Source organism: Cervus elaphus, chromosome 9 (assembly GCF_910594005.1).
Source record: "Cervus elaphus chromosome 9, mCerEla1.1, whole genome shotgun sequence".
Lineage (NCBI taxonomy): Eukaryota > Metazoa > Chordata > Mammalia > Artiodactyla > Cervidae > Cervus > Cervus elaphus.
The window spans coordinates 75,701,948-75,774,036 of record NC_057823.1 but is presented as its reverse complement, the minus strand read 5'-3'; the positions used below and the strand labels follow the sequence as shown (position 1 = coordinate 75,774,036).

At 40.6% G+C, this 72,089-nt stretch overlaps 1 protein-coding gene and 1 long non-coding RNA gene across 3 annotated transcripts; both read right to left on the bottom strand.

Annotated features, from left to right (window-relative positions):
• Positions 1-30,263: 30,263 nt before the first annotated feature.
• On the bottom strand, positions 30,264-36,958 carry LOC122700540. Its single transcript, XR_006342798.1, has 3 exons — positions 36,171-36,958; positions 32,629-32,758; positions 30,264-31,925 (listed from the first exon to the last, which is right to left on the bottom strand). It is a non-coding gene; the product is annotated as an uncharacterized LOC122700540 (long non-coding RNA).
• A 13,320-nt stretch (positions 36,959-50,278) lies between these two features.
• Positions 50,279-66,677, bottom strand: MAT2B (methionine adenosyltransferase 2B). Of its 2 annotated transcripts, none has more exons than XM_043913487.1 (7): positions 66,307-66,677; positions 58,726-58,920; positions 56,014-56,128; positions 55,671-55,823; positions 52,713-52,906; positions 51,733-51,846; positions 50,279-51,224 (listed from the first exon to the last, which is right to left on the bottom strand). In XM_043913487.1, the coding sequence occupies exons 1-7, from the start codon at positions 66,334-66,336 to the stop codon at positions 51,054-51,056; spliced, it is 972 nt and encodes a 323-aa protein (XP_043769422.1). In that variant the 5' UTR covers positions 66,337-66,677; the 3' UTR covers positions 50,279-51,053. The 2 variants fall into 2 exon arrangements, with proteins under 2 accessions (XP_043769422.1, XP_043769421.1); XM_043913486.1 differs by lacking the exon at positions 66,307-66,677 and adding an exon at positions 63,680-63,860.
• Positions 66,678-72,089: the final 5,412 nt, after the last annotated feature.

The following is a 72,089-nucleotide window of genomic DNA, read 5'->3' as shown; positions in this document are numbered from 1 at the left end:
TCTATTTAACACTGAACCAAAGGGCAGACAACTCAGTAAGAAATAAAATGTGTAACACTGGAAAGGAAAAAGTCACTGTTATTATTCCTAACCAATGACATTGTAAACATAGAAAACCCAAATTATTCTATCAAAAAACTATTAGAAGAAATTAAAAAAATCAGAAACTTGCTAGACATAAGAGCAGTTTCTTTAAAAGTTGTGTTCCAATATACCAACAAACAATCAGAAAACTATAAAAGAAAATTGTTGATTCACAAACTCAGTATCTTCCCGGATTAAATCCGAAACTGATCCCCATATATGGAAGGCAAGGAGAGATGGAGGAAAGAGATGGACCACTTCAGATTGGCAGGTGGTCGATTTAGTAACCAAGAGAACTTACTTATGAGGCTCGTTTTGGGCAGCTGCAAGACTGAGTAGATCTCCACACAAGCTCACCAGAACCGTAAAACTTTCTATAGAGGCTATAATTGTGTTTGGTCACATATAACACACATACCAACACCTTATTCTCGCAAGGCCATGTCCCTGAGACAGTTCTTAATGTGGGAATGATGGACAGAAAATGCATTCCAAGAACAGAAGGGACAGTTAAGGAGCCTTCAATTTTCCAGGTCCAGCTTATGGATCAACTGGTGGTCATATTTTCTCATGATCTCCTCCAACAGAAATATGCTGTTGCCCATCAAAGAAAAGTGAGAATGAAACAGACTCATGGACATGGGGGGTGGCGGAGGAAGGAGAGGGTGGGACAAATGGAGAGAGTAACATGGAAACATATACACTACCATATGTAAAATAGATAGCCAATGGGAATTTACTATGTGACTCAGGGAACTCAACCCGGGGCTCTGTGATGACCTAGAGGGTTGGGATGCGGTGGGAAGTGGGAGGGAGGTTCAAGATGGAGGGGACATAGGAATACCTATGGCTGATTCATGTTGATGTATGGCAGAAACCAACACAATATTGTAAAGTGATTATCTTTCAATTAAACATAAGCACATTTAAAAGAAAGAACTCTGAAAAAATAAATAAAATACTCTTATGCTTAAAAAAAAAAAAAAAGAAAAATGAGAGTGAGAGTGTAGTCAGGAGATTGATATGAAAATCCTTGCAGTTCAGTATGTATAAAAATCATACTTTCTCCTGAAGGCAAGCTCTTGGCTCTGAGGAGTCTTATGTAGGGGGAACAACAGCCAGATTTGTGTTGTAGGAAGTTACCCGCAGCTGCAGAACTGGCAAGAGCAAGCCAGGCCACAAATTCCATCTGAACTATGAATACATTCTTCAGACATTCTAAAGGTGAAATAATAAGCAGCTCAATCCAACAAGATGAAATTTTCATTAACAACAACCAAATGCTCCCTTTTGAATCAAAAAGGAGTTTATGCAAATATGAGACCTGATAACAGTTTGTGAAATAAAGATTTGAAGGATCCAGGGAATGACAAGTTTATTAGGAACTCGCAGTGGGTGATAGCTATTGGGAAAGCTATTAGGAAATTCTAAATTAAAGAGAAAAGATGAAAAAGAGGGTCTTCCCTGGTGGTCCAGTGGTTAAGACTTCCCCATCCAATGCAGCAAGCATGGGTTTGAGCCCTGGTCAGGAAGCTAAGATCCCACACCCTTCACAGCCAAAAAACAAACACATAAAACAGAAGTGATATTGTAACAAATTTTAAAAAGGCTTTAAAAAAGGTCCACATCAAAAAAAAAAAAAAAAGAAGAAGACAATGGACTTCCCATGTGGCTCAATGGCAAAGAATCCACCTGCCAATGCAGGAGACATGGGTTCAATTCCTGGTTCAGGAAGATCCCACATGCCATGCAGCAACTAAAGTCATGCACTGCAACTACTGAGCCCGTCCTCTAGAGCCCAAGAGTTGCAACTACTGAGCCCATGAGCCACAACTACTGAAAGCCTGTGTGCCCTAGAGCCCACGCTCCTCAACAAGAGAAGCCACAGCAATGAGAACGCCATGCGCCATGATTAGAGTAGCCTCAACTCACTGCAGCTAGAGGAAAAGCCCGAGCAGCAACAAAGACCCAGCGCAGTCAAAAATAAATAAATAAAATTTTTTTAAAAAATGAAAAAGAAAATTTCACGGCTTCTCCAATAGCATGCTAGGCTATTATGTCCTGTTTTAACTGTAGCTACATTTTAAGAAGAGACATTAGACATCAGCATAAGGAGAGTTGAGACTGGAGGAGCAGAGGACCATGAGTTTTTTTGATGCTCATCCCATGGAGAGGTAACACCTATGTCCCTTCTCATCTGAGTTGGCTCTGTGACTTCTATGATCAATAGAATGTAGCTGACTCTCTAACAGTTTCTGGGCCCAGACTTTAAGAAACTCGGCAGCCTTTACTTCTTCCATCCTGGATCACAGAGCCACTATGTAAAACGGCCATCTAACCAGAGGCCACCATGCTGGGAGGAAGCCCAAGTAAGGGGAATGGCCTTGTGGAAAGACAGAAGCTCAGCCAGTCTCAAGATATTCCAGGAGCAGGACAATCAACTTCTGGCCCATACCAGAGCCAGACACTGATGAAGGCATTTTGGACAGCGGGCCCAAGTCAAACCAGCCCTACTCACAATTTGATTGTAACTACGTGAGAGATCCAAACAAGAACCAGCCAAGTGAGTTCAGTGAACCTACAGATTCATGAGATATAACAAAAGCATAATCACCATTTTATATATTATATCTTAAGTAAGTATTAGTATAATAAAAAGTGGTTCTAACCATTCAGTTTGTTACACAATAGAGAACAAAACTTGAGGTTCCTTGTATCCAGGTCACTTCCTGCTACATGAGGAATGATTAAAAGAATAATGTATATTTAGCCTGGAAAGAAACACTTTAGAAAAGGATAATAACCATCTTCAAATATCTGAAACTCTGGCATGTGAACTAGAGGAGAGTTTTAGTCTCTGAAGGACAGACCTAGGACCAAGATCAGATGATACAGGGAAGGAGCAAAAATCACGGTCCTAGAAAGAACATTCCAATAATCAACATGGTAGAAGAATGAAAACTGCATTATCATGATGTTGGAAACAACTTTCTCTGGATAATGTTCAACTGAATAGACATTTTTCCATAGAGCAAATGCGAATGATCAAGTGGCACATGAAAAATTCTCAACATCCCTAATTATCAGGGAAATGCAGGTTAAAACCACAAAGAGCTGTGACCTCACAGCTGGCAGAATGGTTATCATCAAAAAGAATACAAATAACAAATGGTGGCAAGGATATGGTGGTAGAAACGTAAACTGGTGCATCCACTGTGGAAAACAGTATGGAAGTTTCTCAAAAAACTAAAAAGAACTACCATATTACCTAGCAATTCTACCCCTGGGTATATAAAAAAAAAAAAAAAAAGGAACAGAAACATTAATTCAGAAAGAGAGACACACCCCAATGTTCCCAGCAGCATTATTTAAAATTGCCAAGATATGGAAGCAATCCAAGTGTCCATCAACAGATGGAGAAAGAAGATGTAGTGTAAACATATATAGTGGCCATAAAAAAACAATGAAATGTTGCCATTTGCAGCACCATGGATGGACTTGGAGGACATTATGCTATGAAATTAGTCAGACAGAGAAAGCAAATACTATATGATGTCACTTGTATGTAGAAGCTAAAAAATATAACAGATTGGTGAATATAATAAAGAAGCAGCCTCATTGATACAGAAAATAAATTAGTGGTCACCAGTGGAGATAGGGAAGAGGTGAGAGGATAATAAAGGGGAAGGGGATTAAGAAGGACAAACTAGTAGATATAAAATAAGCTAAAAATATATATTGTTACAACACAGGGAATATAGCCAATATTTTATTACTATAAATGGAGTATAAAAATTCACCTTTAAAAACTGTGAATCACTATACTATACACCTCTAACTTACATAATATTGTAGAGCAACTACACTTCAATAATAGATAAAAGACCAGAAGGATGACCAGGTGGCTGTGTTCATACTATGTGATTCAGAGAGGTGACAACTAAACTTGTAGGTATCTGTGTGAGCTAAAAGTAGCTATTGTTGTTGTTGGTTAGTGACTAAATCATGTCTGATTCTTTTGCAACCCCATGGACTGTAGCCCGCCAGGCTCTTCTGTTCATGGGATTTCCTAGGGAAGAATACTGGAGTGGGTTGTCATCTCGTTCTCCAGGGAATCTTCTCGACCCAGGGATGGAACTCATGTCTCCTTCATTGGCAGGTGTATTCTTTACCACTGAACCACCAGGGAAGCCCAGAAGTAGCTTTCAGTTCAGTTCAGTCGCTCAGTCGTGTCCGACTCTTTCTGACCCCATGAACCGCAGCACGCCAGGCCTCCCTGGACATCACTAACTCCAAGAGTTCACCAAAACCCATGTCCATCGAGTCAGTGATGCCATCCAACCATCTCATCCTCTGTTGTCCCCTTCTCCTCCCGCCCTCAATCTTTCCCAGGATCAGGGTCTTTTCAAATGAGTCAGCTCTTCACATCAGGTGGCCAAAGTATTGGAGTTTCAGCTTCAACATCAGTCCTTCCAATGAACACCCAGGACTGATCTCCTTTAGGATGGACTGGTTGGATCTCTTTGCAGTCCAAGGGCCTCTCAAGAGTCTTCTCCAACACCACAGCTCAAAAGCACAAAAGTAGCTTAGGTATTCTCAATCCCTTCTCTTTGAAAATACTGACTTACCAGGCAATCAGATTCCGCAGCCTTGACTCCAACTTACTCTAAGCTTAAACAAGACAAATTTCTTAGAAATCATACATGTATTCTATTTGTAAGATATATGCAAAAGTGAATGGCAAATATTGTCAGGAACCTCTTCTAGTATTGAAGCAAACCTCTTTATTGAAACACTTTAAGACTGGAAGAAACAATCTTTCACTTCAACTCTTTCACCTACATTAGATAACTACTTCCCTACATCTGATGACTCACTGTAATTCAGAAACTGTACTAGTCATTTTAGATTATTCTCTTATTTGTGCCTCACAAAAGTCTAAGATAAGGTCTTATCTCTATTTCACACACTGAGAAGTTAGTTGAGGCACAGAGAGGTTAAGCAAACTGCCCAAATGCACAGCCAATAAATCCGAAACTCTTACCCAGCTGGCCACTTGCCTGGGCAGATTGAAGAATCCTCCTCACAGAAAGCAGTGACTTTGCTCTGTGTTCCTTAGAAGCTCCACCCATACCTGTTTCTTGGTTACCAGTAATCCTGTCATTTGACTATCAAATGGGTGATTCAATTCTTGTGTTAGAAAAAGCAGAAAGGAGAAAAGATTGAGAATGAAGTACCTCTCTTAATACAGAGGTGCAGTTATATGGGGGCTCCAAGGTAGAGTTTAGGACAAAATTGCTAGCCACCTTTCCAGATCTCTTCTTTCAAACACAGGTTACATCACAATTCAAACAAATGCCATGTAGCATAGTGCCACCTCAGTGAAAACTAGAAAATAAATTGTATTGATCCAAGGAGAGCAAACGATACAAAGCTAATCATTATTGAAAAGGAAGTGAAATTGATAGAGGCCCAGTCATGTCAGAACTCTTTGCAAACCCATGGACTGTAGACCACCAGACTCCTCTGTCCATGGGATTCTCCAGGCAAGAATACTAGAGTGGGTAGCCCTTCCCTTCTCCAGGAAATCTTCCTGACCCAGGGATCAAACCCAGGTCTTCTGCATTGCAAGCATATGCTTTACTGTCTCAGCCACCAGGGAAGCCCAAATCATTATTGAGTCTCTCCATTTAAAACAATAATGACAAAAAAATAAAAAAACCTTTTTAAAAGAATCTTCCCTAGAAATCAGATAAACCAAACATGTTATTGCCATGTTCAAGAGTCAGTCTACAAAATAAGGCAAGCTCTCCTTCAGAAAGATGTAAAAGTCCACTTGGGAGCCTAATTTATGCTTATTATCAAAGTATTGATATTAAAAAGTACTGAGAAAACTGTCAGAATGCTTTATGTGTTAGTACATATTTAAAAACCATATCTGGATCTTTCTTCATCCCCTAGGGTCACAGGGTGCATGAGAAGTGTACATGGCGGCATATAGTTATTTGTAGCAGTATTTTCAGCAGGGGCTTGGACCAAACGACCCTTCAAGGTGACACAGTATTTTTCGAGTCCACAAGCTGTGTTTATATCCAATCCCAGCTCAGACAAGCTTCACTAACCACAGAAGTTGGGATAGAAGCCAGATGCATCCCACACATCCCTGTGGTCCTCCAGCCTTCTGGCAAACTCCAGGACCAGATTGGAAAATCTGTGCCCGGTGCGGGGGCCAAGTTTGGCGTGATCCGGGGAAGATTTATACGGCTTTGGTTGGAGTCCACACGGTATGTGCTACTTTGGCCAAGTTCAGCTTTGGGGTTTCTGACTCATTTGAAGTGAAATGTATCAGGTGGGGACAGATGGGTTCCCTGATAGGGATCAGAAGGGTCTCCTCCAAATTCTGTGGGACCCCAAGACAACCGAATTGCCCACCTCTCTACTTGAAGTCCTGGAAACTTGCAACGCGGGTGGTATCAGTGCAAAGGAGCTGGAGGGACAAGGGCTTCCCAGGATTCGCCAAAAATAAAAATAAATGGCTTTTAATTTCTGAAGGGAGAAAGGCTGGATTGATTTTACAGGCTCTCCTCTAAACAGCAATTTACATGCTGAAACTGTAAAGCTGAGGGTAAAATATCCCTTCCAGGTGATTTGAAATCCGTTGATTAATTTCACGTTGATGACCTTGTTCCCCTACAACAATAGAACTTTAATTCATCTCACTCAGGCTGCCTCTAACTAGTTTTCAACAATCACTAAATAACCAGCAAGTGGGGGCTACTCGGTGCATAGAATCCCTATTAATAAATACAAATGAAATGAAGCATATCAAAAGAACCTGAATCAGGTACCAAACTAAATAGGATTTTCTCTGAATTTAAGATCAAAATGCATCCCCATCAGAAACATCTCAGATACTGTAAGGCAACTCTGCTCAATAGATAGAAATAAAAGACAATGGATAAACAAGGTTCTACTGTACAGCACAGGGAACTATAGTCAATATCCCATGATAAGCCATAATGGAAAAGAAGATGAAAAATAATGCATATATATGTGTATATATATGTATAATTGAATCACTTTGCTACATCGGAAATACAACATTGTAAATCAACTAATCAACTATACTTCAATAAAATACATTTTAAAAAATAAAAGACAAGACACAAATATAAGCCACCATGTAATTTTAAAATTCTCTAGTAGCCACATTAAAACACAATAGGTGGAATTTCATCTTTTAAATATTTTTATTAAACACAATATGCCTAAAATATTATCATTTCAACATGTAATCAATGTAAAATGTCTCATGAGATTTTTTACATTCTTTTTCCATGTAAGTCTTTGAAATGTGGTATGTATCTCACACCGAAAGTGTGAAAGTGTTAGTTGCTCAGTGATGTCCGATGCTGCAACCCCATGGACTGTAGCTCTCTAGGCTCCTCTGTCAGTGGAATTCTCTAGGCAAGAATACAGGTGTGGGTAGCCCTTCCCTTCTGCGGGGAATCTTCCCGACCCAGGGATCAAACCCAGGTCTTCTGGACTGCAGGCAGATTCTTCACCATCAGATCCACCAGGGCAGCCCATATCACACTGAACAGCATCTCAGTTAGGACTTTCTGCATTCAAATGCTCAAAAGACTCATGTGACTAGTAGCTACCATTAATGGGCAGTGTAGCTCTAAGGTAATAGCCACCCTAAACGTCTTTCTGTAAGCAAATATTATAGTTAGCTCAGACACAGGTTATAACAAGATAACACAGGTTATAACAAGAATAATAGCTTTGATCTCACAGAAATGGCATCATTTGGGAGGCAGTATAACAGCAGGCCATAAGACGTCTGAGAAAAGCCTGCTGAGGCGTTTACTCTGCCTGCCTCAGTTTCTTCATCTATGACATGAGGATAAGAGCTCTAGCTATCTCACACGGCTCAGTGATTAAATTAGCAAACACAAGTAGAGTGTTTGGAACCATTTCTGGCATATCGTAACAGTCAACAAATACTGGCAAGAAGAGGCTGATCAGAAATCTACCTTGAGGGCAAGGACTGTTCCTTATTCATCACCCTTAAGTCCCAGTATCTCTCTTGGGCCTGGTACCTGGTCAGTGAATGTTTTCTTCTAAGCTCTTAAGAGTGGTGAGACACTGTGACGCACTGGGACCCTGCTTCCAGAAATAAAGGGAATTTAACTCAGACTGCTGGGTGCGCTGCCAGCAGACAGCCCTCAGCTATCCTCTTGCTAATGGGATTACCCCAACTGGAAGATCAACATCTTGCTTAAACTCAAGCACTTTTTTCCGGGGTAGTTTACTTACAATAGGACTATCAGGCAGGCTCTCTCCTCAGGGAAGACTGAACTCATCCCTTGGGTATGCTTATGCATGGACTTCTCCACCCACCCTGTCCCGCTTCCTCCCCCTCCAGCCACAGATCCGAAAGGCTCTTCCTACTGAACACCCTGCCTGTTAACACGCAACCCACAGAACCCAACTGGTGATGGATGATAAGAAACAGGAACTCTTCTGTTGCAAGAAGAGTTAAGACGGTGAATAAACAATATTTACCAGTGGCTTTCTCACATTTTCTATTAACCTGGTCAATACACGTGCCACCTGTATACTAAGCATTGTGGCTTGTCTCTTTGAGTCTTTCCACCAGCGGCTCATTTCTTCCAAGACGCACAACCAAGCAATGACAGAAGTGACGAGAACAGCTGCAAGCACTGAGACTCTTTCAAGAAAGCCTCTTTCTTCTTTAGGTTATCCAAGGCCCACGCACTGCAACCAGACGCATGCCGTCCCGAGCCCAAACCCCCGACTTCTCTCCCATCTCGGACTTTCAAATTCTTAAATTTGCCCTTTACTTAAAAAAGTCAATGATTTCACCAAGAAAGTTTGATTAGTTTCTTTTACTTTCTGTAATGAAGTGCCATCCTTTTTACACTTGAAAGGATCTTTGTAATAATGCAACATTGATCTTTTGAATACAGATGAGCTAACCTAGATAATAGGATTTAGAATGTGAGAGACCGGACTTGGGATGATATTTAAGGCTCCAGTGCCATCAAGAGGAATTGCAGCATAAGACATCTGCTGCCAGAGACATTGTCTGCCGCCGCATTAATAGATGGAGGATGGTGTTCCCTCCCGCACGAAGTTTTTATTTTGTTTAGCAGATGTCAATATGCTCTATCCCCAGATGTCAATCACCCAATGTGGGGAGGTGGTGGGGGAGAAGGGCGAGATTTAGCCCTGAGATCCATCCTTTCCAGTCTGCAGCTTTCGACCTCAAAGGTGGAGAACTGGGATTCAAATCTGATACTAGAAGACAGTTTAATAAAACTTTAGGAAAAAACCACAGTAAATCATTTATTCAAACAATACTATTTTGCACCAGGCTTAGGTAGAGGCTGGGGCTTCCCAGGTGACTCAGCGGTAAAGAATCTGCCTGGCAATGCAGGAGACCTGGGCTCAATCCCTGGATGGGGAAGATCCCCTGGAGCAGGAGATGGCAACCTCCTCCAGAATTCTTGCCTGGAGAATTCCATGGACAGAGGAGCCTGGTGGGCTACAGTCCACGGGGCCACAAAGAGTCGGACACGACTGAGTGCACATGCACACACAGGTAGAGGCTAAGGATACGAGAATGAACTAAACACAGTTCAAGTCCTTGAAGAGCTGACAAAGAGAGGCGGGGAAGGTCAGCTCTGGAAAATGAAGTGTATTTTGCAAGAAGTCACACAGTAGGTGGCTATTTTTCCATTTCTCCAGCCCTTAGAAAAATAGAGAAAAGAGAGCTTTTTGATGGCCCCCACCCTCCAAGAGAGACTGAGGAGAAACAGCTTTATGCAGAGCCTCACACACCGGGGTTGCTCTTGCTCAGTCAGGGCCGAGGTCATGACTTCCCTGGAATGAACAATGTTAGATACAACGTCAAAACAAAGTAAAAAGAACTATCATGAAAGACTTAGTCCGGTGACAAGTCCAGGAGGAGCCATGCTATTATTCTATTTATGGTACATCTGAAATTATCCATGTCTTGTTTAATTAAGCCCAAATTTAGTTTGGGGAGTAAGGAACAGCAAAATCAAGTGAGATACTAACTGGAAAGTAGTCAGAGCCAGAGACAGCCTAGTGTGGGATGAAGGGAAAAGTGATGTGAAAGTGTTAGTCACTCAGTTGTATCACTTTTTGCGACACCATGGACTGTAGCCTGTCAGGCTCCTTTGTCCATGGAATTCTCCAGGCAAGAACATTGGAGGGGTTGCCATTTCCTCCTCCAGGGGATCTTCCTGATCCAGAGATCGAACACTAGCCTTCTGCATTACAGGCAGATTCTTTACCATCTGAGCCACCAGGAAAGCCTGGTGGGCTAAGTTGGGCTAAATCCTATCATCCAAGCCCCGAGGGCATCCTGGGACTTAGACAATAGGGTAGCTGAGAGTTCCTGCTCCCTCACTCTGTAACAGGTAGTATGAGAAGCACTTTATTTGCACTGTCTCACTTACCCCTTCATGGGACTATATGAGGGGGTTACCTCTGCCTTACAGATGAGAAAATTGGAGCCCAAGGTTGAATTACTTACCCAAGGGTTTGAAATTCTTAGGGTGGAGCTGAAATTAGAACTCAGTTTATCTGAGCCCAGAGCCTGAAGTCTTCAACAGGTAAATCATACTAAACATTTGGCCAAGAAAGAGGATGGATCAACGAGTCACAGGACTAGGAAGGAAGGCCGGGATATCCGATAGGCTCACAGGGAGAAGGCAAACTAAAAGACAAGGTGGAGACGTAAGCAGGTGTCATGGAGGCAGTCTAGCCATACAGAGTCAAGTTTGAGGGCAGACCTTAGAGTGACAAATAAGGTCAAAGGAATGGGGATAATGAACACGGGACCAAAGCAGGGGTTCCCTTACTGGAACGTCTTATAAGACAAGGACTTAGTCACCAGGTAAGATGGTAAGAGTACAGATCTAGACATAAAACGTGAGTTCCCAGAAAAGCAACAGCAGAGTTAATTTAGATGCCCTCATTACATTCTGCCTGGGAATAGAATTGGTCCCAGACTCTGGCCTTAGGCTACCTCTATGTAGGAACATGATAATCTCAACCAATGGGCCCTGAAACCTACAAAACATGGACTGTGATATTCTGGCTCCATGAAATGTTAAAAGAAAATAGGAAAAAGAGGAAGGAAGGAAAGGGAGAGGAAGGGAGGGAGGGAGGAAGAGTTTTTAATTCCTAGGTTCAGATAACTTTAGAAATTTTACATGCAATAGCATCCTTTGAGAGATTTATAATGCACATTAGCACAAAACTCCACCTAAAGAAGCAAACATTTTCCAAATTTATTTGTCCACTGAGGCCCGCAGGACACATCTTAAAAAAATAGTGTAAAGAAATGCAGGGGCAGAGACCCACCCACCAGCCATCTCAGAAGAAGAAAGGGTATTACAGAAAGTGGGATGACCACAGAAATGGGCATGAAGAAGAGTCAAGATTGACCAGAAATTATGTTGGAAAGAGTCGAAGATTCCATTTGAGAAAATGAAGATCAGATTACAAAGGAGCTGGGAAGCCTGAATGGACAGATAGTGCGAGGTTCCTAAACAGAGGAATCCTCACATTGAAGATCAGATGTACTGGGTCTCAGAGCTCAACATCTAAATTGGGAGGGAATTTAGAAAGGAGAGTGGGGTGGGGAGGTGGGGTGTGTATTTAACTCAAAGGTAGTGTATGCCTTGGAAGTGCCAGAGCTCTGAAATCAGACATGTTTCCTTCTGAATGCCAAGACATTCATTTACCAGCCTGGCACCCTGGCCTTAGGAACTCCCTCCCCTTTCGAGCACCCTGGAAACAAAGGCTTGATGAAGGAATATGACTTGCCCAAACTTCCACTCAAAAAGTATCTCAGCCACGGTTCACAACCAGTTTAGCTGCCTCCAGAACCACTGGGCTGGACCATGGTGTTAAACCATCGCTGAGATCTTTTCCCTTCAACCCTTCAAGGACAAGAAGCCAGTCTCCATGGTTCCTCCTGGTACCCTCTGCATCTCCACTTCCCTGTTGGTCGGCTGGGAGCATCACCTGTGTCCCACTTGCCCCCACAGGAAAAGTTTTATTGGAATACAGTGTTACATTAGATCTGTGCTATTGCTTTTAAAAATTCACCAAAGTCCACCTTTAGCCAACATATTTTTATTCCAGATTACTGTTATAGTTATTTTATTTCAAGCTAAGAGAGACACTCAGTCCAGTTATATCGTTGGACACCTTTCAGGTGGCAGAGCCAACGCCATCCCAGAGGTATGTCTCCGGTGGTTTCTATTCTCTGAGCAGCGTGGTCCTGCAGGTGTTCCGCCTGCAGTTACCTAAGAGCAACACCTGTCCATTTCCTGTTGGATGTAGCCCCACTTTACACTACCTCCGACAGGTGATGCTCAACTCTAGAAGTCACCAGTTCTAAGGGCTTTCCCCCACCTCCTCTCAAATTAGACCCTGGCTAGTCTGGAGTGAGCAGCCCGGGGGTGCGGCCCAAGGGGTCCAGAGGGTTCTCCATCAGAGTCGCCCCCGCAGGGTCATCCCAGCCCCTCGCTGCGACAGGCCCGCTGGCGGCATCTCTGGAGGTGAGAAGGTGCACGGAAACCGCCTGAGCCTCAGCTTTGACTTGTAAACAGAGGCTTTGAAAGAGCAAAGTCGTGAGTTTGTCTCCACTAAAGCAAACTTCCTCTGCTGTTTGCTTTTGGGCGTTTTGCCTGCCGCTGTCTCCGCAGAGTGCGCATGGATTTTCTGTCTGTCCCTCTGGCCTCTCGGAGCCGCGCGCAGCTCAGCTGCCACCTCCAGGCTCCGAACAGGCGTGAGCCAAGGCTTTCCTCTCCCGCTCCGCGCCTCCTTTAACCCTTTCTTCCCCCAGCGTCGTCAGGTGCCCCATCGAGCACCCTGCTAGAGTGCTAGTTAGCAGGCTCCCCGTATCACTGGCCTGCACACCCCGCTGCTCCCAAGAGGAAACCAAGCAGGAGCCAGGAGGTGGCTTCCTCGGCACGTGCCAGGCAGCGCACCCTGATAAGGTTAGTGCCTGCCTCGCAGGGCTGTAGTGAGAGCTAAAGGAGATTCTCTCCATTTTCACCAAAGGGACTTAAAAAAAATCAGAGTGAGGTATTCTGCCCAAGGTTAACTTCAGGTCTGCCCACCTTCCAAAACGGAGCTCTCCTGGGAATTCCCTGGTGGTCTAGTGATTAGGATTATGCTTCCATTGCCTGGGGCTCAGGTTCAATCCCTGGTTGGGGAACTAAGATGCGGCAAGCTGCCCAGTGTGAAGCTCTCCCAGGTATGAAATTCAAAGCGCTGGTAATTTCTCTAAGTGCTGCCTGAAGCAGGGAGGTCCACGTTCAGATTCATTTTTCTTGAGACATGTGGCACCTTCACTATATCTTTCATTTTTCTACTTTGAGACAGGCACGGGTATTAAATGCTCATTTTCCTTCTTATTGAAACAAAAAGAGTACAAAGTGATTTCATTTTGCACCTCCCTCAATGTCAAGTAAGCAAAAGGGGACACATGGGTGTGTAGTGACTACATACAGCCACAAAGAAGGAATGTACAGGCTAAGTCGCTTCAGCCATGTCCAACTCTCTGCGACCCCATGGACTGTAGCCTGCTAGTCTCCTCTGTCCATGGGATTCTCCAAGCGAGCATACTGGAGTGGGTTGCCATTTCCTCCTCCAGGGGATCTTCCCAACCTGGGAATCAAAGTGCTGGCAACTAATTTTTCAAAAAATGTTAAACACAGTATGGGCCCATACAGCCTGACAAACCAAGTATGCTCATAGGATAGGTCTAGAACTGTCTGCCAGTGCAGCCTCTGCAATGTCCTGCCTTAGGAAGAGTCAGCTGATTAGCTCTGAGTTAAGACCTCCTGCAAACTAAGGGGCCTGGGGACACTGGAACCCAGCAGGACTAGACCTATCTGTGAAAGTGACACTTCAGAGTTTCTATGATCATGGGGTTGAGGAAGGTCACACGGTTCCATCTTCAGAGAAAGCTGGCTGGATTCTGCCTACTTAATAGATGTGGAGGAAGATTAAATGCAAAAAATTTCTGATAGCAACAGCAGGATTTAAGTCCTATCTAAGTATTGAGGGTTGGGAGGAAGGATGGGCTTATGTATTATCTTTGTGACATTTCCAATTAAATGCAAAATCAACAGAACATCTTCTGCCAGGGTCACAGTGGTAATGAGTGCTCACCCCAGCTTGTTAGCACAACAATCCCTCAAAACAGCTAAAAGGGGGATAAATCAACTCCTTTGCTACCTTTATCAGCATAAACAAAGAGATAAAAATACGGTATAAAATTTTAACTATCTTCCCCCTGTTCTACCTGCAAATGTGAAATTCCCCTGTGCTTCAATAAAGGAAAAATACATCCAATGAAACCTAACAAATGTGCCATCTGTTCAGAAAGACGGCAGGAATCTTTTATATGTGACACTACTGCCCTCGTGTGGTTTCAAGGTATAATGCAACTGTCTTCCAAAAAGGCTTGAAAGGTTCTGTCTACAAAACGTACTTCTCATAAATGTAAGTCAGTTTTAATGAGGCACAATATATAAAGAAACTTTCATTTCAAAAAACACAAATATCAGTTATAATTTAAAAAACCCCTCCATGCAAATCAGGCTCTGGACTGAGCTTTCTTATGAAAGGGAGAAGAAATCAAGGGAAACAAGTGTCGTTAGGAAACAGCTGGATAGCAAGGACACAGGACTCTCAGACCTAATGATAACATCAGTCACTTCCCTGCCACAGTGCCGGCACCTGGCTTCCCACCTCAATGCTTTCCTGTATGGTTTTGCAAAGGGATGAGGGGAGGAGAGGAGGGGGAGGGATGGGAGACTTTTTAATTCCTACTCTTATTTATTATTTCTGCACCATTAATTTGTACCACCACCTCTGTCTACATCATTCAAGTCCATGGCCTTGAATATCCTCTGGGATATTCCTGAGAAGGCATTGTTCGAAGGGATGGCAAGAATTCAGTGTCTGGACAGGGAATAGCAAGGAAAACTTCCCCAGCACAGTGAACTAGACAGAAAAGAGACAACATTATAACTAAAATGAAACAAATAATACTTCCATTTTCTTCCCTCTTCTACTGGCTACAGAGTCACTCAGTTATTCAATGAACAAATTTTTTAAATGGCATGTGTATGAACATACGAGATGGTGGCAGGAATACTCAGCCCTCTCAGCCAGCCTTCTTCCTGGTAAAATAGGGCAAATGCCTTATATTTAATCCTTTCCATCATCCTGTGGGGTGATGGGCATCAAAGTCTTTCCAAGATTGCTCACGGCCTGTAGGCTTTCATCATAACATTCTAGTTTCAATTGAGGTGCAAGTGTTAGATTTAAATTTCATGAAGGAGATTGTTTGGATGATAATCTGAAAGTTGTTGAGTGGATTTCTTGAGCTTTGTGACCCAGAAGGCTCGGTTGTTTCCTGCAAGGGTTGAAATCAGGCCAATTGACTACAAAACGGGAAAGCCCCCGAGGTCCTCCCCAGGGGAGCCCAAAGCATTGCCAGGTGTAGGCTGCTGCAGTCGGCGTTAAGGTTGCTGGCTGAGTGGCGGACATGCCAGCTAGGCGCCAAGCACCTCTGATGGCCCCCGGCTGCTGTACCCCATCCCAATCCCACCACTGCCCCAGATCCTGCTGCAAGAGTGAGGGGGACCCTCACTCTCCAGCTAGTAAGCAGGGGGCAACAGAGCTGGTCTCTATTTTATTCCTATGAGGCCTGTCTGCTGTTCTGTGCGAGTACCCGCTCAATTGGAGGGAAATAATTTGCTGCATGTTTATTCCAGCTTTAGAAGTAGGAAATTAATCTTTCATCAGACCAGTGACGAGGATGGCCTACTGAAGATTCACACGGAGAAGACTGGACAGCAGTGTCTGAGAAAATGGGCTTCAGCCTGAGTTATACCCAAGCCCAGTACACCCCACCTCTGCCACTGACTGGCTGTGTGATCTCAGTGAGTTCATCCCTGTCTCTGGGTTTATATCCTAATCTATAAACTGGGGATACCTGTCCTGACCTGACTCTGGGTTGGTGTGAAAATGCTTGCCTGCTTGGCACATGAGACAGGTCAGCTGATGATAGCAGAGCTGGCACTGTCAATACTTGAAGCAGGTTTTGAAGGCCAGGTGAATTTGAGCTTGGGGTGAGCAAAAGTCTCGAAGCCAGAAAGCCTCTGGGTGTGATTTAGACTTAGTGACTATGAGGGATGCACACTCTCCAGCATCACGTTCAAGGGCAGGGTGGGGAGTCTGACAGCCCAGCCAACATGACCTGTAGCCATTTGTAGAGCATTCACTCCTTCCCTTGAATTCTGTCAGGGGCCACTATCGATCATCTTCCATCCCTTCTGAGCCATCGCTGCGGCTGGGCTGACAGGGTGAACGGTGAAGTGATGGCTCTTAAGTAGGAGGTTTTTGCGACGCCACACTGCTCTGGCTGCTGCTGTAGTCTTTTCACACCAGGGTGACCAGCCCTGCCCTGAGTGTCTCTAATGTGGTCCCCCTAGTGCTGCTGAAAAGCAAGCCACGACCTTCTTTGTTTCTTTGCTGTCGAGAGCTGGGCAGACGGATTAAGCGTCCAGTCCCTGGTCTCCTTTCAACCCAGTGTCTGTTCTCTACTTTGTATCCCAGGCCCTTTTTCAGACCAACTCCCGACAGGAATCTTGGCTTTTGATCCGTCATTACCTTTTCCTGGCGCTTCAGTCCCAGCTGTTTTGTCCAGACCCATTCTTCCTTTCATTCACTCCACTTCCACTTTTTCTTTTTGCTGGTGAAAAACAGCCTGTTTGACCTGCCTCATCTGCAGTATCTTCCCGAGAAAAATTGAAACGGACACCCCAGTCTCAAGCTGGAGTTATTTTTTTCTTTTTTTTTAGTTTTATTGTGACAGAAATTACATCTTAAAATGAATCATTTAAGTATGTAATTTAATGAGTGACAGTAACATTACAATTGTACCATCACCGTAATCTAATTTTAGAATATTCCCATCTACTTAAAAAAGAAATCTTGTGTCCATTTAGTGTGATTTCATATTTCCCACCCCGAGACTTTTGAACATTTCATATAAATGCAATAATACAAAGCATGTACTTCTGTGTCTGGTCAAGCTGAGATCTTTTTACATAATCTAATGCCTTGGCCATCACCTTGGACAGGCCCCAAAAGACGATATACCCTTCTGCTTTTCTTGTAGCCTCTTAGCTAAGATGCGCACATTTCTCTACCACTCTGAGTATCCTCTATATACTAGGCTCTGGACTTAGGCTCAGGATACAGTCAGTGGTCAGCCAAACTAGACCCAGTCCTTGTTCTCACAAAGTTACACAAGTATTTATTTCACATAAATAATTTTAAACTTATCAATGTGATATGTCCTACAAAAGAGAGACAAAATCTTTTATTTTATTCTGAGCTAAATGAATACAGTTTACAAGAATTGTCTACTACCAAGCATCTTGAAAAACATAGACTTTCTGGTCAAAATGGGAATGTTTTTTGCTAAAAGTAAGGCATGGTTATTCTATGCAATCCCTATCAAAATCCCAGCTGCCTTTTCTGCGGAAACTGACAAACTCATCTTGGAATTCGTATGGAAATGCAAAGCACCGCAAATAGCCGAAACAATCTTGAAAAATAAGACCATTGTTGTTCCTAATTTCAAAACTTACTACAATGCTGCAGCAATTAATACAATGTGGTACCGGCATAAGGATAGGCATGTAGATCAACAGAACATAATTGAGAGTCCAGAAAAAAGAAACAGACTTTTATGGTATATTGATTTTTGGCAAAGGTGTTAAGGTAATTCATTAGAGAAAAGTATAGTCTGAGTCTCAGCAAATGATTCTGAGACAACTGGGTATTCACATGCAAAAGTAACCTCACAACAGATTTTAAACTAAATATAAGGGTTAAACTATAAAACTCTTAAAAGAAAACATATGTAAATCTTTGTGACCTTGAATTAGGCAGTAAATTCTGAGATATAACAAAAACATGAGCAACAACAATAAAAAATAGATTAGACTTCATAAAAATTGAAAACTTTGAGCAGCAAAGCACATTATCAAAAAATAAATAAATAAAAAGATAACCTACAGAGTGGGAGAAAATATTTGCAAATCATATATCTGATAAGGGTTTAATATCCAGAGTATGTAAAGAACACTTAAAACTCAACAACAACAAAATAATCCAATTAAAAAAAAGTAAGGGGTTAGAGTTAAAGAACAGACATTCTCTAAAGATTTTATGTTAACACAAATGGTTAACAAGCACATGAAAAGATGCTAGGGTTATTAATAAAGTATAATTTCATTTTACAGAAAAAAATCACAATGATATATGATCTCTCATCCATCAGGATAACTCTAGTCAAAAAGACAGACAATAACAAGTCTCAGAGAGGATGTGCAGAATTGGGATCTCCATACATAGCAGGTAGGAATGCAAAACAGTGCAGCTGCTACAAAAAACAGTTAAATAGTTCCTCAAAATGTTAAATATAGAGTTACCATATGACTCAGCAGCTCTACTACTTGCTATATACCAAGTAGAATTGAAAACACATGGCCTCACAAAAACTTGTAAACAAATGTTCATAGCAGCAATATTCATAATAGCCAAAAAAAATAGCAACATAAATCTCCATCAACTGATGAAAGATTTAAAAATGTAGTGTATCCATGTAGTGGAATATGATTCAGCTGTAAGAAGCAATGAAGTACTGATACGCACTACAACATGTATTAACCTTGAAAGCATTTTGCTAAGTGAAAGAAGTCAAAAAAGAAGGCCACGTATTGTATGATTCCATTTATATGAAATGTTCAGAATAGGCAAATCCAGGGAGGCAGAAAGTAGACTAATTGTTGCCTAGGGCTGGGGGGAGGGACGGGGGTGTAGTGGATGAGAGTGATAGCGAAAGTGTACAAGATGTCTTTTGGGCCGATGAACATAGCCTGCAATTAGATAGTGGTGATAATTGGACAACTTTATGAATATACTAAAAAATGCTGAACTGTATACTTTAGAGCGACACATGAAATATATCTCAATAGAAGATCACCATAAGCCAATTCAGACAAAGCAGAAGTACACATAAAGTGAGAACAAGAGTCTGCGTTCCCTTTTCCCCACACGACTGTCATCAATGTCGTCTCTAGGCTCCAAGCCTACTTTTCCATAATCTGCTTTGTGATGCTTTTTAAAAAAATATTGATTTATTTATTTGGCAGGGTCAGGTCTTAGTTGCAGCAGGCAGAATCTTTAGTTGGGGCTTGTGGGATCTATAGTTCCCTGACCAGGGATAGAACACAGGCCCCCTGCGTTGGGAGCAGAGGCCCTTAGCCACTGGACCACCAGGGAGGTTTCTGCCTTATGATGCTCCCTGTTACATTTCTCACAAGAGGCAGATTGGCAGGCAGCAACGTCTCTTGACCCCAGGAGCGCAGTTAGTTCCATTCCAGGCTCCAGGGTCTTTCAGCCTTCCTAACAGCATCTCCATGTCCCCCCTTTTTTTCAAAAGGTACCAGTCAAAGCCAGGACATGCTCCCGTCACAGGGCTGAGCCCTCCTCTGAGGTTCTGATAACATTCAGCCTCATCTTGTTTCTCAGTCCTTGATATGGGAGCTGCTTCCCACGGTTACTGTCTTTGTGATATCTGGATTTCCCCTTCTTACTTTTTCAGCACTCCAACCTTGTAAGTATTTTTGTACGTCAAATCCCTTATGTTGAAATATTTTGTATGGTTTCTGTTTGCTTAATTGCATCCCAACTGACAAAGCCCATTATATACCTATATACTCCTCTAAGTTTCTTTTCATTCATATTGAAATATTACTTACCATTGTTCTTTGTATAATGGGATACTATGTTATACAAGTTGTTTTATATTGTAGGCATCTTTATCAATGTACTTCCACATCATTTTGTATACAGTTAATGTATCCTTTTTATGGTACTTGGATCCATTTCATCTCCTCCCATGATGTTCATTGCTCTAAATGTGTCTAAAGTATATTGTTCTTTCAGGGAAATTTAATTGCACTGAATTCTAATTATATTCACTTATTTATGAGGCATCTACTCTGTGAAGACATTATACTGAGTGTTCGAGAATATAAGGATAAATTAGACATGGTCTTGCACTGGAGAAGATATGAGATACAGCTAAGACTATAAAATTGAATTTTTAAAGACATTTCCAGTTTTAAGTAATCTGTCCTTCTCCTTCAATACACTAGATATCTTACTCAGATTTTTTTTCTTTTTTTTTTTTCATTTATTTTTATTAGTTGGAGGCTAATTACTTTACAATATTGTAGTGGTTTTTGCCATACATTGACATGAACCAGCCATGGATTTACATGTGTTCCCCATCCCGATCCCCCCTCCCACCTCCCTCCCCATCCTATCCCTCTGGGTCTTCCCAGTGCACCAGCCCTGAGCACTTGTCTTATGCATCCAACCTGGGCTGGTGATCTGTTTCACCAGGTTTTTATTTTCAGTCAAATACAAATTTTCATTCAGTTGCTACCATGCAACTCTTTATCCTGTTCTCATCTGCCTCATTCATACTTTGCCATGGCTTTAAGACAGAAATTGAGAGTGTATCTAATTTTTTTCAGATGAAATGGTAGTAGCTCCAAGGAGATATCAAATTTATCAAACTGGGAAAAATAGTAATATAATTATATCTAATATTACACTGGTATTCAGAGACTTACCTGAACCAAACTCAACTTTGACCCTACTGGAACTTAAATAGACTTCCACTGGGTCACCAAAAGGTATTTTCTTAGACATCCTAACAAGGTCATTTCTCTCGGCATGCATAAGGGCAAGATATCGATCCTATATTTCACTTACAACTGGGAGAAGTACAGAGGTTCAGATTAATCTATTAATGACATTTTCTTTATATAAGCTTTCTTTATAAGTCCATAGAATATTCAAAAAGAAAAAGAGGAATAAAATAAACTTACTGGACAGCGCTAAGGGTTGCTAGAGAACCAACACGTGACTCTGAAATTTGATCATTAAGAGACAAAAAACGTCAGCGTATACCACAACTTTCTAGGGTAAGTATATCTTAAGACAATAAAAACAGCTTTAGTGAAGAAAGTTCATCTGTCTAAAAAAAAAGAAAAAAAGCCAGTCAATATACACAGAAGAAATTATACTATTCAAAAATCACCATTTCACAACCTTTAATGAGATAATCAAACCTAGTCAATGGTCATTGTGTTAAGCTTTCTAGAGCTGCTGCAATAAAGTACCACAGGCTGGGGTGGCTTAAAACAACAGAAATCTGGGAATTTCCTGGCGGTCCAATGGCGAGGACTTGTCACTCTCACTGCCGGGGCCTTGGTTCAAATTCCTGGTTGGGGAACTAAGATCCCACAAGCCACATGGCCAGAAAAAAGAAAACCATAAACTTATTGTTTCACAATTCTGCAGTCTGGTAGAATAAAATGAAGGTGTCAGCAGAGCTATGCTCCCTCTTTCTCACTTGGTGATAGCCCCATCTAATGTCAGCATTCCTCAGCTGACAGCTGGATAATTCCAATCTCTGCCTCTGTCATCACCTGCCACACTCTCTGTATGTCTCTGACTTCACATGACCGTTTCCTCTTCTTCTAAGACATCAGTCATGTTAGATTTAAGCCCATCCCAATGACCTCATGGCTTCCCTGATAGCTCAGTTGGTAAAGAATACACCTGCAATGTGGGAGACCTGGGTTCAATCCCTGGGTTGGGAAGATCCCCTGGAGAAGGGAAAGGCTACCCACACTAGTAGTCTGGCCTAGAGAATTCCATGGAGTATATAGTCCATGGGGTCGCCAAGAGTTGGACACGACTGAGCAACTTTCACTTTCACAACGACCTCATCTTAACTTGATTATGTCTGCAAAGACCCTATTCCCAAACAAAATTCCACTCACAAGTACCAGGGCTTAGGACTTCAACAGATTTTTTTCTTTTGGAGAGGGGAACACAGTTTAACACATAATAGTCAGCAATACATCATAAAAAGATTAAACAAAATGTTGATGGGAAACATTACACTGAAAGGATGAGAATGTCACCACCTGAACCCACTGATCAACATTAGTATCACTAAAAGCCAAACAACCAAACATCACATATGACATGACATGATCAGATGTAAATAACTTGGCACCACTAGAGCATATTCTTACAAAACAAATAAAAAATAAACTGACTTGGAAATGAGTTTGCCTTTAATTCTTCCTTCCCTCCCACAGGGTATTGGAGATAGAGGAACATGTTAACCTGCATTGCTAGGAAGCATTGGCCAAACCCAGGTGGGACAATTATCTTGTTTCTAAAGACATGGAGAATGAAGTGTTCTCCATGAAGGGAGTGTTCTAAAGTGGAAAAAGTAGAGCTAAGAGAAAACTGAGCTTTAAGAATGAAAAAACAGACCACATTAGGAAACCAAATCAATACACAGGAAAATTGTTAGAAAAAGTTTATAATAAAGTAATTTTACTATGTACTAGATATTAGATAAGAATATTTTCCTAATTCTATCATCCTATTGTGAGACCATATCCCTTTTCAAGAGGCATTTTGTAGCATTTGGTGATTCACTGACAGGGTATATAATATTTACTTTATGTTTTAAAAAATTTTATTTATTTGTGTGCATCAATTGCCGTGTGCAGGCTCTTCATTGTGGCTGTGGGCTGCGCTCTAGTTGTGGCATGGGGGATCCCAGTTTCCCCAGCAGGGATGGACCCCACATGCCCTGCATTGGAAGGAATCACTGGACCACCAGGAAGGTCCCTGTAGGATTTACTTTGAAATGCTCCACACAGTGGACACTTTCTATTGAATGAATAAGTGGAGGGAGGGATGAAGATGAGGGGGCTGCTCTGGCTTTCCCATGTGGAGTAGGTCACTCTGTTCAGAAGGTCAAGAGTTGCTCATCCAGGTGAGACCTAAAGACTACCTCTTAAAGAAAGTAGCATTTCAGAAACAAGCTCATTTCCTGAAAATGTCATAATCCTTTGGATCACGTTCTGCCCACATCATAAATGGACTTAAGGATGAGCAAGGACTGCCATTTCCTGAGCACCTGTCATGTGACAGGCACTGTGATGACGCATTAAAGCTATTGTCTCAGTTAATCCCTAAAACAGTCACACGAGGCAAGTACCATTTTAATCTTCATTTTACAAGTCTGGAAATCAAGGTGTGACAAGATGAAGCAACTTTCCCAGGGTCCCAGAGGTAAGAACCAACACAGCCATTGTTTGAACAGAAATCTGTCTCCCTCCAAGGCTTGTGAATTGTAAGAATGGTGCAGCAAGATCAACTGGGAGGGCTTATCAATCAAAACTCTGCATCACCTACATGAAAGACTTTCAGTGAAATTTAGGAAATGGAACCCACATTATCTCCTCTCCCTCCCAAGACCTCACTATATCAAGGCTAAAGGGATCTTAAAAGACAAAGGCATAAACTTATAAGAGCAAAGACTAGAAGGAAAAATGAAAATAAAACTTTCAACTCTGGAAAACAGACTCAGTGTTCATTGCTTTAACAGACCTGGGCAAACAGAACCCTAAGCTGGCAGAGGAAGGGTGGAGAAGCAACCCATTTGACATCAGAACTCCAAATGCACAGGAGTTTGTCACATTAGGTACCTCTGGGATTGTGGAGTAAAAACCTGAAAACTCATGGAGCCTGCTTCATAAGCAGTTAGATGCACAGAGTCCCTCCCTCATCCTACACAAAGGTCCAGTGAGGACACCTCAGAGGCTAAGGTAGGGATTGTCCACCAGAAACAGGAGGATTAAGAGAAAGTTAACATACCAAAACTTGAGTCTTCCAAACTTCCTCCCCAACCTTTAGCCCAGAATGTCGACACCTCAAAGTATACCCTCTGGGCTCGATCTAACAAAAGACCTCGATGTGGAATTTGACCAGCCAGGGAGGAAACGCGGAACAACCCTGGCATTCGGGGCTCCCTGATGAAGTAGCCAGTGAAGTCGCCTTCCAGCGAAGCCACAGCTGACAGCGTCTGTCCTCACTGCATCGGTTTGAGCCCTGCTCTTAAAAGTGATCAGACTTGTACGATTTCAATTATATGACATTTTGGAAAAGACAAAAACCATAGACAGAGTGAAAAAAAGAATTTGTGGTTGCCAGGGCTTGGAGGGAGGGAGGGAGGAAAGAAGAGGCAGAGCACAGAGGATATCTAGAGCAATGAAAGTACTCTTGTGATACTGCAATGATGGTCTTTATACATCTGCTGGAACCCACAGAATATACAACACCAAGAGGGAACTCCAAATAAGCTGTGATCTTGGGTGATTATGCAGGTTCATCAGTTCTAACAAGTGCACCTCTCTGGGGAGAGACGCTGACAGAGAAAGCTGTAACGTGAGGGGATGGGCTATATGGGAACTCTGTACCTTCCCTTCAATTTTGCTGTGACCCTTAAACATCTCAAAAAATATTTTGGGGGTAAATAAATTTTTATTAGATCACAGTTGCAGTCACCATTTAGTTATTGGTGGTTTTCATGCTACAGTGACAGAGTTGAGTACTTACAACAGAAACCACACAGCATGAAAAGCTTAAAATACTTACTGTATTTACTACCTTTTAGGAAAACAGTTTGTCAACCTCTGACATAGGCTTGGAAATCATACACCATTACTTCCATGGTATCTTGGTATTATTCCTACAAGTAGTTTGAAAGCTTATAATTTCATCAAAATAAAAAGTTACCCATCTCATTGCCCCCCTCAAAAAAAGATATATATGAACTTAATGAAACGGGTCAGGAGATAGAAGGTGTGGTGGAATAAGAGGACTGAAAACTCTGAGATGTGCTTTCAACTTTAAGCTTTGTTTGAATGCTTCTTTCCCCTTTCTGGAAATACTCAAAGTTGGCTTACTTTGGTTATCACCCTACGTAAGAAAATTTCCAAATAGCAAAAAAAATAAAAATAAAAAAAAAAGCCCCTTACCCATTATAAATCCCCAAGTCTCAGAAAACAGACATTTTGGTTCCGATTTGGTAGAACACACAAGTGTACAGAAAATAACATCAAAAAGGGGGAGCAATAGCAATAAAAAGCCGACAGCAGGGAAGTGATTAAATATACTGTGCTACATTCACAGCCTACAATCGTATGACATAGATATAGTTAAAGATTGCTTGTTGTCATGGTTAAATGTTTATGATAGCACATTGAACAAGTCAAGGTATGGAGAAACACACACAGAGAAATCCATGCTAAGGAGTGTGAGGAGGGGGGAGCTGCCCTCTTGTATGTGACATAATGGTTTCTAAGAATTGGGGATAATAAGATCTATCTGTTAAAGAATACAAAATATTTAGCATATGGCAAATGCTCTGTCAATATTATATACAAAAAAAACAACTGTATGAAGACAAGCCAAGACAATTAACAATGACAATTTCTGTGTGGTAAGATTATGAGCTATCTTATTTGTATGTGTGGCTTGCTTCCCACCCCCACCACCCCCCACCCGCCCTGTTTTCTATAATGAACATCCATATCTTTTTTTTTTAGTCAGGAAGAAAAAAATTGTCTTCTGCCAGCCACGCTACCTTCACCTGGAAGTTAAAGGACCCATAATTGACCAGGCATAATGTTCAATTGCAGACATCCAGAGAGAGTCCTGTAATTGAACAAACAGAACTGCTTTCACTAGCAGCAAGAGCATTTATGTCCAAAGAGAGCACAGCGGTCCCCTTATGAAGGCTGAGAGCTTGACATACATAGAGTGAAACAGGTTTTAAAAAAGTATGTGCACTGGCCCAAGTTTCTCAAAAAGCCTAAGGGAGACCAAATATTCCTCGACAAAAGTGATTATTAGATACGCATTAAATCCAAAGTCCTGAAGTATGTGTTTAGCTTGGTTATGGATTAACACTGAAAGAAAAGGAGGCTTGATTATTAATAAACATATTTCTTACTTAATCTGCTGAGGGATGCTTTGGGAAACTAAAGCATTACACTACCCTGTGGACATTCTCCAGGCTTGAGTGTGGGTGTCCTCACGTATGTAAAGTGAAAAGCATCAACAAGTTCCTAACAGGGGCCTTGTGGATGGCTAGGTCTGAGGTTCTGTCACCACTTCTGAAAGGTCTCATTTCAGATTATCATTCCCCTCCCTACCCTTTTCAGTGAAAGAGCTTACAAGGGTTTTCACACTTGAGAAGACTTCTTTCAGGAAGATCCCACACAAAGTCCCTTGGAATGGATCCATCTGTATGGACTGAACTGTAGTCCCCCAAATTCATCTGTTGAAGCTTTGACCCATGATATGACATGATAAGGCTTTTAAGAAGATGTAAATTAAATAAAGTCACAAGTGTGGGGCCCTAATTTTATAGGACTGATGTCTTTCTAAGAAGAGGAAGAGCTATCAGAGCACGATCTCTGTGCACAGAGAGGAAAGGTCACTTAAGCACACAGTTAGGAAGGCACCCACTGTCTGCCAGCCAGGAAGAGATCTCACCAAAAACCCACCCTGATGTATGGAGAGAGTAACATGGAAACACTACCATATGTTAAATAGATAGCCAATGGGAATTTGCTATATGACTCAGGGAACTCAAACCAGGGATCTGTAACAACCTAGATGGGAGAGATGGGGAGGGAGGTGGGAGGGAGGTTTAGGACGGAGGGGACATAGGTAAACCTATGGCTGATTCATGTTGATGTTTGGCAAAAACCAACACAGTACCGTAAAGCAATGATCCTTCGATTAAAAATAACTAAATTAAAAAAAAAAAAAAAGAAATCCATCCTAACAGCACCTTGATGTGGAATGCCCAGAATCCGGAAATGTGAGAAAACCTGTCTCTTTAAGCCACGGAGCCTGTGATATCTTGTTATGGTGGCCTGAGTCAATTAACTCATCACTCTTTTTTTTCAGGAAGAAGTTTTATTACACATATGAAGTAAATCATGTGTCCATTATTAATTTTTTTCCTGGTTGCAAATGAGCGGTAATCTTTTTGCCTTTGCTCATGCTCAGCTGTGTCTGACTCTTTGCGACCCCATGAAATGTAGCCAGGCAGTCTCCTCTGTCCATGGGACTTTTCAGGCAAGAATACTGGAGTGGGCTGCCATTCTCTTCTGGGGATCTTCCCAAACCAGGGATCAAACCTCCCCTGTGTCTCCTGTGTCACCTGCGTTGCAAGTGGATTCTTTACCCGCTGAGCCATCAGGGAAGCCCAAAAAGCAGTAGGTATGCACTGGACACCATATGACTTGAGTTGAAGGTTTACAACCACACAACATGATAACTTATGTCGGTGTAACCAATTAATAAGAATATCCTGAGTATAAACATTTTAAAATGTAAGGTTTTAAAATGAAAAATATGACTTAGGGAAAAATTCTTAAAATAATTTCAAACTATCATTTAGTATTTACTTGGACTAATAAATATGAATGTGACTATTTCCTTTTCCTTTTCATTAGTAATGAATTCTCTTATTTCTTTCCAGGCTTACAGTGTATCTGAATATCTTTAATCCATAGCTTACACAAAAATTTAACCACTCCACATTTAAGAATCTAAGGAAACAGATTCTACAGTGGTTAGATTGACCAAGTTTTGAACTCCCCCGTTTTAATTCCCTTTTCATAAAGATCAGGCTAAAAGGGTATTTGCCTCTTATATGGATCTATTCATATTACTTGATGGTTCACTTTATTCTGGCTTGACTGTTTGTCTGAAGAACTAGATACATAAGAATCAAAATAGCTTCCTCTGATTACCAAATAAATGAATAATGAAAAATATGCAAAAGCCATCTGGGTCTACACAAGCCAATCCTAGATATCATGATTGTTCCCTTAAAGGCTGCTGAGGTTTGAATTATAGAAAACTGATGGGAAAATTCTTTTGAGTTGTTCAGCTATGTTACTGAGAAGCACAGACAGGATCATGGAGATTTTATCTTTGACATTAACAGAAAGGAACTTCCATGGAAAGCAAAATGCTTTTATGCTTCAATGCTCTCAAAAATGACCAGCAAGTCACTCTAAAATTTACTTCTGAAAAGGAGTCAGCTTCGTATTGACCTCATGAGAGCCGGATTTTGTTAATTGGAAGCTCATCTATGAACAGACATCCAAAAGTTCAATGAAGAACCGTAACACACTTTTAGTACAGGTTTCTCTTCATCTGTCGTCTAACAGAGCAGTCAGTATTGGGACCTGTCCCTTTTTCTTAAGATATAAAAAGTCCAGTTATTGCCGCAACATATGTTCAGTGAGCTGGTGACTTCTGGAGGGCAGGGTTTGGCTGGCTTCTTATTGATTTGCTTGACCTCAGAAATACACAGTAAATAGCATTCTGGTCAAACTGAAAAGAGAAACTGGTCTCCCAACACTGCCCATACCAATCTCAACCCTTCACTGATTTAAAAAAAAAGAAAAAGGAGAGGCAACAACAAAAGAAAAAACACCCACAAAAACAATAGGCAGCAAGCCACAGGCAAGCCCATTATAAATAAACTGATCTGCTTCAGCAAAGAGGCCTGGTTTTCGCCACCTAATTTAAAAATTACCATGCATTAAGGTAAAAAATCAGAGTCTCTTTACATGGTAGACAAAAGGGGGAGCCAGGAAGACCATCTGTGACTGAGCAAGAATTGTGTTATGTTAGAGGAAGGGATGCTTGACACACCTCGTTGGCCTACCATGACCTCATCCTAATTTTTCCGACAATAGTGTCTGTAACACAACAGAAGACCTTCCAATGAAGAGTAATAAATCCAGACCTATTTAGTGATTCTTCTCACTACCCGATATTAAAGTATACATTTATTTTCACTTGTATATTGCCCTTGAGCACCACCAGAATCAAACCCATAAAGGCAGTCACCTCCATCTCCTCAATATTTGATGAATAAATAAACTGATGGATGAAATATAATGGACTGAGATTGTTGCATTTGCTTTCAGCAATCTCCTGAAGATGAAATTCAAGTGATTTGGAGAGAGGGAAATGGCACTATTAATACTATAACCAGAACATTATCCCTTGATCATTAGGCAAAAACTGGGAAAAGTCACCTGATATAAAATAGAGAAATCATGGGACTTAGCTGATGGTCCATTGGTTAAGATTCCCAATGCAGGGGAATCGGGTTCCATCCCTTTTCAGGGCACTAGATTCCTCATGCTGCAACTAAGACCCAGTGCAGCCAAATAAGAAAAAAAAAAAGAGAGAGAGAGAAATCTTATTGGGAACTATCAAAGAATACTACATCCTACCATCAATGACTACATATAAAAACCATAATATAAGTACATTGCAAAGCTATACATTTTAAAACAATCAAATCACAGAATGTATTTCAAGGGGTAAAATGTGACTGCATGTATATTAGGTGAAAATGGCAGGTAGCAAAGGCATCATGTGGTTCTATTTAATTATTTGAAATCTCACACCACTAGAAACTCAGTAATCATCATTAGATTAATTCAATGTAACAAGATTTCTTTGCACTTATTGCTGCTTTTTGGAGGTGTCCGTATTGGACATGTATTCATACATAATTAGAAATAGCTCCATGGAGTTCAAGAAGAAAGATTTTGCTTCAGCCTGAAGCTCATAGCTGGATCATAGGACTACAATTACTGCCCTCATATTCATATCATCTACCCTTTGGAGACAGTATGGGTGAATGAAAGCAATTATCTTTTAAGAAACAGGACTCTGGGAACTTTCCCTAGTCGTCCAGTGGTTAAGACTCTGCCTTCCGATGCAAGGGGTGGAGGTTCGATTCCTGGTGGGGGAGCTGAGATCCCACATGCCTCAAGGCCAAGAAACCAAAACATGAAACAAAAGCGGTATTGTAACAAGTTCAATAAAGACTTTAAAAATGGTCCACATCAAAACAATCTTAAAAATTGGGGGAAGAATGGATACATGTACTAATATATGTATGGCTAAGTCCCTTTGCTGGTCACCTAAAACTATCACAACACTGTTAATCAGCTATACCCCAATACAAAATAAAAAGTTTTTTTTAAATCTTAAAAAAAAAAAAAAAAGAAATAGGACTCTTGAAGAAAACAAACAATAACAAATCTGACTCTTAACCTGGTCTGTCAAGCTCCCTGGACCCAACCAATAGCAACAGGGCTTTTCTGACTATCCTCAGAACCTGATCCTTTCCTCTCCCTTTGGATACCTTTCTTAATGTATGGATTAGAGTCTTGCCTCCCTTGCCTTTTGTCCATCACAGATCTCTTGCAAGGAGGAAGCTCCTGTCACAGGCAGGATCAAGTGCCACCTGCAAACTGTCTCAAACTGAAACAAAATCTCCTTACAGCTGCAAGTTTACTTAAGGCCTACCACATAGGGTCATTTCAGGAACATATGGTAATCCCAAAGTTAGATTCCCAGGGTGGGGTTGGGGAGAAGTTTCTGGAGTGTGTCCTCTCAAAGTATACAAATATATACGAGATTCACCGGAGGAGCTAGCTAAATGGGATACTTCCACGACCTCTCTTCCAAGATTCCCTTTTAGTAGGTCATTTTTATTGTGTATGTTGAATAGGTTTCTAAGGCAATTCTGCAGCAGATAACCCACAGATCACACCTAGAAATAGTGCTTCCAGACTTTAATGACATAGGGCAGACAGTGAGGTGAATGGAAGTGCCTCAAAATTTTACCCCAACTGGCTGAGCACAAGTCAAAAGATTTGCCTCTAGCTAGCTATTAAAAAAAAAACAAACACTGAAGTAATAAAAAGGAAGATTTTCAGAGCATTTGGCATTTATATCTCAATTCCTTCCTTTAGGAATGTGATGGCATTCTTACCTGGGAACTTTAAGCAATACTGTTTTGCATTTATAGTTTATTTTGCTCAGTTTGCAAAATGTTTTGCAGGGTATATTTGGTCTCCCCAGATTGACCATAAACTCCTGGGGTAGTTTGAAGGCTTTTAAAAAATTTTTTTAAATGACATGTTAAGAGAGAAAATGTGCTTAGCTCAGCTCTGTTGATGCAAGTGATGAAAGGTCACGAGGTGTATATTTTATACTGCCTCTCATTTAGCTCTAGGTCTGGAGTCAGATCCCTTTTAAACTGGAGACCAGAGATAACTATTAGGTGGAGAATACTAACATTTTAAATTAAAGAAAGCTTTTATTTTGTAATGAGGGCAAGTTTCATTTTAATGCAACAGTCCTCAAAATGCAGTCCACAACCAGCCAAACTCAAATGACCTTATTAAAAATGCATGTTCTCAGGCGCCTCCCAGACCTCCTGAATCAGAACTCAGGCAGTGCACCCAGACATCTGGATTCAACGAGTTCTCCTGGGACTGCTTTTGTCTTAGCCCAGGCTGCTACAACAAAATACCAAGACTCATGGGGGCGGGAGGGAGGATCGAAACAGCAAACCTTCGTTGCTCACAGTTTTGGAGGCTGGGAAGTCCAAGATCAAGGTGCTGGCAGATCCGGTCCTCAGTGAGAGCGTTCTTCCTGGTTTGTACATGGCCACTTTTTGGCTGCGTTGGACTTCATTATGGCGTGCAGGCTCCTCCTTGTGGGGCCTGGGGTGTCTCTAGCTGCAGAGCATGGAGCTTCTCTCCTGTGGAGCGCGAGCTCTAGAGCATGCAGACTCAGCAGTTGCCCCGCTCAGGCTTCTCTAGTTGGGCTTAATTGCCTGGGAGGCAAGTGGGATCTTAGTTCCAAACCAGGGGTGGCACCCTCGGCCCCTGCATTGGAAGACAGATGCTTAATTACTGGACCGCCAGGGAAGTCCCAGCAGCGTTCCTGATGTATACTGACATGAGCTTTCCTAGATGCGCTCTCTCTTCCTCTTATAAGGGCATTAGATTCCATTACGGAAGGCCCTACCCTCAAGACATAGCATAAATCGAATTACCTCCCAAAGCCTTGCCTCCAAATACCATCACACTAAGGGGCTGAGGACACATTTCATCCGTAATGTGTTCGAATGCACACTTAAATTTTAAGACTGGGGTTGAAAGGGACGGGGGAATCTGTTTTATTATTTAAAACAAACAAAAAAACTTGAGGTCAATAAAATAGTAAAGCTAGCATGTAATCAAGGTGTACAATCTGCTTGATAGAAAACACTATTCATAAAGTATCAGATGTGCATGGAAAGAGATTCCCCCATATACACATATAAAATAAATGCACAGAAACAGGAATATTTCTATTGCATTTTACAAACTGCTTTGTCTCACTCGATCTCAGTGGACCCTCCTAACTTCCCCGAGATGAAAATTAAGTCCTATTACTTCCCTATTTAATAGGTAGAGATACAAAGTTCAGAGATGACCTAGGACGAGTCACATGGTCCCCAAGTCGCCTAAATTCTGTATTCACTTCCCTCCACCAAACTGCGTTTCCTTCCTTTATTTTAACAAATGAATTTCCCTGTTCTTTCACCTTGTTTCTCAAGGATTGGGGTAAATGTTATCTTCTGAAGCTCCTTGCTCGTTTGTTTGTTGTCTGCAGACCTTTTCTTCATTCACAAATTAACAGCTTGTCCTCGTATTAGCCAGATGGATGGCTGCACCTGGTTAATTGGAGTTGTAAGATGGATAAGTGGATTAAAGAGCACAGCGGCTGGAGTGCTCGCTGCTGGCCAGACATAATTAAGAAAGGAGGAGTGAGCAAGTTCTACTGGGGCTTCAGTGAGGAAAGGGCCCAGTGGACTGATTTCCTGGAACTGCTTCAGTTGCTCAATTATGAGAGGCGCTCGCTGCCACGTTGGGAGAACACTGCAATTCTGCTGCTGAGAGGGCACAAAATTCTGCTCTCTCCCTAAGATGTTCAGCATTTAAATCAGTGTTTCTCAGAGTGTGTCTATCAACTGCCTGTCTCAGAATCATCTGGATGTTTATTAAAAATACAGATTTCTTGACCTCATCGAAGGCCCACTAATTTAGGGGGTGGGGGTCGGTGGTGGGGACCAGGAATCTGCATTGTTAGTAAAAGGGAAAAAGTGAAAGTGTTAGTTGTCAGTCGTGTTTGACTCTTTGCAACCCCATGGACTGTAGCCTGCCAGGCTCCTCTGTCCATAGCATTCTCCAGGCCAGAATACTGGAGTGGGCAGCCATTTCCTTCTCCAGGGGATGTTCCCGACCCAGGGATTGATCCCATGTCCTCTGCAATGCTGGCAGGCCCTTTCTTTATCGTCTGAGCCACCGGAGAGGTCCATCTTCCTCTAAAGGTGGGAACCACTGACCCAGTGAATCCTCAAACATGTAGAATTTCTAGAATCACCTTTAAAAGACTTCACAACCAACACTTTGGGAAAAATAACTCTGGTATAGCCCTTGGCTACCAAAACCTATAGCAATGGAATCTCCAAATCCCCGAGGTCCTTGACCAATCAGAGTCTATTGTCAGATACAAGAAGGTTTTGGATGTCTCAGAAGCCTCCTGAGACACCTGTTAGAAACACACTTTCTCAGCCTCAGCCCAGAAGCTGTGAATCAGAAAGTCTGGGGACGAGGTACCCTCAGGACGAGTCTGGGGTTTGCTGAAACTGGAGGACCACTGCTCTAGATCCGTACTGCTCACCCATCAGTGCATGGATGAAGTACCTGGAGATCTTGTTAAATGCAGATTGTTTCAGTAGGTTTGGGAGCGAAAAATCTCCCAAGAGATGTTGATGCTGCTGGCTCATAGACTCTGAGTAGCAAAACTCCAGGCTATTTTTTAATCTAATGGCATGAGAGAAAATTCACGTTTAAAAAAAAAAAAAAGAGCAGGTCCCCAGGCCTAGGTTGAAATGGTCGATTAATCAGCGCATTCCAAGCAAAGAAAGTAAAGCTGCTCGCTGCTATGCACAAACCAACTGAACACTGTAAATCAATTATACCCCCAATAAAAATGAAAAACAAAAAAGAAGTGATGCTGCTAAAATACCATCAGTTGGCTTTGAGCTCTGATACTAGGGATGCATTTGTACCGACTGTCCCACAGGCCATCCTCTAAAACTGTGATAACTGTTAATAAGATCACCGGTTTTTATGTGGCTAGGAAAGGAACCCAAAAATGGATTTCCAAGGATCAGACTCTGACCCAGTTTACAAACATTGTCATCAATCAGCTAATAAGCTCTGATAAATTATCCCAGTTCTCTCTACAGCGACACTGGGTCATGTAAACAGCCCTGGTCAGGGACTTGGGGACTTCTAGTTCTGACTTATGTCACTTTACTGGGCCCTCACACATGCAGAGACAGTTTCAGGGTCTTGGTTTCCCAGGTGGCTCAAAGGTAAAGAATCCGCCTGCCAATGCAGGAGACGCAGGTTCAATCCCTGGATCAAGAAGATTCCCTGGAGGAGGAAATGGCAATCCACACTAGTGTTCTTGCCTGGAGAATCCCATGGACAGAGGAGCCTGGCAGGTTGCAGTCCCTGGGGCCACAGAGTCAGACATAATTTACCGACTGAGCACACACACACACTACCCTTGAAAGTCTGTATTCTCTGACCCCTTCAGTCCCATTATTATCCTTGCTCTATTGCTTCTGCAGCTGCACACTACTGCTGCCTAGCCTTTTGCACCCGAGTTCAGGGCAAGCAGCTTGGTTCCCCTGAGTCAGCCTCTACCGCTGGTCCAGGGGTCACACACCTGAGCAACACGTGTAGGATTCAGGCGCTCTGTGCTTCTTGTGTTTGCACTCACCTTTACCTTGGTACGTTTTCAATTACTCAGCCTTGACCTTCCATCACACTCAAATTCCTAATTTGGAATATCGTCACATACAAGATTAGTTTGCCCAGCTGACAGCGGTTTACCAAGTAGCCCGCGTCCTCTGAGATGTGGTATATATAAATTAGAGTGAGAATCTGCTTCTAATAGGGACCTACCAGAATAATTTGCTCAATAAAGACTTTGAATAGCTAGTAGGTTTATGGAATTTCTCTAGTGTAATTAGGAGAGGCATTGTTGTGTAATGAAGAAAATTAATTAGAACTAAGTGTTTAGGGATTGTCTGGTTAGGTAACCAAAGGCATATTTGCAGCCTAATTGTTTTTTGGCAGCTGGAGGCATTTTATACCCTTTCCGAGTGTTTAGTTAATGGATATTTTAATATGCCCCACTGTTTGCTTTTCCTTAAACTACTCCCATATTTAAAAAAAATAACAAAAAAAAAACCAGTTCATCAAAGGTTTGAATCAAGTATTTATCCCATTGGACAAACGCCTCAGTTATCTGATTTATTTGATCATACTGTCTGCCAAATGCTAATTATTTTCAAAAGAAGTCCATATTGAGACTAATTTGCATGCCCTCCTGCACCATATAAATTACAGAGTTCTGCTGTGTGCTTACAAAACACAAACACCAAAACATTTTCTAATATCTTTCCAATATTTCTTCTAACCTGCCCCCAAGTCTCAAGCTTTCTGTCTCAAGTCTCCTCTGGAACAAGACAGAGTTTTGAAAACACAGTCTGTTTTAAAATAAGATGGATGATTCAGTTGGTTGACTATTTTTCTCATATGCATAAGATTTTGAGGTCAAGCAGACATAGATTCAAATCCTGGCTCTGTCACTTACTATGTGATCTTCAGAAAATTATTTAAACTACCTAAGGCTTAGTTTCATGATCTGCAAATGAAGATAATAAGCCTGGCATTACAGGGTTGAAATGAAAATCAGACAAAAATAAATATATTTTATTAAATTAAGATATGTTTGGTTTCAGATGAGAGAAAACTGACATAAAATAACTTAAAATGACAACAAAGAGGAGAATGCTAAGTGCTAATTATTTTCAGAGGAAGTCCATATTGAGACTAATTCTAAATAACATTTATCTAGAATAATTTTATATTTCCAAATGAAATTACAAAAATATTAACTTCCACATATCCTTCAGCCAGCTTCGCCAAATATAAAATTAGCTATCATAAAATTATCAAAATCAGAAAATTAGTATTGACAAAAATATACCTTAGTTTACAAACCTGATTCAAATTTTGGTAATCATCTCTTTTCTGGCCCAGGATCTCACATTGTATTTAAGTTTCATATCTTCTTGGTCTCCACCATCTGGGAAAACCCCTCAACTTTCTTTATTCTCTTAACCTTGACAAGCTTGAAGAATATTAACCAATTATTATATAGAGGCCTGCTTTTATCTTGTTTTATTGCTAAATTTGCCCCAGATTTGGCCATTGGGCAATCCTTCAAGTTGATTCCTGTGTCATTTTCACATACCTCTGTTATTTTTGGGGGCCCTTCCTTGCTTTCTGACACCTCTGCGTATCTCATTATTTCAGCCCTGGAATGAGTCATTTCTCCACAGAAACTTAACGGAAAGTTCAAGGCAATGAAGCTGGCTCCAGGTACAGCCAAACTAAAGGGTTCAAGGAATTTCATAATGAATTCAAATCTGTTGCTCAAACTTTTGGCTCTGTTTTTCTCAGGTTCTTTCTTAGGCAAGTGATTATACATGGTGGCTAAGATGGCCATTGATGCTTACCCTCAGAACTGTTTGGCCTAAGAAAAACGAGAAAACTCCTGAGAGTCACTGTACAAGTCCCACGGAGAGGTCATGTTAACACAACTTAGGTCATGTGTCCATCTCTGATCCAATCTCTTTGGTCAGGTATGTATCATATGACCACAGGCAGGGAGGAGAGGAGTTCAGCACAATAATAAGGGCACTGCTGCTGCTGCTAAGTCGCTTCAGTCGTGTTCGACTCTGTGCGACCCCATAGACGGCAGCCCACCAGGCTCCCCCGTCCCTGGGATTCTCCAGGCAAGAACACTGGAGTGGGTTGCCATTTCCTTCTCCAATGCATGAAAGTGCAAAGTGAAAGTGAAGTCGCTCAGTCGTGTCTGACTCTTAGCGACCTCATGGACTGCAGCCTACCAGGCTCCTCCATCCATGGGATTTTCCAGGCAAGAATACTGGAGTAGGTTGCCATCGCCTTCTCCCAATAAGTACACTAGAAAAATTTAAAATAAAATATAGGTAATAAATAAAGGCAACATACGTATGTGTGTGCTCAGTTGTGTCTGCCTCTTTGCAGCCCCGTTGACTATAGCCCACCAGGCTCTGTCCATGGGATTCTCCAAGCAAGAATACTGGAACGAGTTGCCATTTCCTTCTCCAGGGAATCTTCCCGACCCAGGGATCAAACCTGCATCTCTTTTGTCTCCTGCACTGGCAGGGTGTTTCTGTAGAACAAGACAAACTAACATGGATGTCAGCTTTCTTCCAGTCACAGTGCAAGTTCCACGGAGAAGTCATACTAGCACAACTTAGGTCATACAAGGCACTTCAGAACATCCAAAACATTGAGCATGTATTAAAAATATGAAAGCTGCCAGTTAGCAAAATTTGCTGAGCATCTCCTTTTTTGTTGCCTTAAAACAAGCAAACAAAAACAAGAGCAGAAACTAGAGTGAGGAAAATGAAACGAGAATGGAAAGCCAGAGTGAAAAGGCAACCCATAGAATGGTAGAAAATATTTGTAGGAAATATTTCTACCATAGAAAATAATGGTAGAAAAGCTCGATAAGCAGCTAAGAAGACATACAAATGGCTAACAGGTATATTGAAAAGATGTTCAATGTCACTAATTATCAGGGAAATGCAAATCAAAACCACCATGAGACCATCTCATACCTGTTATGATGTCCATTAGCAGAAAAGTAAAAGATAACAAGTGGTGAGGATGTGAAAATATTAAAACACTGTTAACAGGAATGTAAAAGGGTATAACTGCTATGGAAAACAGTATGGAGGTTTCTCAAAAAAATTAAAAATAGAATTATTGTATGATCCAGTAATCCCACTTTGGGGTATTTAGCAAAAAAAATTGAAATCAGAATTCAAAAAAAATCTGCACTCCCAGCTTCATTGAATCATTATTCACAACAGCCAAGACATGGAAACAACCCAAATATCCATCAACAGGTAATAGATAAAGAAAATGTGGTATATCATACAATGGAGTATTATTCGGTCTTTAAAAAGAAGGGAATCCTGGGGCTTCCCTGGCGGTCCAGTGGTTAAGACTTTGCCTTCCAATGCAGGGGGTGCAGAGTTGATCCCTGATCAGGGAACTAAGATCCCACATGCCTTGTGGCCAAAAAACCAAAACATAAAACAGAAGCAATATTGTAACAAATTCAATAAACTTTAAAAATAGTCCACATTAAAAAAAAAATTTTTTTTTAAAGAAGGAAATCCTGCAGTATGATACAGAAGAATCTTAAGGATTGTAAAGTATGCTAAGTAAAATATGCCAGTCACAGGACAACTACTGCACGATTTCACTTAAGGTTAACTAAGACAGTCGCGCTCACGTGAGCAGAGAGTATTAATAGAATGGTAGTGGCCAGGGGTTAAGGAGAGAGGGGAATGGGGAATTGTTAATCAATGCACACAAACTCTCAGTTGTGCGAGATGAGTAAGTTGCAGAGATCTGCTGTACAGTAATTAACGTGACTGTATTGTATACTTCAAAATTTATTAAGAGGGTAGCTGCCATCCTAAGCATTCTTACCAAACACACACACACACACACACACACACACGAAAACTTAAAATGAGGAAGTCAAAGCCTCAGTTTCAAATGTGGGAAGAGAAGTGGGGTAGGGATTGATTACATCCATGTTATCTGGGGAGATGACAAATGAGGGTACCACTTTATTAAATCTAACAGTCACTCCACACTCAGACCTTTAATACTTTCTTAGTATTTGTTTGTTATGTTACTATGATGGTGATTTAATGAGAGGCTGCTTTTTTAAACAAACAAGCCAGAATACAAATTCAAGTATGTCATCCCCTTCAAGAGTCTTGAGAAATAGTCTAAGACATTTGTTTCAGTGATGTTCCAAACTGCTGTGTCTAAAGTATTCCCCCCAAGAGCATATTTTCAAAAATCAATTAAAATTCATTTAAATTCAAGATTAAGGAGAGTGATCAAGTTTGATGTACCTATTTGGCATTAAAACAGTAAGGTGATAATAGAAAATCACTGGTTTCCATTTAACGGAATCCTATGAAGCTTTTAAAAATAATGGAGCACATATATATGTATAGCTATGAAATGACCCACAAAACACACCATCCAGTGGAAAAAAGCAAGGAATACAACAGTATGTATGAGTTCAGTCACTCAGTTGTGTCCAATTCTTTGGGAGCCCATGGACTGTAACCCGCCAGGTTCCTCTGTCCATTTGATTTTACAGGCAACAATAGTGGAGTGGGTTGCCATTTTCTCCTCCAGGGGATCTTCCTGATCTGAGGACTGAACAACATACAAATAGCATGCTTTTAACTGTTACTTTTCAAGAAGGAGTACGTGTATGAGTATATGCTCAGTCTATGCACAGCCTATCTCCGGAAGGATATCTAAATAATTGGGAGTTTTCGAGTAGCTGTTGTTCTAAAAATATTAGTATGTTTGTGGCATTTTCACATGTTTGATTCTTAGCTCTTACTAGATTTCATGATCCCTTAGGACAGGGCTCATGCTCTGTTCTCCCCTATATTCCCATGTGCACAGAAAGTTACACTACAAGACACTCAATAAAAGGCTGCGTATTAACATGCTCAGATTTACACCTGGTGAAGCTAAGTAAAGATGGAGGATAGAGGAAAAGATTCATCAAAATGAAGATGAAAGTAATGTGAGGGCTTATTTGAGGAGGTACTCAAATACAATACAATCAAGTCAAGTATCCATATTCTTATCTCGTATAAGTAACTAAAACTTGGTAAGAGCTGTGCATTCCACTGACTACTAGTTACATGTGTAACAGAAAAGATAACTTTCCATCTCATCCCCAGAAACTGGGATAAGCTTATCCTGCGACCCAGTCTTGCACACAAGACATCTGCAGTTCTGTTTGCCATTACAAAATTAATAGCCCATGTGGTTCCCAGGAAAGGAACTTGGAAAGGGAACTTCCCACCACATAGTGTGTAGTTAGAAACAGCTGGCCCTGTGGCCAGGGAATATGCTGACAGCCGCTGAAGCATTTTCTATGGGTCACTGCCATTCTCGGAGCACCGGACCAGCCCACCAGCTCTTCATGAAATGATACAAACACACAAGCAGGTGGGTGCTGCTCCACTTCATTTCTTCATTCAAAACATTTCCTGAAGATCATAGCCATAAGTACATGTAAAGTGAAATATAAAAGTTCCAGATTGAGAGCAAGTACATCTGAGATTTTGTGACTTGATACAAGTTCAGAGAAAGACACAGTTCGTGCTTATGTGGATTGAAGTGTTGAAAAGTCTGCCAATCTGAAAAGTCACAATGCTTGACATTACTACAAGAGGCAATGTGATAAATCACTTTCCCCATCAACATCAGAAATCAGCTGATTTCATCTGCAGATTACAGCATTAAGTAGAGAACACGAAGGAAGACAAAAGGGTTAGCTAACACTTTAAATTTCTCCAAGGACCTACCATAGCCATGAATGTTTATAGGGGTTATTTCAGTTTTCTTTACACAAATATCCCTATTTTATTGCTGGGGAAACGAAAGCTCAGAGAAGTTAGTTAACTTGTCCCAGATCAAACAGCCATTGCAATGTCAAGACTCTACATTTAGGACCTGGCCTAAAGCAACAATTAGCTCCCCCAATCTGATGGCCAGTGAAAAGCAAAGATGAACAGCATGATCTCTGGGACCAGATCACTTGGCACGAATCCTGATGCCATCACTTGTCATCTGTGAGACTTAACATGCCTATCACTTAGTTTTCATCCAGTCCTAAAGAGGGGCAATGCCAAAGAATGTTCAAACTACTGCACAATTGCACTTTTTTCACATGCAAGCCAAGTAGCTTGAAAAGCCCTCAAGCTAGGCTTTAACAGTATGTGAACTGAGAACTTCTAGATGTACAAGTTGGATTTAGAAAAGGCAGAGAAACCAGAGATCAAAATGCCAACAACTGTTACATCATAGAAAAAGCTGGAGAACTCCAGAAAAACATCTACTTCTGCTTCATTGACTATGCTAAAGCCTTTGACTGTGTGGATCACAACAAACTGTGGAAAATTCTTGAAGAGATAGAAATACCAGACCACTTTACCCACCTCCCAAGAAGCCTTTATGCAGGTCAAGAGGCAACGGTGAGAACTGGACATGGAACAAAGGACTGATTCAAAATTGGGAAAGGAGTATGTCAAGTTTGTATATTGTCTCCCTGCTTATTTAACTTATATGCAGAGTACATCATGTGAAATGCCAGGCTGGATGAATCACAAGCTGGAATCAAGGCTGTGGGGAGAAATATCAATATCTTCACATATGCAGGTGACATCACACTTATGGCAGAAAGTGAAAAGGAATTATTAGCCTCTTGATGAAGGTGAAAGAGGAGAGTGAAAAAGTTGGCTTAAAACTCAACATTCAAAAAACAAAGATCATGACATCCAATCCCATCACTCCATGGCAAATAGATGGGGAAACAATGGAAACAGTGACAGACTTCATTTTGGGGGATCCAAAATCACTGTGTACAGTGACTGCAGACATGAAATTAAAAGACGCTTGTTCCTTGGAAGAAAAGCAATGACCAACCTAGACAGCATATTAAAAAGTAGAGACACTACTTCGCCTACAAAGGTTTGTATAGTCAAAACTATGTTTTCTAGTAGTCACGTAAAGATGTGAGAGCTGGACAATAAAAAAGGATGAGCACTGAAGAATTAACGCCTTCAAACTGTGGTGCTGAGAGTCCCTTGGACTGCAAGGAAGTCAAACTAGTCAATCCTAAAGGAAATCAACCCTGAATATTCACTGGAAGGGCTAATGCTGAAGCTAAAGCTCCAATACTCTGGCCACCTGATGCGAAGAGTCAACTTACCGGAAAAGACCCTGATGCTGGCAAAGATTGAAGGCAGGAGGAGAAGGTGATGAGAGAGGACAAGATGGTTGGATGGCATCATCCACTCAATGGACATGAGTTTGCGCAAACTCTGGGATATGGTAAAGGACAGGGAAGCCCGAAGTGTTGCAGTCCGAGGGGTCTCAAAGAGTCAGACATGACTAAGCAACTGAACAACAACACTTACCTTCACTGTCTCCCTTACTTCCATCTGTAAAATGAGCACAAGAACAGTAACTACCCATGTGGGTTATTTTGAGGGTAGGTGGATTTATATAAGTAAAACACTTAATGTTAGGTTCTGACTCGAGAGAATCAGGACAAACACACTTTGATGGGAAATAGAAAGGAGTATGATAAAGGTGTAAATCACAGGAAGGTAGATCAAGGCAAGACAAATAGTGCAGAGATCTCAGTTATGACCTGCGACTGTATTTGAGGGTGGGAGTGGGGAGCAGCTCACCAAGAGAGAACACGGTTGACAATGGAGAGAAAGAAGATTAACGAAGACAAACTGGGAAATCAGAGTTGCCCTGTGGATAGGAATATTCTGCAGTTTTTCATCGGCTTTGCTGTTGTTACTATTCTCTCGTCTTTCAACAGAAAAAGCATCACTTTGTTGAACTATCTCAAAAGCAATCATGTAAAACAGTCAACTCTATACAATTTGCACTCCTCTGAGAGGTTTAGTCTACCTTCCTCAGCTCAGGCAAAGCCTTCTGGAAACAAAGCACCAACTTGGATTCCTAAATGAGCTTCAGTCCCCGTGGTTCAGCTACTCAAAGCTTCCAGCAGCACAGAACCTAATAGTTCAGGCTCCACAGCTGGGTTCTGAGCCTGGGGCTTCCAACGACTTTTCGCAGAGCTTCATGATTGGTTTGCTTCCATGGGATTTGGATCAAGAAGATGAAAAATGAGCACAAGATTATTTGGAAACAGTTCATATTTAAGAAATCTTCAAATGCTTTCACAAACAAAAGTAATCTATGAATACTGTATAACAACCCTCTAATAACTTCCCACTTGCTAATGTTTATCACAGGAGGAAAATTAGCAGCGAGTACACCCATACTTCAAAAGTTAGGAAAGGGAAGATAAAATCCACGTAGTCTGGAAGAAAATCACTTTAGTCAGTGGAGAAGAGCAGTTCATGAGGGAAGAAAACTGTATTTGAATTTCCCAGCATTGTGGTAATCAAGTGTTCTATCTAGATGATCGCTATTTTTGACAGAGTATCCCCAGCCTCCAGCACCCAAACCACCAACCTCTGTCCCCACCAATTCATGGTAAGCCATCCCAGGAGCATGTACCGTTCTGCAGCCACAGGGATGGGGTTATGCAGATTGAAGATCACCTATCTTTAATGCATAAAGTTGAAACCAAATACAATAATCTCATAACACTCAAACAAATCAATGCCTTCAGTCACCATCCACCCCCATTCTCTTGTGGGATGGATGGTGACCCTCACACTTCATTCTGGAGCCGAGCCTCCCTTCAGGGCCCGCACATTAGTGAGTCCAATTGGCCATTTTTTTTGTTGCAGAGCTGCTGGTTTAAAAATCAGCATTTATAAAGAAGCTTATTGATGCAGTAAAAAGCCATGACAGAGATGTAATAAATAATGTTTTGAATTACAGTTTGGACATTTAAAAATGCTCTGGGCTCATTTTCATGAGGTATTTGCATTTTTAATAGGAAAAAAAAAATCTCTGAGCTTCCAGTCCCAGGTTAACAGCCTCATTCAAGTTGTAAATTTTTTGTAGGAGCAATTACAAACTGTACAAAGATTCATTTTTTCTCGAGTACTTTATCAGGACATTTCCCCATACATCTAATTTGTCCTGTCTGAAATGTAACTTGACATAAGGGATTCTCTTAATTGCTTTTGAAGCCCTTCCAAGATAATCAACAGCTTTTTGGAGGATGATAAAAAGACAGTAGACAATATTGCCAGTTTGCCTAAGGATCGCACGCTGAAGTTTACGTTTAAGAGATAGCAAAGAAAGGCAATAATTGCCTCTTAACGCTATTCAGTATCTCTATTTTAACTTGGTTTCCAGTTAAACAGCAGTGTCTAAGAATAGTAGGAAGAAGATGCCCCATTTTTATCTGCCCCATTCCAATGTCTTGTCACCTTGGGGGTGGGGGTAGATGCAGTCCTTATTTACAAATGGACAAAAGTATAGTCTTTTTATTCTGAAGAATCCTAATCAAAGATTAAATAAAACATAACCAAATTTGGGGAGAAGAAACTGTGTCAAAAGCTGGTTGTGTTTCTGCAAACCACCACTTAATAATTAAAGCAAATGATGGAACACTTTTTTTGGAACCGTTTTACCTTGAGTTTTCAAGCTGCCAATTCTAAATAATTCCATTTTTTAGTTACAGAACTATTATCTAATATACATAGTTGGCAGATTATGGTTCCTACAGATGTCCACACCTTGACACCTGGAACCTTATAAGGTATAATAATAGACTTTGTAGATGTGATGAAGGCTACTGACCTTGAGATGGGGAGATTGTACTGGATCACTGGGAGACACCCCATCTACTCAGATCCATCTTTAAAACTTGAGAACTTTTCCCAACTGTGGTTCAAGAGATGAGACAGAAGGGTTAGAAAGATTCGACCTGAGGACTCAAAGCCGCTGCAGGGTTTGAAGACAGGACGGGACCAGGAACCAAGGAAAGTGGTGGCCTCTCTACGCTGGGAACAGCCTTCAGTTTATAACTAGCAACAAAATAGGGACTTCATTCCCACAGACGCCAGAAACTGAATTCACAAGCAACCCAAATGAGAAGGAAAACTTATTCTTCTCCAGAGCCTCTGGAAAGGAATGGAGTCTGGAGACACTTTGATTTCAGCACAATAAGACCTGAATCAGAGTTAACTACACAACTATGAAATAATACATTTGAGTTGTTTAAGCCACTATATTGGTAGTAGTTTGTTAAAAACACCCAGAAAAACAATACACTGTCTAAAGCAAAGTACTCTATTTTGGTATCCAGATCATTTTTGTAACACAAGATTAATATGATTTGTATTATCATCTTATCATTTAGTTAGTACCACCCTGTGCAATGGAAATTCAAATACTGCTGGCTTAAGTAAAATTAAATTATATCTCACAAATGGAAAATATACAAGACTCTAGTGTCCTTTTAGGAAGCTGACATTAACTTAAGAACACCAGGGCATTGGATAAAAATTATTAGCTTTGTTTTAGATCAACAATGTTAACATGCCGTGCTGACCCTTTATCATCTCCCAAGAACTGCTCTTGGCAGGAATCGCAGAATTGATTGTTCTCAATTTTAAAGCTTAGCCTTGGCAGTCTGTAATGTAAGAAGTCCACAGGAGCTCAAGGAATATTTAAATCTTTTCAAATAAAACATACTCCAAAATGATAAGAAAATAAAAATCACTTTTTCCAGGTGACTGCAGGCAATATTAATAGCCAAAATTAAAAGGTTAGTTTGGTGTTTTCACTTGTATTAACCGATGGATGTCCTTTTCTAAGATATTATGTTCCACTGTATTAACTTTCCAAGAAATAAAAGCATAGCAATTCACGTGAGCCAGAAGATCACAAGAACTGTTATGGAAGGCACAGAAATAAAGAAAACCAGGAGGCTTCAGCTCATAAAGATGGTCAGGAGGAGATTCACCATCTAAGTCTATAAAATCAACAAAAGTATGATGTTCCCTTTTAAGATGGTAGATAGAATACATGTATGAAATTTTGTTTCCTCCCAAAACCCTAGTTAAATATATAAAGACACAAAATAACAAGGACAGGAAGAACACAAAATGAAACAAAAGTAACAAAACTTTGGAAGCTGGAAACCAAGGAAACTATGGTCAAGGATTTAACCAACACCCCCTCTCCCCCAGAGCTGGATTGTAGCCAATGGTTGCAAGAGCTGAGAACCAAGGCAATTTACTCTGCAAACCCTCCAAAGACTCAGAACCAGACGGCCCAATCTTGGGTGAAAGGGACTGAAGACAGTAGAGAAAAATGCACGAAACTAGATTCCCAGATCCCCTTCCCAACACCTCCAGATTTTGGCACGTCTGTCCCCTTGATAGTCTTAACACAGATGACTTCTGGAGTGGAGTACTGGAGGTGAGATAGGAGGGGCGAGGATGGAGGTACCCGACTTAAGTCAGAAGAAGTGAATATAATGCAAGAGGAATGCTAACTTGAGGACTTTGAGCTGTGTGGGAACTCTAACATAATCTAGCAAGGAGTTTGACATCTTGGGTCTAGGTCTCTACTGGATGAACAGTACACTCTTAAGAAAGACTGTTATATAAAACGCAAAACTTGGCTCCAACAGCAGTCCTCTATGCTACTCATTATTGAATCTCTAAGCTGTATTAACTCCAGTACGAAGAGGATGGCATGGGAATCCCTGGATGCTGTGGGTACCACCCGCCCCAGACGGGTCACCTTCTGACCCTTCCTATCTTCAGCATCTCAAGGGAGGTTAAAGGCATCACAGCAATGTGTTCAGTGCTCTGCTCCCTGTGGCAACACATTTTTTGTGGTGAAACTTTCACTTTGATACACACCCCCTGAAATGGTTTAATAGTACAGATCTCAGGCTTCCTCCGTCACTAGTCACCAGACAACTGGCAGCCAGGCCTTTGCCCTCCAAGTAGGGGACTGGAAGACCCTTTTCTGAGGAATCTGGCCTGCCCAAGAGGAAAAACCTGAAAATCATGACAATGAGAGCCACACCCCCACCCCCATCTAACAATCCAAAGCACTCACATGGTCCTAGAATAGTTGTTCTCCTTTGGGATGACCTTGGTCCCAAAGAACACTGGGTGATGTCTAGAAGCATTTCTGATTACACGGGTGTGGCTGCTATCTAGTGAGTAGAGGTCAAAGGTACCATCAATCATCCCTCAATGCACAGGCGGTCCTCCTCCACAGACACTCAGCAGTTCCAAGTGTCCTTTCAGCGTCTCACTCTCAATCATGACCAGACAGCCAAGGAGTACCAGGCAGCTTAACAAAGCTAAGCTTCTCTTATAGAGAAGAAAACAGATTAAGCACATGACTATCCCTCATGCTGCTGAGAGACACGTAAATACAGCAGATAGACAAAGGTGCCATCTCATGCGGTCTTAGCTCATATAGCACAGTTTTTTTTTTCTTTTTTTCAATCATCCATCCTTGTCCGGGGGCTTCCTTGATAGCTCAGCTGGTAAAGAATCCGCCTGCAATGCAAGAGACCCCGGTTCAATTCCTGTGTCGGGAAGATCTGCTGAAGAAGGGACAGGCTACCCACTCCAGTATTCTTGGGTTTCTCTTGTGGCTCAGCTGGTAAAGAATCCACCTGCAATGCAGGAGACCTGGGTTTGATCCCTGGATTGAGAAGACCCCCTAGAGAAGGGAAAGGCTATTCATTCCAGTATTCTGACCCAGAGAATTCCACGGACTGTATAGTCCATGGGGTCGCAAAGAGTTGGACACAACTGAGCAACTTGCACTACCCTCATCCACTGGTTTCAACGTAAATTCTAACTACAAAAAATGAGTTCTGCAGTCAATAACCCTCATTATTTGTTCAACTATCCAATGACTTACGACATACTCAGCACATAAAGTCTGAGGCTGATACAGTGTAAGAAGAAAAAGAAACTATTTCCTGCTCTTCAACAAGCCCAAATGTCTGACTCTTCCTAGGCAAGTTTTAGCATCTCATATTAAAATGTTTTGAAGCCTCCAAGTCCAGTTTACCTTTCAAAAGGTAATGTTTTGTGAGTTCTGTAACAAACTAGGGAAAGCCTGCTATAACATTCCACACAAACAACTAAGTGACCCTGCTGTAGACCACAGATTGACAAGCAACACTGTAAACCAAATACATGCACACGACTATAAAGACGCCACACACTCAAAAGCACATCAGTAAGAAACTGATTCAGTCACTGATAAAAGGGAATAAATGCAGCCACAAAAGACTACCAGGCACGTTCTCTTTGGTAATCTGGTACACACTGGGCTGTGGGGGCTGCTGATAGTGCCTCGTGGGCTGGGACGAGGTCCTCCACCAGGTGCAGTGGCCCCCACGGTCACTGGCATCAGGGCCATGGCCTAGGGGTCAGGGATACTCAACTGGCTCACGGAGACCTGTGTGGTGAGGGGCACAGGAGGGGACTTGGTGTGATCCAAGAATGGCTCTTATAAATGACTTGAGCAAATGTTGAAATTAATGGGTTATGTTTCTCACTGTCAAAGAAAGTACCTATGAGAAGACAGAAGCTAAATAAACCCTGTGGAGCAACACTAGAACTGGAAGCATCGATGTGAATCATTGATTTCTTTATGTAGAGATGTCAAAAATGTCAAGTCTTCATGAAAGAGAAAAAAAGACTAAGGAACTATTCCAGACTGAAGCTAAAGCAAGTAAGAAATGCCATGAGTAATCCTGGATTGAACAGACTTACAAAGGACATCACTAGGACAACTGATGAAATGTGAATAGGGTCTATGGATTAGAGGAGATCATTGTATTGATGTTATCTTCTCGACTTCGAAGCTTCTATTATAGAGATATGTGGACATGTATTCTTACCTTTAAAAAACACACTTAAGTTTAGATCCTAAGTAGGTGATTAGGCATCATGACTCCAACTTACTCTTAAATGGCCCAGGAAAAAAACACATGTATCATGTGTGCATCTGTTTAAAAAAAAAAAAAGAATAAATGACAGGAAAAATATGGCTAAATGCTGAGAGTTGGGGAATATGGAAAGAGAATTACAGGCATTCTGTGTGGCATTATGGCAACTTTTCTGAGACTGAAATTTCAAACTGAACAGGGGAAAAAAAGGACATTCTCTGTAACTATATAAATCCCAAGGATTTTAAATGAAAAAAGCAACACACAAAAAAACTAAGTGTAGTAAAATATGTATTTTGCTATTTAAATAAAAAAGGGATGCTGAGAGTATAAACATAGAGTAACATGCCAGATCTGAACTACACTGATTTCTTCCACTGATGAAAAACTTGGGGTTTAAAGGGGATCAGGTCTGGCTAGAGAAGAAAAGATTTTTTTTTAATGTGAAAATCTGAATTGAGTACTATGTGAAGTAAAGTGTAACTCAGGAAAAAAAACAAACCCAGAATGCTTCAGTACTTGCCAAATACAAGTCCCAGGCTGGTTACCTCAGAAGGACCTGAAGAACATTTAAAACTACATTAGCAGGTCATCAGTTTCAGAAATTCTATTTCAGTGGGTCCAGCATAGCACTCAGGTAGCAGTAAAATTTCCCCGCTGCTGCTGCTGCTAAGTCACTTTAGTCGTGTCCGACTCTGTGTGACCCCATAGACGGCAGCCCACCAGGCTCCCCCGTCCCTGGGATTCTCCAGGCAAGAACATTGGAGTGGGTTGCCATTTCCTTTTCCAATGCATGAAAGTGAAAAGTCAAAGTGAAGTCACTCAGTCATGTCCAACTCTTAGCGACCTCATAGACTGTAGCCTACCAGGCTCCTCCGTCCATGGGATTTTCCAGGCAAGAGTACTGGAGTGGGGTGCCATTGCCTTCTCCCTAGTTCCTAATAAAACATAACATGGTTTGGGAACTGAGGCTTTAACCAGATCACCCAGACCTGATCCCCTCTAAGCCCCAGATTCTAAGTAAATTAGAAATAGTTTTTGCCCAATGAGATAAGATTATAATCTAGGGAAAGAATACTTCACAAGTGAAATCAGAAAATCTGAACACCGGGTTTGTACTAACTCTGAATAGAAGCCAAGGCTCACCTGTTATTCTTTCTTTCTGCTTCCTTATTAAGGACAAAAAATACTGTTGAGGTCAGAGTAACCTGACTATTACTTGGTACAGAAAACACATTCAAATACCCTGCATTAATCAGAAGGAACATTCTTTGTAAATATATTACAAGAGTACAGCTATTTACTTTTCATTAAGAAAAATCAGTGGGTACAAGTAAATACAGTGTCTGTAACATTCTAGATTTCACGTGGTAGATTCACCAGGGCTCATTTTATTACTGTGCTTTGTATTTTAATGTACATTAACTATATTCTGCATCAGATAAGAAGGTGATTTTACATGATAAAAAGGAAATTTTAAAAATTATAGCAACAAAACAGTTTAGATATCTGGTCCTTACATTTCAAAAAAGAGAAGTAAATACGAGAAAACTAAGCATTACCATGCCAGCAGTACGTATTTATTATTATTCATGAATGGTCAAGACTTACAAGGCCCATTACTATTAGTATAACCGCACATATGAAATATCACTTAGTGACATGGAGTGAAAAGGACAGTTTCATATATATTTAAAAAATACATATACATACACATACACACAGTCTCTCTCTCTCAAACATTCACCGTTCACTGCTACAAAAGCAGGAGGTATCAAGCTGCAGGAGTTCCAATATACATAACATGTTGAAATATCTCAAGCATAAAAACTGCACTTAGGTTGCAAAAATAAAGTTTCTTTCTTCAAACATTTTGATCTGAGCTCAAGCAAAGCAAACATGAACACCAATGATTTGTATCCTATTTAACACAATTTAAAACATAAAAGGATAAACAGTTGTAAAAGTCCTGAAAATGTAGAGATTATTTATAGGAATGAACAATGCATTTCTTCCCCCTCCCCCAAAAAAAGTCTACAGCAGACGTGTTTCATCCTGGCTCTCAAATACTTGAAAATCATAATTTACTATATTCACACAGCAAATTGAGGCAGAACAAAATGAGAAAATCATTACTTCAAACAAGGCATTATTGCCCTTAAGTTTCCCTAGACAATTCACTAGTGCAAGAGCATCATTTACCTGAAAGATCATGAATCACAATTGAAGAGCACTCATACAAAACTATTTCCTTTTTTCTTTAAAAAGTGCCATGACTTCTTGACTTCTCGTTTTAAAAAACCACCACCACCACCCCCACCACCACACATACACTAATGAAAGACCGTCTGTCTCCATCTCTTGTCAATGAGGAAAGGCCAGAGTGACTCTTTGATTCCAATTCGGAATGGTGTTCGCTGGCCAATGCCCAAGGTCTCCAATTTGGAGCAATCAAGCTGAGCATTTCTCGGACGTTGTGCTCCTACGACAGGGCTGTCAGTTATCTTTAAAATAAACACACAAAATCAAAAATAAATGAGAAGTCCCATGATGAGGTTTTACATTCTCTATTTCCTTTTGCCCTCAGTGCAAGAAATATGATTTGATTGCTAGAAAAATAAATAAAACATCTGCCGCAATCAAGAAAACACTTTTTCTATAAACTTCACCAATACACATGGGCTCCTTTTTACACAGCAATTTAGAGAAAATTAACAATAGAAACTGCCAACATATAAGCAAAGTTCACTTTGATTAGTGCTGGAAAATAAAGTTATCCAATACTTTTAAACAACAAGAAAAATGTTATCCATAGAACACAACAGTGATGGACCTGGACTTCCAAGAAGTAAGAAGGCTACCTGTTTGTCTGTCTGTTTCGGCCAAGTACAGCTTGAAGGATCTTAGGTACCTGATCGAGGATTGAGTTGGCCTCAGCGGTAAAAGTGCCAAGTCCCAACCACTGGACTGCCGGGGAATGCCCAAGTGAGGTTCTAAATGCCGTGTACTCACCGGTCTTAAGTGGCTGCTGGGGAGGTTGAAGGCATCTGCAATTGCACACGCCATTTCATACTTAGTCATCTGCTCGTTCCCGGACCAGTGAAAGGTTCCCTTAATTGATGGATCCTGACAAGGACACAAATAGTTCAAACTGGTTTCAAACTTTCTGAGTGGAGTGGAACAGCAACTGTGACGAGACAACTAACTTAAACAGGTCCAGGAAATATGACGTACTGTATCTTTCTGGAATGCTCTACACAAGATATCTAAAATCAAATTCCTATAAATCTCCCCAGTTAAAAATGGAAAATCAGTTTCTAGAATTTAGCTGTAAGGATTTTTTTTTTTAAATAAATTGCTAGTGGCTCTGATTTTATTTAGTGGAAATCCTAAAATGATCACAGATTTTTATGAAACACAGACCAATTCAACTAGCATTTTCAATTATCCTAAGAAGCTAACACCAAAACTTAACAGAACCATTTTTCAGGATGAGTTAGTTAATCGTAACAGCCTTAAATATTGTCATGGTATGTATTTTTTAAAAATATATAAATTTTGATGCATTAAAAAAACCAGTCATGCTACTATAAATATTCTAAAATAACTCGGTCTCTAAGTTTTCTTTCTGTAGATATTCTATTTAGCTCTAACTTTTTCAAATACTTAAAATGAACTATTGTTCAAATATCTAAAAGAATAATTATAACTTATTCTTACAGTGGCTGAAATGATTAAGGTTATTCTGTGCCACTACCTAGATCTTAAATAGACATTACTTAAGACAGGCTTCTTACAAGACATCAGGCAAAGAAAAATACAAGTTTTCAGTTATCTTGCAGTAAGAGAATGACAAATGGAGTCTATAGTATTTGAGAAATAAAATCAAATATAACAGCATAAAAGTTTTTATTATTCATAAATACAGCTACTATCCAACTACTTTTGCTTGGTGTCCTTGTAAATTTTGAAAAAAGCACTTCGGTTCTCACCAGCATCCTCTTCTCTGCTAGCTGACGGCACACGGTGGCCACGTCTTTGACGTGCGTGGGGAACCGCTGTTGCCAGTGGTCCATGTTGGCGGACTTGTTGCTGAACTGCACTTTATCAAACATAATAGTCACGGCACTTTCCTCAAGCCTTTCAACTTCTCCATACAGAACAGGAATTCTCAAAACAGCAGCTCCTAGAGTGATAAAAGCAGGTAACATTTCAAAGCTCACTGGTTCTTAAGTCTTGCTGTAAGATCAGAGTGTGTGGATTTAAGATACATTATCACAGAAAACGTGAAATATACCAGAATGACACAGCTCACCTATTTAAACAAATGTGATCTGGAGTATTTTTAAATGTCTCTGTCATGTGGGGTATTTTTATAATTATATAATTTTTTCATTATTGTGGCCATTAAAAATAAAACTGATCATGACAATTTCAACAAGTTTTTCCTAGTCCCTGATTATTCCTAGATTTAAAAAATGCAATAAAGGACATTTTGGGGACAAAATTCCTACACAGATTGTGTATTGCATTAATGCTACATTTCCTAGGTGTAATAACTGCATTGTAATTATGTGAAGAACATCCTTGTTGAAGATACATGGTGAAGTAGTTTGGGCTCAAATTCAATGAGTTCAGGAAAAAAATAGTGTACATGTAAAACATGTGGCAAAATATTAACAACTGGTGAAATCTGTATAAAGGGTATATGAGTGTTCACCACATAGTCCTTGAAATCACTGACTAAGGAATGATGAGGTATTTTATGTTGGTCAATACTGAGGGGTTATAACAGACTAGATAATTTACAATAATTGAAATTCAACGAAAACTATTTTAAATTAACTTACTAAAGAGCTGGGCAGATGACTTCTGAGTAACACAGGTTTGAACAGTGTGGTTCCATTTATATGCAACTTTTTTCATGCAGAATATCATGTATAAGATGTACTGAAGTGGATAGGCTATCCTTACATAGGCATAAGGTGAGTGATATTTAATATAAGGTTCATGTGCTTGTTTCGTAACTTCGTTTTTAAAGAGTTACATTACCATACAGTACGTCTTGTCCCTCTTGTAACTAGAAAAACTCTGTATCAATCTATCATCACAGGTGAGTGGTTTTTAAAAAGAAAACTAACAGTATTTAGCTGTATTATGAATGACTGCAATACCAATGCCAATAGTTTTATAATGATTCATCCACTAGTGTATAGGCGAGGCTACCATGAAGCAATCGTTACTGGTTACACTGGCTACCATTTATGGCTTCTTCCTTACTGATTCCTGAATCATATTTGTAAATAAATATAAATTTCTTCTCAGATTATCTTCATTTTTGATGTGTAGTCTTAGTAATACATGACACGTATAGTGTTTTGCACCATATAAAACAACACTATTGTAGTTACTGACAATTCATCTTGTAAACAAATGAGGTAAACTTACAGTGTTGACACAATACTATATGTAATTTCTCTTATGATTTTCTTAATGTTTTCTTCTCTCAAGATTACTTTAGGAATAGTATATAATACACATAACACAATATATGTGTAAATTGACTCTTTATGTTTTAGTAAGGCTTGGGACAAGAGCTGCTGTTTAGTTTTAGTTTAACTGTTTGCTAAGTTGTGTCTGACTTTTTTGCGACCCCATGGACTGTAGCCCACCAGGTTCCTCCATCCACGGGATTTCCCAGGCAAGAATACTGGAATGGGGTGACAGTTCCTACTCCCAGGGATCTTCCTGACCCAGGGATCGAACCTGCATCTCCTGTTTTGGCAGGAGGGTTCTTCACCACTGAGCCACCAGGGAAGCCCCTCTGTCAAGAGTAGGCTGTGAGCAATTAAGTTTCTGGAGAGTCTAAAGTTACATATGGATTTCCGACTACACAGGGGTTGGCAACACTAATCCCGGAGCAGTACAAGGGTCAGCTGTATACTAATATATATTCAAAGACAATTTCCAAAGTATAATTTATAATAATAATAATAATAAAAAACCCTAGGTGTTAAAATGGTATGAATAGTAGGGGATGTTTCTCAAGGATGTAGTACAGTCTAAGGCAGTAGTTTCAGTGCAAAGGATCATTAAATCAGATATTATGCAGCCACTGATATGAAAAAGATATCCTAGAGATGGCTCCATAAGAAATGAAATGCATGTATGTGGGGGGAGAAAAATCAGGTTATAAAACAGTATGCACATATGTTTAGAAATCCACAAAAAATACTTTCATAACCACACTTAGTGCTTCTCTGAGGAAGCACTGTAAGAGAATTCTACAGCTTTAGATTTTTAAAAAAAATTTTTAAGGAGGTTTTTTTTAATAATTAACACATTAATGTGTGTGTATATAAACACATAGGAAAAAAGAAAAACCATACAAATGACTGTGGATATACAAACACAAGAAAAAGGAAAAACCATACAAATGACAGAATACTGCAATCTAAGAAAAATGATACTGATCTTTTTTTTTTTTTTGAACGATTACAAAAACCTGATTTATTTTCTATCTCTAATGGTATTGATGTACACACTGACACTGGAAATGGTCTGAAGGGATTCATAAATTCTTCAGGATTTCAAAAATTCTTGTTTTTCTTGTTAACTACATTTCCTAGTTTTCTCCAATGGATTTATGTTACTTGACTACTTAAAAAAAAACAAAAAAAAACAGGAACTTCCCTGGTGGTCCAGTGGTTAAGAATCCGCCTTCCACTTCAGGAGATGCGGGTTCAATCCCAGGTCCAAGAACTAAGATCCCACATGACACAGAGCAACTAAGACCATACATCATAACTAAGACCCGGCACAGCCAAATAAAGAAAAATAACTAAATAAATATTTTAAAAATTAAGATACAGACACACATACACACAAGTCTTAAACAAAAAGGAATCCTCAAAAAGAGTCAGGGAGCTAACTAAAGAGATGTGTCTTACCTAAATTGTTCTCCAGGACGGCCTTCTCTCCTTCTAATTTTGTTTTGCCATATAGATTTAGGGGATTTGGTATGTCTTCCTCTCTATAAGGTGGGTTTGTTCCATCAAAAACATAATCAGAGCTAATGTAGATTAGAAATGCTCCAATTGCAGCTACAAAAAAAAAAAAAGAGAGAGAAAACAATCTATTAAATTACTACACAACTTGACGCTTTACTGGAATTTGTAACAGCTTATTCATTAAAAGTGTAACAAATTTCTTACAAGCCATCTACAAAAGTTTAATATTTGCACACACAGCGATCACTTAATTTTTATGAAGATTTTATAAAGTTGTCATTACCTGCTTCCTTTGCTAAATTCCCAGAAGCATTCACGTTAAGTTGAGAAGCAGCATCTGGGTGATTTTCTACAACATCTGGCCTTCTCTCTGCTGCACAATGTACGATGACATGAGGCTAGAAGTTAAGCATTGATGTGTTTTTAGCCCAAAAAGGAATAAAAACAGAAGAACTATAGCCTTCCAACAGTAAATTAATTCATAGAAAAATGTTTATTAATAAACATTCCTTCAACTAAAGAATCATTCTAATTTTTAATGTGGTTTTGTCACACTTCCCTTTTTCAACGTTCAAACTTCCTTAAAAATATATGTAGGCCCTGAGAAGGAAAAGAGCAATCAAGCAATCCCCAGGCAAAATCAGACAAAACTCTGGGGCAACAACCAGGCTTCTAAATCAAAATAAACTTCATCCCCTCACCTGAGCAGGAGAAAAGGGCAATCATTTATGTCATTCATATGACCTAAACAGTTAAGTATGTGGGAAAGGGAGAGGAATAGCAATTGCAAATTAAATTCATAAATTCTAATCTCTTAAATCCATCATTTAAAGAAAATTAAGCATCCATAAAAACTATATTGCCAGTTAAGTATTTAAGTATGCCACCTATATGCTAAGCAGTGTGTGAGGATCAAGGATTTCACAATCTAATGGAAAAAATGGGTATGTAAAGAGACCATTTCAATACTGTATGACATGAAGGTCCTTGGTAGAGACCGGGCATCTACTTCCCAGGGGAGCTGAGTCAGAGTTAAGATTTGGGAAGACCAGTAATCAGAAGGGCTCATGTACCCACACACGAAACTTCCTCCTTCTCAGAAACTGCTTGAAGAAGCATGACCTGAAAGTTGCTGTCAAACTTACATATGCATAAGCTGGGATGGTTCTTAAAATGTGCAGTCCCAGGCTCTACCATAGGCTTACTGAATGAAAATCTCTGGGAGTGAGACATAAGAACAAGTTTTCCAAGTGATTCTGATGCAATGTTCTTTGGGTCATATTTTTACAAAGAACCTGAATTCCTGATTTCACCTCTTACTCAGAGTTGTAACAGAACCTAATTCTTTCTGTAACTTTTCTGTGACCATGGCCAACGAGTTGTTTAACCTCTCTGAGCCTCTGTGATCTCTAAAATGGAAATGAGTCCCTTGGACTGCAAGGAGATCAAACCAGTCAATGCTAAAGGAAGTCAACCTTGAATATACAGTAATAGGACTAATGCTGAAGCTGAAGCTCCAATATTCTGGCCACCTAATGCAAACAGCCGACTCACTGGAAAAGACCCTGATCCTGGGAAAGATTGAAGGCAGGAGAAGAAGGGGGCAACAGAGAATGAGATGGTTGGATAGTATCACCAACTCAATGGACATGAGTTTGAGCCAATTCTGGGAGAGAGTGAAGGACAGGGAAACCTGTCCTTCAGATGTGCTGTAGGCAATGGGGGTCACTAAGTCGGCAACTAAACAACAAAAACAGATATGAGAACATCTATTGTGCAGTGACGTAAGGTTAACAGATACTATTTTCAAAAGGATTTGCAGCGGAAGGAGAGGATGGACAAAATCGAGAGAGTAGCAATGACAGATATACCACCATGTGTAAAATAGCTAGCTAATGCGAAGCTGCTATATAACATAGGGAGCACCGCTCTGTGACAACCTTAACAAGTAGAAATGGGGTGGGTGGCTCAAGAGGGGGGGATAGACACACACACACACGGCTGATTTGTGTAGTTTTACCGCAGAAATGAACACAACTCTGTAAAGCAATTATCCTCCAGTTAAAAAAAAAAAAAAAGCAAATATTTTTACCCTCAAAACAAGAAAAGGATTTGCATAGAAAGTGGTTCTTAGAAGAGTAATTCACAAACAGAAGCTTTTTACAAAATACTTCATTTTCTGCCTTTTGTTAATCTCAACCTATTTTTTTAAGGATGACATACTTTTCTATCCCCCCCCCCAAAAAAAAATGTGCACTGTATACTATTGTTGCTTAATAGGTTAAAAGCTTAAGTACTATAACTTCCTTGAGAACAACAGTTTTTATATCACCCAGACAGAATCACTGCAGATGGTGACTGCAGCCATGAAATTAAAAGACGCTTGTTCCTTGGAAGAAACACTATGAACAACCTAGACAGCATACTGAAAAGCACAGATACTGCTTTGCCAACAAAGGTCCGTCTAGTCAAAGCTATGCTTTTTCCAGGAGTCACGTATGGATGTGAGAGTTGGACTATAAAGAAAGCTGAGCTCCGAAGAATTGATGCTTTTGAACTGTGGTGTTAGAGAAGACTCTTGAGAGTCCCTTGGACTGCAAGATTAAACCAGTCCATCCTAAAGGAAATAGTCCTGAATGTTCATTGGAATGACTGATGCTGAAGCTGCAACTCCAATACTCTGGCCACCTGATGCAAAGAGCTGACTCATTGGAAAAGACCCTGATGCTGGGAAAAGACTGACGGCAGGAGGAGAAGGGGACGACAGAGGATGAGATGGTTGGATGGCATCACCGACTCAATGGACATGAGTCTGAGTAGGCTCTGGGAGTTGCTGATGGACGGGAAGCCTTGCACGTGGCAGTCCATGGGGTCGCAAAGCGTCAGACATGACTGAGTGACTGAACTGAGACAATTCTTAATAGTTTCTTGCTTACCAGCTGAGCTACCAGGGAAGCCCCTTAATAGTTGACTTATGCGTTAAAATAAACCATACCTGAAAATCATAAATGATGTGATGAACTGCATTAGAATCCAAGAGATTGACCTGCTCAAATTTTGGTCTTGCTCTTCTAAAACCACAGCCAACGGCATGCCAATTATTCTGCTGAAATTCTTTGTACACAGCTCTGCCAAGAAGCCCAGTGGCACCAGTAATGAGAACCCGCCTGTTGGGGATGTTAACTTCCTCCTAAAATGTGAAAGACGAGAAAAGAATTAATTAATTTGAAAATAGCCTTTCAACAAAATTAGCCACCATCTTCATTCACTAAACATTTCAAGTCTTAGTTATCTGCTTCATGTCCCATATAAGTCTTAAGTTAGAACAAAGATCAATCAAACTGCATCAATAAGTATGTCACTTAAGAGAAAGTTTTAATAGTCCTTCCCAAGAAAAAGAACCTAAGATGATACAGCAACGAATCACCTAGTCAAACGGATTTAGATTTCCTAACAGTAATAATGGAAAAACTTATTTTTAGGATCAATGATGTCCAAAGTAGTAATAAACATCAACTTTATGTTCTTCCATTTATAAAAATGCAGTTTAAAGCTTACTTATTTCCGCCCTGATCAAATATTAGGGTTATATTCTGCCAACATGTTTCCAAACCGACAGTTTTGCTCTTCAATTTTTAATCTCAAGTTTCCTTTTAAACCTCATTGACTTTATCATACTGTGATATGTCCAAATTATAGAGAATTTCATATTTCATAGAAATTTATGTGGAAGAAAAATAAATTTGGTCCTTATAGAACTAACATTCTAAGTTTAACTAAATTGGTAAATATTCCTACATTGACTCTAAATTTACCTATTTAGACCAGTTAAAACTAATAAAACATAAGTAGAGGATAAGAAAAAAATAAATATTTTAAACTGATCTATGTCACTATTGTGAAAAAGGAAAAATTCCTCACACACTGAAATTTAAAAAAGAACTACTATTTAGGAAACAATTCCAATTATCTCTACATAGAAATTTCCCTTCTTCCCAAGATAGGTTAACACCAAATATCCTCACAGATATTTGAATTAAGAAAACACTATTCAAAACAAAAAACAATTTTTATTAGTCTATCAACTTGGAGCCTTTTAAATTTGAAATATTGGTTTAGTCACCTAGTTCTGAGCTGTCAAAAACCTTAAATATACACACAATAACCAAAGATCTTTTTTCCCTAGCCCTTAAGACAGCTAATTGAACAGACTAAGAAAAAAAAAAAAAGGGACACCTAAATCAAGTATGTCTATCAAAGGAAAAAGCAGAAATGAAAGGGCTGACAGAAACAGAATAAAAGTAAGTTTTTAAAGATATTTCTTCCTTAATTCACCCCACTTCAAGATGTTTTAGAAGCTGAAGAAAAATTCATCTAGGCTCTCCCTTGCAAAACTTGGCTCTAAGTCAAACAATCTATGCAAACAAAGATTTCAGCCAGCAAAATATTTTCTTTGAATTTTTGGCAAGAAAACAGCCCTGCAATGACTGCAATTGTTAAAGAGGTTAAAACAGGCCAGGTCTAGTAGAGATACAATCAGAAAACAATTTGCACAGGATAAATACCATAAAGATCCCTGGGAAAATACTATGAAAGGCCTATGAGTTGGTTTCCTCTGAGTTTCTCACATCACGCTAAAGAAGGAAAGGAATAGACAGTGGTTCTTGGATCAGTGGTTCACAGGCTTTATTCACCTAGGACAGGAATCAACTGGAAGGCTTTCAGATCCAGGAGATTTGGAACTAGGCCTGATAATTGGCATTTCTAACAAGTTTCCAGGTGGTGTTGATGCTGGTGATTTGGAAACTGAACTTGAGAATTCCAGGAACATCCAAGAACTTCCTAAAGATAGCTCTGACTCAAAACAAATTAAAAAAAACTGCCATCTACCCTTCCAGAAGCAACAACCTCGTTACCCTTTTCCCCTTAAAAAGGAAAACTAGAAAAAGAAGTCAAAGACCAAACACCATGCTTGTAGGAACCACAAAATTACTGAACAGTAAAATAAGATCTCTGTGTACTTCACTGGTGAGTGAGGCACATTTTTTCTTCATTTATCATCTGTTAAATGAAGGAAATAAAGATGCATCTTACAAATGTGTTATGGTTTGGCAGTCTTTTTGGCTTTTCAGCGCATCTTAAAATAAGAGTCCAGATAATCTTATAATTGAGAGCATCTGAGATTTGATGAAATATAGTATTAAGTTACAAACGCAGCGGGGGTCTTTAAGGCATATAATGTTCTTCACTTTAAAAAAGTATGGGTGGTTGCGTGGAGAAGATACAAACCTTGTACAGCCTGGGATGATCTGTAAGCTCCCTGGAAGAAAACAGCCCATGTTACCTAGTGGTCAGATGTCAGTGTGCAATAATTTTCTATATTAAAAGAGCAGAGATCTGAAGTACAAGCATTTTCTGAAACAAGAGATTCTGTACAATCCTCTTCTTGAAAACTCTCATGTGAGAGTTTTCCAAAGCGAGGAACCTTAAATCTAAAGATGTTACAGGTTTTGCCCACAGTAAAAGGAAAAAGGTCGGAATCTATCGTCTAGTCAAATGCATGCTGAATTTTGTCTCAATCCTTTGAACTTAATACTTGGTTTCTTGATGACTAAATTTTATCTTCTCTGCCACAAACTGTGGCATTAAGAAGTTACTCGACTCTACTAATGTAAGTCGCTGGTAAAAGGATGCATTTGGACAGATGATTAAGGCTCTTATAGCTTTACAATCCTACAATTCTAACATTTTCCATATTACCCTTCCCACAGAAGATACCGGAATACACTGAAAAAAGTTTGTTTAAACTAACTTTTCTTCTTTTCACACAGTTCTCTTTAGAGAATCAATAAGCATGTTCTGTCACATTATAGCAGCCAAAACAATAAGTTTTCATTCGGATTGCGAGTTTTTTGGTGGTTGGCAAATAAAATACACATCACTCTGAAATTAATAGAAGTCAAACAAAAATATCTCTATTTTTGAGTCTCTATAAACAGAACTCCACCTGAAGCATCTTAAAGCACAGTTTGATTCTTTTAAAACCAGAGAAATATTCCTCTAAAAATAATTTCGGCTCATTACTCTATAAATTACTTTACTTCTGCCAAACACAAGAATGTCCAAACACCTCAAGGAACTCTAAATGGAGGAACAAAAAGCTGCATAGTTAAACCAAAGCATAATTAAAACCTGAAGATATTCTGTCTTCCTGAAAACTCTATTTCTCAATTTTTATTCTTATGAGTCAAGTATATTAAACATGACTTTAATTTGCATCTACCTCTTCTCCTATCAACTCACAATTTACAGAATTCAGTAACACCAGGTGACCAGATTTATACACACACACACACAAAATGTTTGAAAAAGTAAGTACTAATAAATGAAGTCATCGCTCTTATTATGCCATCAAATCAAATAATAGCAAATTCTAAGGTACAGGACAATAAAAGGCTCTTCCAAAATGATCCAAAACAGTACTCTGGAACAGTGGTTTCTACTTTAGCACACTTGGATTAACGTCTACTAAAAATGTTCTAGAGAAAGTCAAGAGTGAAATATCACAAATATTAAAGTAGGATCTTAAGTTTTAGTGGTAAATATAACTATACTTCGCTATTTTCAGAACCTCTTCAATTTGGCAACATTTCACATTGATTTATTTGATTCTCACAACATTCCCCTAGAGATAGATCTTTGAGTAGACACTCCTGGACTTTGAGAAACTTTTTAAAATACCTAGGTGACACTGGTCTAAACTTCCACTGTCACCCTATTGTACCCCATGGCCAGTAATACGAACAGGAACCACCACAGTTTATTTCTCTAACATAAACTATAAGACAGTTCCACTAGGGAGTTTTAACTCTACAGGTTCTGAGAGAAGCAAATATGTGTCAAGCTTTTGGTTGTGCAATTTGAACGAAGGAAAACGCATTTTCATTTGTCTACTGAACTCACTGTTAAAACTGATTAAGCTTTATACACACACACATGCATACACAGTGCACATATACACATACATATGCAATATACAACTTTAGGGACTCAGCATTGTGTGGGGTACACAGGAGCAAAACAGAGGATCAAACAGCTCATCCATCCTAACTTTACTCCCCAAACCCCAAAATGACTTGAAAACACTAAATATGCTGTATTTTGAAGGTGTAAAAATTTTGCATTCTCAAAAATAGCCATCACTTACACCTTCTCTTATATCCTTAAGATATACTGATCTTGGCATGAACATTCTTCTTATCCCCAGTACTAGATATATATCCTATGGACTGACGGGAATACTGAGGGGCCTGGAATGAAATAGAGATCGGGATTTATGAAGGAGGTTTATGCAATCTCTGCAGTGGTTCAAAGCCTGAGACAGTCAAAGAGATTGTATTTGAATCTGCAATCTTACTGAATGAAGTTGGACCAAAGACCTGCTCTCTTATTCTCAAATATCTGTAAAATGGAACAAAACCAGTAATAATTATGAGGACTAAAATAAATAATGCATATAAAGCGCACAACAGTGCCATGTATAAACTTATCTCCAATCCTGTTACTACTTCTGAAAAGCCACCTGGCCCCTCTTTTCTCAGAGATACGAACAGTTAAGATCAAAAAAGACGAACAAAGGATGAAAACGAAATTTAGAAAAAGTCAAGACAGCTCAGAAAACCCCTCTTCGTTCCTGAGAGACTGGAGGCTCGAAAGTGAAACCCGACCTAATCACTTCCTGTCGCAGGGGCTGATAAACAAAACACTGAAGAGTGTGCACCGAGGTAAACAAACTCGGCGGCGCCGCCCTCGTCTCCAGGGGCCTCCGACTCTGGGAGGATGCGTCTGGAAAAACACTCGAGCCCCCGCCACCAGACTCTTCCCGCTCTGCGCACTCGGTTACCACGAGACGTCTCCCCACCCCGCAAGACCCGGGCCAACTCCCTCACCTCCACCAACCGGCAGTCCCCGGGAACAAAGTGGATAGAGAGCTCTTTCTCCCGGCCCACCATGCCCGCCGTCTTTGCGCTGTCGTAGTCGCCGCCGCCGCCGCGACCGCCACTTCCTTCAGCCCGAGATCGCGGCGGGCCGCAGCTCCAAACCCCGCCTGGGCCCGCCTACCCTAGGTCCGGGCCAGCCCCCTTTCACCGCTTCCGGCTTCCGCCGCCAAGACCGCGCCTCCTGATTGGCCACGCTCCGCCGACGCCCCTGAAAGGGGGCGGACGCGCTCGGGACGCTCCCAGCCCACGCGCCAACTCTTAAAGGGATACACGAAACAAAGGCCCTGGTCTTAAACTGGGAATACGAGTTTTGTTTTGGGGCCGGAGGGGGACACGGGGGGCGGGGGTCAAGAATATTTTGTGTGTTCTTCCTTCTCGACTAGGTAAGGAGTGAATTGGATCGCCCAGACTGTGTGCGGTGTCTAAGAATCAACTGAGCACATGATACCTAAAGCGGGATGGAGGTGATGGTGGTGTAGTCGCTAAGTCGTGTCCGACTCTTGCGATTCCATGGACAGAGGAGCCTGGCAGTCTACCGTCCATGGGGTTCTCCAGGCAAGAATACTGGAGTGGCTTGCCTTTTTCTTCCCCAGGGGAATCTTCCCAACCCAGGAATCGAACCCGGGTCTCCTGCATTGTGGGCGGATTCTTTACCAACTGAGCTACAAGGGAAACTCTTAAAGCGGGATGAAACACTTTCAAGTCTTGGTGGGAGGGGTGAAGCGGAAGAGGAGACTGCACAACGCTTCTGTATCTATTGATCATTAAAAGTTTTTCTTGAGAGCTTGAGAGAGAGACTGGAATAAAAACAAAAGTGTTGATATCTGCGTCATTAACACTTAAAGAACCCATTTGTCTTTCTGGCATGCCAGAAAGTAGTACGCACGAAATTCCGAACGTGTCACACTCTTCTTAACTAGTTAAAAATAAAAACACGTAGGGGGCTGGGGGACGAATTATTTGGCTGCCCCTTCAAAACAAGGATTTTCGGACTTTTATCAGTAATTGCTGAATGAGTTATTGTAGGAGCCTGGCGGGGTACAGTCCATGGGGTCGCAGTCAGACACAACTTTGCGACTAAACAACAATAACTGGGACTCTACATTCTAGTGAACTTTTAACCCGAGTCAAGATCAGCCTTTGAGAAGCACTGCCTTACAGGTTGCAGCGTCAAGCTACGCTAGGCGAAACTCCACTACCAAGAAAAGCAAAGGAACTAGGAGAAGAGAGTCTTGCTGAACCTTCCACCACCTGGGTTACGCTTTTTTTCAAGTGACAGATCAGAAGCGGCCCTAGTAGGCAACTGCAACTCATTTCCAGTTCAAACCCGAAAAGTTGCCTGTGAAATTTATTCGCAAAAAACCCGAGTATGGATCGCACAGGTTTTGCCAAATTTTAACGTAAATCTGTACTGTTCTTGTCCAGACACGCAGGATACCAAAGCCTTTAAAGTCGCCCACAAACGTGATTACTGCTTGGGTCTTTCTAAAACATATTTTCATAAACCTTTTTTGGTTTAACCTTAGAGCTCAACACTAAGCAGCCTTTAAAAATTTTTTTTTCCACGTCTGAGTCCGGTGACTTTCTTTCCTACCCAACCCCCAACAAGAACTCATTTCCTAGTTACTTTAAGAATAAAGTTTCTTTGGAACTGCAACAAGAGAGACTGAAGCTTCACACTTTTCTATTTTTGTTTTACTACAGGCTGTTAATCAATTTAGCATTATTTAGAGTCCTTGAGAGAAACCCTCCTACGGGAAACCATGCATAATTTGCAAACAACAAAGAAATGGTGTGGGTGTTGGGGAAGCAGATTCAAGATCCTCTTGATCGTTTTTTAAAAGAAATTTTTGTGAAGTTTCTAGTTGAAGCGGTAATGCAATCTAATCTTTCCAGAAAAAAAAAAAAAATTCTGTCCTACTTGAAGACGATTTAAGGACTTGCATATACAATTAGCATTTTGATTCTCAGAGCAGCCTTACCTGGAGTGAGGAACAAAAAGTTTACTTGCCTACATTTGAGGATCTGGTTTAATATTTGCCAGATAAAACTTGGGTATGGGTCTGGGGGCACATCTTCGTACATGGGTTTTAATCATCTTTTTTAAAAATGGAAGTTTCTACATGAATAAAAATGCCATTGTTATACAGACAATATCCAAGTTCCTGTGGTGGCTAAGTCTATAAATTTAAATAGAGCAATCTAGAGATAAAAAAGTTAGGTTAGCAGGTTCATTTCTTGCCAAGACAAAGAAAGCCTGGAGCACCCAACTATAGATAAAAGCATTATTTCTATAGAACCTTCATCTACATGAATGCATTTTAATCTGGTTAAGTGAAACTGCTGTTTTGGGCTGTTTTTTTCAATTGAGACTTAGCTGAGCTCTCCATACAGGGTCAATAATTAAAGCTGTTTAATTATTCCAAGTCCCAAAGTTATAAATCTTAAAGAAATGAATGACACTTTAAAAAAAAACACACCCTTTTCGGCTTTTACGTTCCCAGACGTTCACTGGGATTCTTGTTAAGAAACTCTATAAAACTCCAGACTGCTTTTCTTGAATACCTCACTCTTACCTGTTCCATGTTCTCCGGCATTTCAGGCATGATTCCACAATTATCTGAGGAAAAAGATTTGAGATGGGTTTCAGCCTCTGCCTCCTCGGGCCGGGTCTTTGTTCTGCCTGCAGAGAGCGCAGGCACAGGAAAACGTGAGCCACAGCTTCACTCGACCTTTGAAATTAGCATTTTGAGTCGGATCCCAGAATCTCGTGCAGCATTCCACATTGCAGTAAACTGGCAGCTGATTCCCCGTGACAGTCTTGAAAATACCCAATGAGAAGTTTCATGTTGTACTGCCAGCCAAATAAGGTCCATTATCAAAACCATTAAATGGAGAACCAACTTAGAAAGAAATACAGATACAACCACAAAAAGCCTCCTGTGGAGACTTGTTGCAATTTTCTCTTGCGAAAGAAAAGCAAGAGCCAGCAGTTGGAAAGCACGCAGACCATGCAATTGATTCCTATTCTGAAATAATTTATTGAGTTATGTCTGATTACAACAGAATCCGTTCGGTAAAGTTCTCCAGTGCTTTCTAATTAATGATTTCAAAAGACCGGTAAAAGGCACTGGTGGTAACAATACGCAGATGTTAAAAACCAACAGGTTATTTCCATTAACATGTCCTGCCTATCTGAGGAAATGGTGGGTGGAGTAGCTTTAAATTTGGCTGAACTTTAAGGACTGCTATTTCCCGTGATTCCCAGACTTACCAGCACCATACAATATATGAAACAAAATCAAGTGAAGCCTAGCAATCCTATTTTTAAAGTTTAAAGGGTATTGAATATACTCAGCTAAATTTTGAACCACCATTCTGGATTAAGGCTTTGTAACAATTTAACAACCAACAAAAAAATTGCCATTCAGGTACTTCCTGGGTGTTCCAGTGGTTAAGACTTCCGAATTCCAATGGAGGGGTTGAGAGTTCTTAGCTACACCTTCAGTTCAGTTCAGTTCAGTCACTCAGTCATGTCCGGCTCTTTGCGACCCCATGAATCGCAGCGCGCCAGGCCTCCCTGTCCATCACCAACTCTGGGAGTTTACTCAAACTCATGTCCATCCAGTCGGTGATGCCATCCAGCCTTAGCATGTAGCTAAGATCCTACATGCCTCAGGGTCAAAAGACCAAAACATAAAAACCAGAAGCAATATTGTAACAAATTCAATAAAGGTTTTTTTAAAAGTTGCCATTCATGTAGAGCTTTAGAAAAAGGTGACTTTTTATAACCTACTCCTATAAAGCACCTGGTAAACTGTATGAGGCATGTAGAGGGTCCGTAAGTGATGAAGAACATACAGTTTTAAAAAATTGATGAATTAAAGTTCATCCAATACTTCGGCCACCTGATGCAAAGAGCTGACTCATTTGAAAAGACCCTCATGCTGGGAAAGATTGAGGGCTGGAGGAGAAGGGGACGACAGAGGATAAGATGGTTGGATGGCATCACCGACTCAATGGACATGAGTTTGGGTAGGCTCCGAGAGTCGGTGATGGACAGGGAGGCCTGGCGTGCTGCAGTTCATGGGGTCGCAAAGAGTCAGACACGACTGAGCGACTGAACTGAACTGAAAGTTCATCAAAATTTAAAACTTCTGTTAATCAGAAGACAATATTAAGAAAATAAGTAAAACACAGACTGGGGGAAATGATCTTGATACATCTATCTTAAAGGACTTACATTCAGAATACTTAAACTCCAACTCAAAGTTTTTTAAAAATCATTTTTTAAATGGACATAAGCTTTGAACAGATGCTTTATAAAGTTAACATTTGTTTTGCAGAAGGTTTTACTTTCGTTTTAGGTTCCAAGGATTCACTAATAAACCACTCATTACACACACAATAAACAATCTTAATATTTAATAGATTATCTGACTTAATTTCAGTGAGAAGTGAAAGAAGCGCTTAGTCATATCTGACTCTTTGGACTGTAGCCCACCAGGCTTCTCTGGCCCTGGAATTTTCCAGGCAAGAATACTGCAATTGGTAGCCATTCCTTTCTCCCAGGGGATCATCCCAACCCAGGGATCGAACCTGGGTCTCCTTCATTGCAAGCAGAATCTTTACCTTCTAGGCCACCAGGGAAGCACAGTATTCAGCTATAATACAGTCAGTATACAATCCAATATACATAATTTCAATAAATAGTTATTAAAAGAAGAGAAATAGAAACAACAGAAGTAACAGCTTACATATCACCAAATTGGGAAGACAACCTATATCCAGACTTGAACAGTGCCAGGAAGTCCCCAAATAACAGCAATCTGGAGTCCCAGTTGGGAAAAGGGTCCTGGGTGGTGTGTCGGGTGAGACTTCAAATTGCAGCTTCAGGGAGCTCTCGTTTATAATCCCAGGCTGCAAACTATCATCAGTTTATATGCAAAAATGCAATGCGGCTCTGTGTTTTTTTTAAACTTTTACAATGCTATTTGTTTCACCTTGTGAGTCACAAGACTTCTTGGGGGGAGGGGGGAGGGGCGTTTGGCCAAGCCCTCAGGGGCTTAAGAAATTTCATACCCACCCCCTTTCTTATCTAAAGTGCTCCTAGATTAGCTGGTAACAATTGGTGCGCTTGCAGGCCAACTGGAATCCAGAGCCAGGCAAGGTCAGAAGGCCTGCTCCCTGACTTCTGAAGCCTGAACAAGACTACTTCTGTTTTAATTTCCCTAACATTATAGGTTAACAAGCATTTTGAGCAATTAGAACGTTCATTCATTCCTGGTGGGATATAGCATTACACAAACACTTCAGAAAACTGGCAGTTTACTATAAAGTCAAATAAACACCTACCCCATGACCCAAAATTCTACATCTAGGTGCTTACCCAAGAGAAATGAAAGCACCATATTCATAAAGTCTTGCACAAGAACATTCGTAGCAAGAACTTCCCTGGTGATCCAATGGTTAAGACTGCATTCTTCAAGACTTCCCTGCTGGTCCAGAAGCTGGCACTCCACACCCGCATTGCCGGGGGCATGGGTTCCATCCCTGGTCAGGAAACTAAAATCCCCCATCCCTTGCTGCACAGCCAAAAAAAGAATACTCATAGCAGCTTAATTCAAAATAACCTAAAACCTAAAATTCAAAATAAGCCAAAAAAAGAATATTCATAACAGCTTAATTCAGAGTAACCTAAAACAACCCATAAATCCATCAGTGATGAATGGTTAAACAAATTATAGTACTGTGGAATACTACTCTGTGGAATAATACTGTGGAATATTACTCAACTATTCAAAGAAATGAACTATATGAATGCAATGAAATAAAATTTTATATTTTAAGGCAAAACAAGAAAAACATAAAATTCTGTGTCCACTTGGCCTCCTCCCCTCACCGTGATGTGCAGTATGTGTCTGTATTACATACTAACCAGAGCTTGCCAAAGATGGGAGTATCTGATAACTGTAAAGATCAATCTTTTCTCCCCCGTCCTCTGTCAATAGCAATGCAGTTCTTTCCTGGTTCTGTAAAGGGTCTAGTAACTTATTATTTGCTTTGTATGTGTGAACCTGGACTAGGCACCTTTGGTGAACTTTATGTAAACATCAGTATGTCGTTTAGTTGTATGAACTTTTGTCTCAAAATGTATATGGCTGTGCTTTCAACTCTGACTGGCAGGACAGAGTTCTCAAAGCTTTATGAGAATCTGTTTTCCAGGTTATAACCCTCAGTTTGGCTCAAATAAAATTCCCCTTTTTTCCTTGATTGTTAAGTGAATTTTTATTCACAAATCTCAAAATCATTAGACTAAATGAAAGAAACTAGACACAAAATAGTACAATTTCATTTATATGAAATTCTAAAATAGGTGAAACTAATCTGTGGTGAAGAAAATTATCTTGCCTTAGGGAAAGGTAGAGGCTTCTCAGGTGGCGCTGGTGGTAAGGAACCTGCCTGCCTGTGCAGGAAACTAAAGAACCTGGGGACTTTTCTTGTTGCGGACCATGAGCTCCAGGGAACTCGGGCTTCAGTAGCTGCGGCCCACGGGCCCAGTCGCCCCATGTCATGTGGAATCTTCCCAGACCAAGGTGTGGAACCCATGTTCCCCGCACTGGCAGGCAGATTTTTAATCTCTGGACTGCTAGAGAAGTACGACAATCCTCTCTTGTCAGTAGTGTGGAACACAGACAGCTTCCACACTATTCAAGGCTAAGTGAAGTCGCTCAGTCGTGTCTGACTCTGCAACCCCATGGACTGCAGCCTCGCAGGCTCCTCCGTCCATGGGATTTTCCAGGTGACAGTACTGGAGTGGGTTGCCATTTCTTTCTCCAGGGGATCTTCCCGACTCAGGGATCAAACCCAGGTCTCCGGCATTGCAGGCAGAAGCTTTACCCTCTAAGCCACCAGGGAAGCCACAAGGGCTACTACAGAGATACAAGGCCTGAGTGGAGGAGATGTGGCCCAAGCTTCTCAGCACTTGGATTTTTACCCATAGTCCTCGGCACTCACAGATTCAGTCCTGCAAGTTCCCTGGGAGGCCAAAGCTTGGTAAAACCTTGGTAAAAACCTTGAGGCAAAAGCTTAGAGGCTTAAGGAACAGGCCCAAGTATAGGCCATTCCTTCTAAAGAGATCTTATCCACACCTTCAATACACCCTAGCCTGGTACTCCCAGGGAATGCAATCCAATCATACCACAGCTGGATTCTAAAAGGTCTAAAAATTCCCCCTTAGATAGTCTTTCCTTTGCAGACCCGCCAGGACTACTACGGCAGCTGCTGCTGCTGCTAAGTCGCTTCAGTCGTGTCCAACTCTGCGCGACCCCATAGACGGCAGCCCACCAGGCTTCCCCGTCCCTGAGATTCTCCAGGCAAGAACACTGGAGTGGGTTGCCATTTCCTTCTCCAATGCATGAAAGTGAAAAGCAAAAGTGAAGTCGCTCAGTCGTGTCCGACTCTTAGCGACCTCATGGACTGCAGCCTACCGGGCTCCTCCATTCATGGGATTCTCCAGACAAGAGTACTGGAGTGGGGTGCCATTGCCTTCTCCACTACTATGGCTATTACTGTTATTATTGTTGTTATTATTATTAGCAACTTTATGAAACACTAACCTCAATGGCCACTCACCCATGTAGTTGGTGTAAAGCCCTGCTGGTCTTTACTATATTCTGTACCTTTATTTATCCTTATACTATTTAGGCAGTGTTCCTTTTTCTTCAGAGTAGTTAAATCAGTTTGTAATTTTACATTTATGATTGATTGTCTTTCTTGCTATACTATAACTTTTAAGTTAGGCGTTGTCTTGGTTCTTTCTATAGCCTCTAGCAGATTACAAAAACCTTGATAGGACTTCCCTGGTGGCCCAGTGGTTAAGAACTAGCCTGGAAATGTGAGGACACAGGGTTGATGCCTGGTCTGGGAAGATTCCACATGCCTCGGGCAACTGGGCCGAGGTACCACAACTACTGAAGCTCTCTTGCCTGAGAGACCGCGCTTCAGAAGGAAAGCCCCAGCAACTAGAAGCCTGTGCACCACAACTGGAGAAATCCCGCTCAGCAACAAAGATCCAGCACAGCCAAAAGAAAAAAGAAAAAAAAGTTCTCTCTCAGAAATTATAGGCACTCTGGAGTGGTGTTAGCAAAACCCTGGGAATTTCCTTTAAAGTTGTTCCAAATATCTATTAAAACTGCTAATAAATGGAATTAGATATTTTATACAGTGAGATATGGACTGAAGAGCCTAGTGGGCTACAGTCCATGGGGTCGCAGAGTCAGACACAACTGAGCAACTTCACTTTCACTTTAACTGTTTTCATACTTGAAGGATTGTATAATGCTGGAGATGGGAGGGG

Bases quoted from the DNA above. Each gene is read 5' to 3' on its own strand.
- MAT2B (XM_043913486.1), bottom strand. From the start codon at position 63,742: ATGGTGGGCCGGGAGAAAGAGCTCTCTATCCACTTTGTTCCCGGGGAC. The intron at 55,824-56,013 runs GTAATGACAACT...TTTTTTTTGTAG, and splicing joins GAATTTAGCAAAGGAAGCAG to CTGCAATTGGAGCATTTCTA. The intron at 51,847-52,712 runs GTGAGAACCGAA...TGTCCTTGTCAG, and splicing joins TAGCAGAGAAGAGGATGCTG to GATCCATCAATTAAGGGAAC.